Source organism: Panthera pardus, unplaced genomic scaffold (assembly GCF_024362965.1).
Source record: "Panthera pardus isolate Hobbes unplaced genomic scaffold, ASM2436296v1 HiC_scaffold_13, whole genome shotgun sequence".
Taxonomy (NCBI): domain Eukaryota; kingdom Metazoa; phylum Chordata; class Mammalia; order Carnivora; family Felidae; genus Panthera; species Panthera pardus.
In genome coordinates, this window is record NW_026526688.1 from 190,057,332 (window position 1) to 190,129,420 (window position 72,089).

Genomic DNA, 72,089 nt, shown 5'->3' on the forward strand with positions numbered 1-72,089 from the left:
GGGCCAGGAAACACTGCACTGGAGTATAACTCATCCCAAGCACTGCCATAAGGGTATGGTGGAGGATGGGAAGAATGATACAAGACGTCTCAATAGAGACTCACCTGCAAGATGGGACTAGGTGCTCTCCTCTGTGCTCCCAGAAGTCTCTGTGTCCTTCTCCAATGGCTACAATGGTAACCACAGGCTGTTAATCTTTCTCACCCACCGGACACACTAGAGGTCCTTGTACAAAAGGCCCAGATCTGGGCACCTGGCTGGCTCAGTTAGTAGAGCATGTGACTCTTGATTTTGGAGTTGTAAGTTCGAGCCTCATGTTCAGTGTAGAGATTACTCAGATACCCAGTGTATGGTATATTCTGCTATAGCCTAGGCATAAGAGGCATCAATTAATTGGGGGACAGTGACTTAAAGTGAGTGATTCAGACATATCTTCCATCGAAAACTACTGCTTTGGGTCTTTCTTAATTTCTTCTGGCTCTTATTTCTACCATCGTTTTTTTTCTCATACATTAAATCCACTGATTTGACAACACTTTTACATTCCTTCTCCCAGTGGGTTGCAGTCTCTCCAAGTCCTACGAGTGAGGTGAACAAAGTAAATGCTGAGCTACGGCTGGATCACAATATAACAGGGAAGCACCTAAATCAATATAAACATGAAAACCTTCATCGTCTTTTCAGCCCAAGCTTCCCAAACATGAATCTGTACAACCCTCATGACACCCTATCCCACATCCAGCCAAGGAACTGCAATTTACTTTTAACCATCCATGTGACGAATAGTATGGAAAACCCCAAAAAGAATGCCAGCTTAAGGTTCTAGCTTACTCCTAGTGTTGTGGCCCATAATAAATTGCAGCCTATCTGAATGAACTTGTTTCTCAGATTTTTCCATTCCATTTTTTTATATCGTCATGAATGTGGTTAATATCCACAGCTTCTTGGGGCGCCTGGCTGGCTCAGTCGGTTGAGCGTCCGACTTCGGCTCAGGTCATGATCTCACAGTCTGTGAGTTCGAGCCCCATATCGAGCTCTGTGCTGATGGCTCAGAGCCTGGGCTTGCTTCCGATTCTGTGTCTCCCTCTCTCTCTGCCCCTTCCCTGCTCATGCTCTGTCTCTCTCTGTCTCAAAAATAAATAAAAACATTAAGAAAAAAAAATTAAAAAAAAATATCCACAGCTTCTGGTTATCACAGCAAAGACTCAGGATTCATTGGAAACTCATAAGAAAACAGAGTTTTTGAGTATCGGAGAGAAATAAGGACAATCACCACTAAAAAAACATTGTAATTCTCATGAGCTCAATGCAGCCACAGTTTCCTGAGAAATCAGTTGCCTTACTCACATGTATAGACTTTAATCACTTCTGAGGACTCTGGTGGGGGTAGGGGACATTCTGAGTTTGTCGTTACGGATGGATTCAAAGTAGACATTTAGAGTATGTGTCCTGACTGGACGGACTCATTCCTAGGCTTAAGTTCTCTGTTCTCCGTAGGTGTTCCTTGATTCAGAAGTCATAGTGTTGGAGGAAGAAACAAAAAAGCAGTCTGAGTATTTGTCATTTGGGGGCGATTTTGACCTGAAAGATCAGGGATATGAGAATCCCTTCTTCAGTTGAGAAATCTCTAGAAAGCCCAATGCAGTAATCTTCCTGTCATCTGCCACATCTTTCCACTTTTCCTGCCATGAGTTCCACAGGTGTCTGCTTCTGACCCAGGTGACATCCAACAGCTTCTACTTCATCTCCACATTTCTCTACATATAATTACTGCCCTCTTATGATAATGCTAAGTACTCCTGTTTCATTACTTTTAGGTATTTTGGAGGGCATACTGTTTTTTAAAGCCAAAGCTATTTGTTACTCCTATCATGTCATCTTTTTCTTTCAAGTAAACCACAAATTCTTTTCACCAATGGCAAAATGAGCCCTTTCAAAGATTTCTCTGGGTCTTTTATCTTAGTCTTCTTATAAACATAGAGATGAACAAAATGTCAAATTCTGAATCAGTATGCTATGGTCTGAAGAGCACCAAATTGGATTTGAATCCTAGCTTTGCTTTCCAATGACCTTGAGCATGTGAAAGTCAGGCAAGGAATTACATATGAAGAACTATCTGGTCACTTATAGACCTATCTCTCAATCTCTAAATCTGTAATTCTATGATTTGTTGGCATATATAATATAATTTCTAAGACATTCTCCAAAGAAATCAACTATGTATTAGAAAACTATGTGTTAATATTTATTTCAAAATCAAGACAGTAATGTCCTCGTTTACTGAGGCAATGGAATGAGTCAGATAAGGGTTTGAACACTGTATCCTTCATTCAGCTGTTAAATAACATTTCTGAGTAACAGTTCCCTCAATTTTAAAACAAAGGGATAATGTCCTTCCTCTATGGTTTTTGTGAGAATTAACAAGGTAATGTATGTGCAAATGCCTAGCATAAGGTATGACACATAGGGGTCAGAAAATAAATGAGAGCAATTCTTACTATTATTGACACAAAGCTTTGTTCTTTTCAAAGCCCATTTATATACATTATTTCATGCTAACAGACTAAGCTAATGCTGCCAAGAAATTTCATGTAAAAACATATCCCAGGGTCAGTGACATTGTAAAATTCCCATCTTGAAATGAAGAGACTGTCTCCTGATTTTCATTTGTAGCAATAAACTCCTTCAATCTATGTTTCATTCATTCAAATATCTCCTTGACCCATCAGCTTTGTAGTAAGTCTCTCATATTTTATTTATGCAGTCATTAATATGGCAAATATTTATCAAGTAGCAACTATATGCCCGAATCTGATTTTATCAAAAGCTAGTTTCTTATATGGAGAAAGGACTGGGGAAAAAAGACTGTTATTGTACATCAATGTGCTTAGTGTGAGCTGAAAGAAAGAAAGAAAGAAAGAAAGAAAGAAAGAAAGAAAGAAAGAAAGAAAGAAAGAAAGAAAGAAAAGAAAGAAAGAAAGAAAGAAGAGAAGAAAGAAAGAAAGAGAAAGAGAAAGAAAAGAAGGAAAGGAAGGGAAAGGAAGGAAGGAAGGAAGGAAGGAAGGAAGGAAGGAAGGAAGGAAAAAGGGAGAGAGGGAAAAGGGCTCAAGTAATTAATTGTTGAGATGGATATTAAAAATATTTATCAACTCTAATAATACTACATTACATTTCCACAGTGCAATAAGATTTACCAAGCTCTTTTCCCAAAACATACCCTGGTCCACCCACTTTGTTCTAAACCTACTAAACTCACTGGCATTCAAGTCACCTTTATTTCTAACCAAGACTCTTAACAATAGTCCCCCTCCCCCTTCAGTCTCTATGTTTTCACTTTTTGAGTCCTAACATACGTTTTCTACACAGCAGCTAAAATTATCCTTTAGAGTGAAAGTCAGATCATTCTCCTTCCTGGTTTAAAACCTCCCAATGCCCTCCCCATATGCATCTCCAACGTTGCATTCAACAGCAGCTTCCTGTCCTTTGGATTCGGCTCAAGCCACAGCAAACTGGCCATTTCTGGAGCCAGCAGACCTGGTTCTTGCCTCAGAGACCCCACACTGACTATTCACTCTGTCTGAAACATGCTGCCCTCTCAACCTCTTGAGGGTGGCTCCTTTTCATAATTGAATCTTGGCTTTCTTGAGCTCTTACTCTGAAGTTGCCCTGTCTATTGTCACACTATATTGCCAATGTTTCTAGTCTTGTTTCCCCAGCTCCGTATCATTACTTATGAAAATGTGTGTTTGTGTACTCACGTGTGGTCTAACTTCTCCACCAGAATGCAAGCTCCCTGAAGGAAAGAATGGTGTTTTCTCATTATATACCTGCCACACAAGGAAGCCAGGACCAGGGAGGTTATGCAGGACATAAGCAAGTAAAGGGGACAGGAAATAGTATCTAGGATAATTTCTACTTGTGTTTTATTACATTTCTTGGCTGGAGAATTTGTGCATATAAAAAACTTGGCCGCTTGTTTCAAGGAGTCTGAATCTAGTTCTTAAAATATTATCTCGTCAATAGTTAATGATCCAGGAGTTAGACCACAAGACAACAAAAATAAAATAATGTAACAAGACTGAATATGATTGTGTGCCAAAATAATCAAAGAGACCGTAAGTGCTCTGGTTTTGCACAGAATTTAAGAAAGTATGTTACAAGAAAATTTTTTTTTCCTCCACTAAATACTATCTATTGTTCTTTGAATTCATGCTGCCTGACTCTGTGGTTATTTGATTTTTGTTTGTTTAACTGAATGTCATATCATAGGGTCTCCTAAAATTACCATATTTCATATATTTATTATGTAAATTAAGCTTATTTCAAATCAGTTATCTCTTGACCATTTTAAAAAATGTTCCAAAGCCCCTTATGATAAATGGAAATACAATACTGGTGATGTTCCAAAATCAGCATTGTGGTGGGGGAGCTGGGGTCATTCATTTGGGACAATTTGCACTTTTAGCAAAATTCAAAGAAAGTAGCTTATATGGCCTGTTTATCCTATTTATTTTCAAAGCCATTATAGTTTATAATTTTTAAATATCCTGAAAATCCAGTTAATCCTAAAATCCATTTAAAACTTTTCCATAAATTCTATCTCCAACCCCTTCCTTTCCCCCACCCTCTCCATACTATCAGAGCATTCTCTAACAGGCTCAGTCCCTGTTTTAAAAATATGTGGAGAGGTTCTGCATCCTCAGGAAGATGATCTGAATGAAAAAACCCACACAGCTCCCTTCTCTATAAATACCTTCCTAGATCAGTGGTCTTCCTTGTGGACCTCTGCTCTCTTTCCATTCCTGGTTCTAGCTAAACCTACAAATTTAACCCCACAAAATAAATCCTACCCTAGTTAAGCAAGATAAAGAATGCAGTAGATCATACAAAAAGTACCTAAATGCTGCTGTTTTCAAGGCAATATGCAGGGTAAGAAAGTGTGGTTTTTTTCCTTTAAAGGAACAAATAATAAATATTTTAATTTTTACAGGCCATTTATCTGTCTCAACTACTTTGGCATTGTAGTGCGAAAGCAACTATAGATAATACACAAACAAATGGGCGTGGCTGAATGCCATACAATCCATAATAAAATTAGGTCAGATATGTCTTATAAATTTCACAGCATCAGGGTGCCTGGTGGCTCAGTCTGTTAAGTGTCTGGTCTTGGCTCAGGTCATGATCTCGCAGTTTGTGAGTTCGAGCCCCGTGTCGGGCTCTGTGCTGACTGCTCAGAGCCTGGAGCCTGCTTTGGATTCTGTGTCTCCCCCTCTTTCTGCCTCTCTCCCACTCGTGCTCTCTCTCTCGTGCTCAAAAATAAATAAACAGTAAAAAAATAAATTTCATAGCATCTAAATATAGAAAAAATATGTTGAAAAAATAGAAAAAATATTAGTAATAATGACTTCTCTATTTCATAGATTTCAGTGATTAGTCCATTTAATTATTACAAGTACTTTCTGTGGAAGATACGGCTATTGTCTCATTTTATGTGCCCAGTATCATGAGCTAGTAAGTTCAGCAGCCCTGTGACTCCACAGTTTATCCCTTGTTCTAGCCTAGGCATAAAATACATATAAAGTTGTATTCAGTGTCAAATCAAGCAGCATAAATATCTTTATAGTCAAAGAAAACAGGAAAAGAATACTGTATGTACTCATTAAAGCCAAAACTTAAGTAAAATTACCATGAAATCAAGGAAAGAAAAATGGAAGAAAAATATTTTAAGATAAAAAACAATAATTAGAGAATTTGAAAACTGAATATGAATTTTTTAAATAGTAAGAGCGAAATTTTACATTAAGGCAACTAAATAGTTACAATTCTAGAAGCTCTGAAAAAAATAATAAAAAATACAAATTTAATGAAAAAGGATAAGACCACTGGAACTATTTTTTTTTTTAACGTTTATTTATTTTTGAGACAGAGACAGAGCATGAACAGGGGAAGGGCAGAGACACAGGGAGACACAGAATCTGAAACAGGCTCCAGGCTCCGAGCTGTCAGCACAGAGCCCGACGCGGGGCTTGAACTCACAGACCATGAGATTATGACCTGAGCCGAAGTCGGACGCTTAACCGACCAAGCCACCCAGGCGCCCCTGGAACTATTAAGAGATTATAGCAAGGCTGCAAGTTTTAAGGTTAGTATTCAAAACATAATCACTTCTCTATGTATCAGCAATGATCGAGGAGAGTTTGAAATTTAAAGTAAATTACATTCATATTAGCATCCCAAAACATGAAACGCTTAAGTATAAATCTAACAAAATATGGATAAGATCTAAATGAGAAAAACTATAAAACTGATGAATCAAATCAAAGAGCTAAGTAAATAAATGGACATATATTCCCTATGAATGAATAGAAAGACTCAATACTATCAAAACGTCAGTTCCTCTCAACATGATGTATAGATTCAATGCAATATCAACTAAAATCTCAGCAAGTTAGTTTTTAGATATCAATAAACTGATTCTAAAGTTTATATGGAGAGACAAAAGATCAGAAAAACCAACACATTATTGTAGGGAGAGAACAAAGTTGGACGACTGATGCTACATGACTTCAAAACTTACTAAAAAACTATAATAATCAAGACACCATGGTATTGGTGAAAGAATAGACAAAGAGATCAATATAATGGATTAGAGAGCCTAGAGACAAACCCACACAAATACAGTCAACTGATCTTTGACAAAGGAGCAAAAGGCAATACAATGGAGAAAAGCAAATTTTTTTCAACAAATGGTACTGGAACAGCTGGACATCCACATGCAAACAAACGAATCTAGACACAAACCCCACATTCTTCACAAAAATTAACTCAAAATGGATCACAGACCTAAATGTCAAATGAAAAAATAAAATAAAATAAAATTCCTAGAAGATAACATAGGAGCAGATCTAGATATTCTTGGGTATGGCCATGACTTTAGCTACAACACCAAAGATCCAAACCAGGAAAGAAATAATTGATCTTGGATTGCACTAAAATTAAAAACTTCTGCTCTGTGAAACCCAGTCAAGAGAAAAAGGCAAGCCATAGACTGGATGAAAATACTTGCAAAAGACATATCTGATAAAGGACGATTATCCAAAATATACAAAAAATTCTACAACAGGGAGAAAATGAACAACCCACTTTAAAAAATGGGCAAAAGACCTGAACAGACAACTCACCAAAGAAGACATACAGATGGCAAATAAGCATATGAAAAGATATTCAATATCATATGTCAGTAAGGAATCAAAAATTCAAAGCAATGAAATACCACCACATACCTGTTAGGATGGCCGAAATCCAGCACACTGTCAATCCAAGGACAGGCGATGATGTGGAGCCACAGGAACTCTTACACACTGCGAGTGGGAATGCAAAGTGGCACCGCCACTTTGGAAGACAGTTTGGCAGTTTCGTACAAAACTAAACATACTCTTACCATATGCTCCAGCAATCACGCTCCTTGGCATTTACCCAAAGAAATTGAAAACTTATGTCCATACAAAATCTCTGCACAAATGTTTATAGCAGCTTTATTCATAATTGCCAAAACTTGGAAGCAACCAAGATGTTCTTCAGTAAGGGAATGGATAAACAAACAGTGATACACCCAGACAATGGAATATTATTTAGTACTAAAAAGAAATGAGCTATCAAGCCATGAAAAGACATGGAAGAAACTTAAACGCATGTTCCTAAATGAAAGAAGCCAACCTGAAAAGGCTGTTTACTGTATGATTCCAACTACATGACCTTCTGGAAAAGGTAAAACTATGGAGACAGTAAGAAGTTTAGTGATTGCTGGGGTTGGGAGATAGAGAGGGATGAACAGGAGGATTTTTAGAGTAGTGTCACCATTCTGTATCATACTGTAATGGTGGATACATGTCATTGTTAATTTGCCAAAACCCATAAGCGACCTAACACCAAAAATGAACCCCAATATAAACTATAGACTTGGAATAATAATAATGTATCAATGTAGGTTCTTCGATGGTAACAAATGTACTACTCTGGTGGGGAATGCTGATAGTGGGGGAGGTTGTATATGGAAACTCTATACTTTCTCCTCAATTTTGCTAAGAATCTAAAGTTACTCTAAACATAGCGTCTATTTAAAAGGGGGGGAGGAAGGATATGACTGATATGGAAGACATTACAACTTTTATGTATTCTTTTATGTATTCCAAGGCAATATGCAACAATATTTATCCAAAAGGAAATAAAAGAACTTAATAGAAAAATACATAGAAACAATTTGAACAGGATACCAAAAAGTTATTTAATGTTAAGATTAAAAATCAAACTGAGCTCAGGTTTTTTAGCTCAGTTTTTTTCAAACTTTAAAGAAAGTGCTAGTTCCTATATGGTACTTACTATATAGAAGAAAGGAATAAGGACACATTTGAATATTAAAATGAACACCTATAGGAGGCAGATTATAAGAAATTATTTTCTTCTTTCTCATTTAGAGTTTTTTAAAATCGTTACACAATTAATACACATAATTATGCATTTTATGTAAAATAATGAACATACATTTTTTAGACTAAAGTGTATAAATAGAAACATTTGGTTTATAGTCTGTGACCCAAATATTAAAAACAAAAAAAACATGGCATAAATTCCTGTGTCAAAAAAAAACCTTATCTTCATGAGAAGTGGATATTAAAGCGTAAAGAGAAATGGAGAATAAAAACAAGTGTCCAAACAATCTACCCGGAAGGGTAATGCACATGTAATTAAGATATTCATGCAAAATGTTGTGTGCTATTAGTAATATCCGCTTTTCTCGTGGACAGGTTATGATCTGTGAGGGCATGGGTCAGGTATCCTCAGGTCTGTATCTCAGTAAGGAAAGTAAAGGTTGGGATTTGGTTTGTTTCTTCCTCCAGCATATCCCTGGACCTGTAATAGCTCCCAGCATATTGCAGGCCCAAGGTAGAAAGGTAAATATTTCTTGAATGATTAGTTATTTAGTAAAGAATACATGTGTGCACGCACACACACACACACAAACATATAATTTCAATATTATATTTCAAACTTTATTAGAAACTTCATTTATATAGTCTTCACTTATATAGTCTACCTTAGGATGTTTCTGCTTGCTTTATTTGCCTATTTCTTTTTTTTTCCACTTTTTTTTAAGTTTATTTATTTTTGACAGAGAGAGACAGAGCATGAGTGGGGGGGGGGGGGGCAGAGAAAGGGAGACACAGAATCAGAAGTAGGCTCCAGGCTCCAAGCTGTCACCATAGAGCCCGATGCAGGGCTTGAACTCACGGACCATGAGATGGTTACCCGAGCCGAAGTCAGACACTCAACCAACTGAGCCACCCAGGTGCCCGATTATTTCTTTTTTCAATGTTTACTTATTTATTTTGAGAGGCAGAGGGGAGAGAAAGAGACAGAGAGGGAGAGAGACAGAGAGAGAGAGACGGGGGGGGGGGGGAGAAAGAGAGAGAGAGAGAGAGAGAGAGGGAGAGAGAGAGAGAGAGTCCCAAGCAGGCTCCAATGCTCTCAGGGCAGAGCCCCATGTGGGGCTCAATCTTACGAGTCATGAGATCATGACCCGAGACAAAATCAAGAGTTGGACCCTTAACTGACTTATTTGCTTATTCTAATTGTGCTAGTCATTGCTGCCGATCACCAAATATTTCTGGCTCCCTGTCTTCCAGGCACATGGCAGGGTTCCAGTTCCCAGGCCCCTTGAGGCTAGATGTGGTCACTTCTGTCCAATGAGCTACGGACAGAAATGACAGGTGCTGAAGTATTTCATTATGAATGCAAGCTACTTTAAAACTCTTTTAGGGGCACCTGAGTGGCTCAGTCGGTTAAGCGTCTGACTTCAGCTCAGGTCATTCTCAGGTCATGATCTCCCCGCATCAGGCTCTGTGCTGACAGCTAGGAGCCTGGAGCCTGCTTCAGATTCTGTGTCTCCCTCTGTCTGTCCCTCCCCCACTTGCACTCTGTCTCTTGCTTGGTCTCAAACATAAACAAACAGTAAAACAAACAAACAAACAAACAAAAAAACAAAAAAACCGCATTTATCTATCTGTCATGATAACATGCGATGCTCAAGATGATAGTGTTTCATAGTCAGGCGATGTGTACAGAGCTCTGAGGTCACCTGCAATGGACTGCAGAATGAGCAAAAAGCTAAACCTTTGTCATTGTAGATCATGATGACATTGAGATGATTTTTTGCTACAGAATATACTAGTCCATCCTGATTGATGTGCTCACTCATCAGTAAAAAAATCTTTTAATTACCATTACTTTATAACGAGTTTTAATATCTAGTTTGATACATTATGCTTAGTATTCCTCTTTTTCATTATTTTCCTAGCTACTACCCCATGTTTATTTTCAATGAAACTGATCTGTGTTTTATTTTGGGTTGTATTGAGTTTATAGATGAATTTGGGTGAATTCAAACTTTTACTATATTGAGTATTGCAATACAAGAGTGCTCAATTACTTAAAACTTCACTTAAGCTCAACAGAATTTTTAAAAAATTTTGTCTTCCTATAAATAATACTTATTTTTTCAGTCCATTCCTAGGCAGTTCATCCTTTGTTTTAGATCACTCTTGTATATGGGAACTTTCTAGTATGATTTTTATTTGGTTATTGTTTTTATATAGAAAAAACATTAATGTTTATATATCAACTTTTGAACTACCTAAATAAATTCCCTTAATTTGTCTTATATTTTGTTTTTATTTTCATTTTCATGTTTCTAAAATGTGTAGAAACATGAAGGATATTAATTTTACCTCCTCCTTTGACATATTTATACCAGCATCATTTTTAAAAAGTCATATTAGGTAGGAAATATTTATACAACAAAAGAGTGGAGAATAAGAGACCATAAAATAAAGTTCTAAATCATATGGCACTAACTGTAAGTGGTATAAATAGTTTTGAAATTAAAATGAAGTATTACCACAACTTAGAAGGTCATTATGTTGGGAAAAAGTAATTTTCCATAAGAAATACTCGAAGCTATATAATTGCAAAAGTATTTTACTGCTGCAAAACAACAGTGAAATGAGGTATTAAAATCTGTACATTTCACTAGTTTTGATGTTGGCCGTAGTCAGCAATATGTTTCCCCACTTATGCAGGCAGACCCTAACACACCCAACTGAGTATTTCCACATGGTTTCTGCAAATTGTTGTATTTAAGATTTGTTGCAATTAATATTTAGGTCTGCTTCTTAAGTCCAAACATTACAGGCATGTAGGCAAATTTCTCCCTGCAAATTCTGCAGATGTCAGGGCTATACCAACTCCTGCTTTGTTTCCTTTGGTCTAAATCTCTTTCTTCTTATTATTGGTTTCTCTGACATCATATCTCTTACAGAATTATTTATGCTCTGGTAGTACCTGACCCTTGGTGAACATATTTCAGTATTTTAGCTCCATTCCCATTTCTTGTGCTCAGAAAATGAGTGATATTTGTGAGCAAGTGAATTTGTCGTTGTTTTTATTGACAAACAGACCTAAGGTCTGGAATTGAGAAATGAATCTTGTGTGTGAGCGAACATTCCTAAATTACAACACTTTGTATTCCCAGTAGTTGGTTCTTCTAGCCCACAGTTCCCTTCCTCAGGGTGGTTTGGAACTTTAGGGGGTGTTTCTTATTCTCATAATGAGGTGGAGAAGAGTTGCTGGCTTTTATTGGGTATGGTCAGAAATGCCAAATATCTTACAATACAAAGTAAAGAATTAAATTGCTCCTTTAAACCAAAACCAAAATCAAATAGAATACACAAAAAATAGTTGAAACAGCCTACATCCTTAAAGCTGCTTCCCCACCAAGGAAATAAAGGGCATTTTTGCTCAAGATCTGATTCTTGCTTCCCAGGTAGCCCCATGTGCTTCTCCCAGACATACAGTGGTAGTACTGTACTTTCCACTTCCTTTCAATTTAAGCTTAGTTTATGGTTTGTTTGGGCCACTGAAATGTGAGAGGAAGTGATATGTGTCACCTGCAGGTAGAAGCCTTAAAAATAATTTTCCAAGTTTCTTTTTTTCCATTCTCCACATGGTAGAAGTAGGTGTCAAAATAAGACTCTGATATCCTGGGCCCCTGAGAGAATACATGATGCCTCCGAAGAGCCATATTGTGCCCATAATGTGAACAAGAAACTAACATCGATCGTATTAACTCACCAAGAATGTGAGGTTGCTTGTTATTGCCTCAGATCCTAGCCTACCCTGATTGATGCTTCCCCTTTGGACAATAGGAGTCAAATCAACTCTCTGTACCTCTTATGGACTGTATTATATCTGCCCCAAATTCACAGACTGAAGCCCTGACCCCAATGTGTCTGTATTTGGAGACAGGGACTTTAGAGAGGTAATTAAGGTGAAACAAGGTCATGAGGGTGGGGCCCTAATCCAATTGGACTGGTGTCCTTGTAAGAAGAAGAGATGCCAGGAATACACACACACACAGAGGAAAAGCCACATGTGGCCATGTGAAGACACAGTAAGAAGGCAGTGATCTGCAAGCCAACTAGAGAGGCCTCAGGAGAAACCACACCTGCCAACACTTTTGATCTTGGAATTCCAGCCTCCAGAATTCTCTCTCTCTCTCCCTCTCTCTCTCTCTCTCTCTCAAAAATAAATATAAAAAAAATAAAATAAAATGATGAGCTACAACTTAATAGAGCTATCAGAATCTATCTCATAGTGTTATAGGAGGATATAGTAAGATAATGAAAAAACACTTAAGATCAGGCTTTATTTATAGGGCACATCTAAATGAATATAAATTTTTGTTATTATAACCTCTAGATTGAAAGGCATTCCATTATGCATTGACTAAATCAGGAAAAGTCTTGCTTGATAAATTGGTTGGCTCTAGGGAAGCAAGTAAAGGCCTTGCGTGACCCTGGAAGGAACGTCTCATTAAATGTGGTAGCCTAGATGCCTCCCTTGCCTTTACTCCAGTCCTGGCCCTGATAAACCTTGCAAACTTTCTGCTTCATCTGCCAAGTTCCTTTTCCATTATCAGCCTCTATAGCAAGCGAGCGGAGGGCCCTACTAGAGGACTGGGTGTTTTTAGGATACTAGTTCCAACACCGTCTCTGCCAACAATGTAGTAGCAAGATTCTCATACACCCTATACTCTACCCCAGTCAATTTATAAAGCAGTCCAAAACGCTTCTAGTCTTGCAAACAACAGTGATGACAAATTAAAGTTCAATGGGCAATTTACTCTAAAAATCAAATAACTTGTAAGAACATTTAGAAATGCATGAAAGAGACAGACAAGGCAGGGTTTGGTAGCAAAATGCTACAGGATACTTTATTTGAATTTTATAACAAGAAAATAAAGGCCAGAGATGTGTTCCTTTTCACACTAAAGGAAATAGCTTCTATCAGCTAGAAGATCAGCTCCAATAACTTCGAGGATCTATTTGGCTTTATTAGGTCTGTTGCCATTGTGATGGGCTAAGAAGTTTCTTTTGAAGAAAAGTAATTACTGTACCAGAGCCCCTAGTCAAAGAAATGCAATTGTGTTTTAAAAACCCACTTGCTCAGCACAATTTAGGCTCTCTGTGCCTTTCCATAAGCTGGATCGATAGCTAGCAGATATATAGATCTCCACGATGGTTAGGACTTAAATCTTCTCACTTACATTTTATAGTGATACTACAATGAAAGAAAAACCAGTGTGCAAAACGTATTTACCAAGAACCTAAATAGTACTTTATCACATTCACAAAGGAGTCACTAAAGTATCGTGGGGGTGTTAAGCAGAAAAGTATAGGAAAGAATATTTGTTGAATGTGTACCTTTGGCCAGGCACTGCAAAATGTGATAATTTGACTCGCATGATTTGAATGATATGATTTTCATTAACACCCACATAAGTGTGGGTGGATAATGCCTGAATCACCCTCAACAGGATACATGAAACTAAAAGGAAAGAGGAGAAATCTGAACCACTGCCAAACAATTACCTAGCTATATTTAGTGAAAGTTTTAAAAATTGATGTTTGTCTGAAATCCCTATGATGTATTCCTTGCAACTGGCACTATCTCTATCTAGATGTGCAGTAAGTTGTATACGGTCTGAACAAGTGTTCTGTTTTCCTAAGTGACGCCACCTTCTTCCTATAGTCCCTTTGAACAACACCTGCTTGCCTGTTATGAAAAGATATTGAAATCAGATAGATGCACTCAAGATCATCACGGTAAAATTTTGGGACCCAGAGTGGGCAACATCTTTTCCTGAATGGCACTTGACAAGTTTTATTTCTGATGTGCTCTCCCTAGAATTGTTGCTTTCTAAAGTGAGGGCCACCTGACACAATTTACAAAAAAATTTTCAAGAAGAACAATCATTTCCTCAATGTTGGAAGGTTTATGTGGGCTGAGTCCTGACTTTCCTTCCAACCAACGCAGTGACCCACCCCTAAGCAGGAATCTTTATTTAAAACATTAATGCAGGACAAATTCAGCTTAACATAACCTGAAGTATTAACTCTCGTAATTCTGAAACGGGGAATACAAATTAAAAGTAAAGTGATATCTTCTCTAATGTTGTGCTTTAGCAGGCTTTCATTTGAGGGGGAAAAAAAATCCATCTGGCCTTAATAAAGGTTTGTGCTTTCCAGGGTCTTGGGGTATATTGTTTCTTTTACATTTTTACAGTAAGGGCTAATTTTTAGTGCTATGGAACTAAATTTTTTTTAATTTTTTTTGAAAGAGGTCAGTCTTATTGATTCCATAAGTCTTCATTAAAAAATAAATGAATAAGCGCTGAGCATCTCCTCTGAGACAGTGTGATAAGTCCTATGCCAGAGAGAAGCGAGATGTGCATGCTAGAGAGAACCCGCAGGTTAGGCAAAGCTCCCTGGAGGACAGGGACCTGGGTCAAATTTTGGAAACAGTCAGCAATTACCAAGATGAAGAATGGGAGGAATAACTCTGCAAGCAGAATGAGAAGTGAATGCAAATCGCATTACTGAGGTCTGATTATGATGCATTTCCATCTAAATCCTGTATGTTCTCAGATGCCTCACAAGCATCCTTCACTGGCAGCCTGCACATGTGCACCTCCATCTGGATTCCCCATCTCGGGCAATGGCACCAGGAGTAACTCTTTCTCCACATCAAAAAGCATGAGTTAAACTGGACTCCTCCCTCTTATTGCATTTAACTACAATGGTAAAGGAATCACCAAATGTTCTCTGTTTCATCTGCTAGGTGTTTCTTTAAGCTTTTGCTTCCTCATCTCCAGATGTATTTACTTATTTAAATGCCTTTTTCTCTTTCATCTGCACAACTGCTATTACTAGCTTTTTAAAAATAATTCTCTACCTTTTAAATTACACAGTTATTGACAGTTGTAGTAAGGTATATACCTAATGCTGGGGATCAAATGATGAGTTCAGCATGGCCACAGACTCCAACAAGATGGTACTAGTGAAAGAACTAGAGACATAAAGAGAACGTTCTAACAAGATATTTTAAAGAAATGCACAGAAAACATATGAGTAATAGAGAAGGATGGAAAGCCTTCCAGATGGATTAAAATCCTGTAGGGAGATTTCAAGGATGAAAAGGAAATGCCATAGAGAAAAATATTGCAGCACAAAAGGCAGAAGTAGCAAAGATACAAGATACTATGAGTTATACTCAATGTTGCTGAAACTTCACATTTTGGGAGTAGGAAATGATGAGAGGTAAAGATACAGGGCAAAGCAGGGGCCAAGTTAGGCAGCATCTTGTTTCACGTTAAGTAACAACAACTGTAATAGTATCACTTAGTGAATGCCTAAGACTGCACTCCCCTATATGATTATACACTTTTGTATTTCATCAAAAGAACTTTATTTGGAAAAGATATTATTTCCACTTTACAGATTTACAAGCCAAGGCTCAGAGGGAATCTAAGCTGCTGAAGGATTCTGATGCACTCAAATTCAAATTCAAATATGATCTAAAACTGTATTCTTCTTTCTCATTTCTGCCTTCCCCCAAAGTCTCTTTAATTTATTAACAGTTGCTTTTGCTTCTACTTCCATATTTCTCGCTTCAATTACACCCAGTCACCAAGGGATTATGTCATTCTGTTAGCTTTGGATGATTCTTATTTGCCTTCTGTAGAAGGTTCACACTTCTTCAAGTGGCTTTCAGGCTATGTTTTCCTCCTCCTTTATCTCAGTTTCTCTACACCCATCTTCCACCTTAGAGGTACCAGCTCTTCAATTTTCCTGAACATGTCTCTATATCACTGTGTGTGCTGTTTCAGTTTCCTCAAGTGCCTTCTTCTACTTTATATCTTCCTAGATCCCTGGAAAATACATATTTATTCCCCAGCACTCTGGAGGAAGCAAAACCTGATGTTAGTTTCTTTCACAAAGATATATCTTCAAAAACTGAGGATTCACTTTCAAAATATGTAAGAATGACTACAAAGACATGGAAATAAATACGACATTTAGCCAAAGATCATATAAGAAATGTAACCTTCTATAAAGTCATCAAGGTAACTGTATGAGGGAGTATAATAAAAAGATATATTTTTCTTTCACTGCTCCAGAAGGAAACTATCATCATTCCCACTGATGTATGCCTGCCTCTGAATTTTCTAGCCTGTGTTTTATAATGTAGGTACTTAGAAAGATAACATGTATGGCCTAGCCAAGGGCACTATACAAATCAAAGCGTGACCCATCCATTTCTGTTCTGTCATACGGAGATTGCAAAGGGTGTACTTTTCATGTTCCACATCATTAGCAGAGCCTAACACCAGATTCAGCTGCATGATGTCTATGCCTGAAGGTGGACAAAGGAATTGAGATATTCAAAGATGTGTGGGTATGGACAGCTGAGTCACAGGTGTGATGTCATTTATCCTATCCCTCAGCACCCATTCAGTGAGAACTTACTACGTTCCACATTACCTTGAATAGACATATAAGACCATAATAAAACTCATGATCTTGCTGGGGAGACATAACATAATACATGGGAAAAAATAATAATATAAAACAGATAATACAACACATTTCATTCCACAGGAGAAGATCCTAAAATAAGCAGTTGAAGATAGCTTGTGAGTGAGTGATGGAAAGAGCACCGGAGTCAGAAGTTTGGGTTCTGTCTCCATCTCTGACACACAGTATCTCTATGATATACAAGTTACCTGAATTCTTGGATTTTTGAGTTCAGGTAAATGCATTTGTTATGCCAACTTCACCAGGCTTTGGAAAGAATCAAATGAAAGTGTTTCTAAGAGTACAAAAGAATACACAGAAGTATAGTGCAAGGTAATTGCCATGCTAGAAACAATATTTTAGTGAATCACGTACTCAGAAGTTTCTATGTTTACTCTTCTTCATTCACCTTCAAGTTGGGTGCTTCTCAGACTTTCTTATTAATCACTCAATTAAATCCTTTTTTTAATCCAATAATTATTTGTTGAAAACTATTATATGCCAGTCACTGTTTGCAATGCTGGAGACTCAATCGTGGACAGGTCACATAGCTGTATCATGCAGAAACTGTCTGGCAAATAGCGATTGCTCAATAAGTGTTAGCTTTGCATTAAAAAAAATGGACTCTGCATTGGTTAAGGACATAGAGAGAAACTATTAAAAGTGAAGAAAAGATCTGCATGATTTAAAAGTTGCCTGGAGAGTGTAAAGTTTTTTTTTATTGCTGTGACAAGGATTTACAATCCAAAATATATAACAGTTGCTTGAAGGGGCCCCTGTGTGCCTCAGTCAGTTAAGCGTCTGAGTTTTGATCTCAGCTCAGGTCATGATCTCACGTTCATGGGACTGAGCCTCACTTATGGCTACTCTCTGACAGTGTGGAGCCTGCTTGGGATTCTCTCTCTCCTTCTCTCTGCCCCTCCCACACACTCACACATGCTCTGTCTCAGTCAAAATAAATAAACTTAAAAAAAGAACTGATTTTTTTGGTAGTAGATTACTAATTAATTAATTTCCAAACTTTAATAATTAATTCCCAAACTTTAATAGCTGAAAGACAAAGGACAGGAGCTGGCAGTTCACACCAGAGACAGGATAAATAACAGTGAAACCTTGACAATTTTTGGTCTCATTAATAAAAATTATGTGCGTATACACACACACACATACACACATACATATATATATATATATGTGTGTGAGTGTGTGTGTGTGTGTGTATATATGTATACACACACACATATACACACATACATATATATATATAATAGTCATATAAATATAACCTAATAATGGTGTATTTCTATTGCTGCACAACAATATTTCTACAAGGCAGTAGCTTAAAACAACACATACTTATTGTATCACAGTTTCTGTGGAATAGAAATTGTAATGGCTGAGCTGAGGCAGCTGGGCCCTCTCCTGGGGTCTCACAAGGCTGCGGTCAAAGAGTCAGCTAGCACTGGGGTCTCATCTGAGGCTTGCTTGGAAAATCCAAGCTCACTTGAGTTGGTGGTAGATCAGTTCTTTGTGGTTGTGCTCTTACCTCCTAGAGGCCACACACTGTTCCTTGCCATATGGAACTCCCCAACATAGCTGATTGCTGCCTCAAAGCCAGCAAGGGACAGATTAGCAAGATGGGCATTATAAAATAACATAATCATGCACACATAATCACATATATTCCATCACCTTTGTCATATTCTATCATTTCAAAGTAAATGAAGGGCCACCACCACACATAAAGGGAAGGAATTACAGAAGACTGTGAGTAACAGAAGGTACAGATCACAGGGCCCACCTTAAGATTCTGTCTGCTAAAAGCACATCAGGAAATATACCCCAAGGAGGTAATTCAACATAAAAAAATACCTAGGCAATAATGTTTATTGGTGTATTGTATATTATTTCTGATAACTGAAAGCAGTTTCAACTCATAAATAAGGGCAAGAAGAAAAAAAGGATATAAATGGCTAGACTCTTGCAAATTAATCTGACTGTACATTATGTATCTTAGACACGAAAATTAAGAGATTTACACATATATAATTGAAAAAATAAAAATGCAACAATACAGGGGAAGTGAAGACAGAATATTCAATACGAGATCATAGCAACTAGACAAAATTTATCTGAATAAATATTTAGAGTAGGAGAGGCTACAATATTTAGGAATGATTTTTATCACTTTTGCAAGAGTTTGGCTACTGTTTAGCATCCTTAAAAAACAAAAGAAAATAATTTACAAAAACACAATATTATTAAAATATAGAAAACAAAAAATAAATTGTAGAAAAGATTTTTTAAAACTCTACAGTATGAGGGGCATCTGGCTGGCTCAGTCAGAGGAGCATGTAACTCTTGATCTCGGGATTGTGAGTTTGAGCCACATGCTGGGTATAGAGATTGCTCAAAACAAAACAAAACAAAACAAAAACCCACCTTTACAGTGTGTTTTTAAAAAATATCACAAAATTGACAAAATTCTAATTAAGAAAAAAAGAGAAAATGAAAAAGCAATTATTAGGAATGAAAAATGAGGCATAATCATATATTCAAAAGAGTTTAAAATATTTAAACACAAATATTGTGTGCAAAATTAGAGAAACTAATTGGAATATTTGAAGAAAAATGAATGACTATCTAGCGAAGTATAAATTATCAAAATTGATCCCAAAGAGAGCAGAGAACTTAAATAGACAAATAACTATAGAAAAGATGGTGGAATAAATTAAGTATTTTACCATTTATAAAGGTATGAGCCTAGATTCTTTTATTAGAATTATATGGATGAGTTCTATATAATCTTTAAATTTAATTTTTTGCTTAATACATGTAAACTAGCGCTATTAAAACCTTTTTCAAATTATAAAAGATTGAAAGCTCCTCATTCCATTTTTAGAAATTAATGAAACCTTAATATTTTAATATCAAGGTAAAAAAGATATCAAAAACTTTACACCAATCACATTCTGAATAATAATGCCCAGTTTCTAAATTAGAAATTACAAATTGGGAAATCAGTGTACCTTCCACTCAATTTTGCTGTGAACCTAATATCACTCTAAAAAGTAAGTTCTAAGAAAAGTTGAACTCTATTTATAAAGTAATAATACAGCATAATCAAATTAAATTATTCAAAGAATGTGAGGATCTCTGTGTATACTGTAGAGTACATTAAATCAATATACTGAAAAGAAAAAATAAATTCTTAGCATAACATATTTAAAAATGAATTTGATACAATTGATATATTGATGCAATTCATCATTTGTAATCAAAAGTTATTAGGTAAAGAGGGGACAAAATACTATTCAAACAAACAGAAAAGACCATTCTAACTAATTAGATGCAATGTCATTTCCATTAAAATTAGGAATAAGACATTATAATTCTACATTGCTACAGGGACACTAGTTAGTAAGTGAAAAATAAAGTTATGTATCTAAGTCCACTGACTGTTGAAAAAGAAAATCATCTCTCTTTACAGACATGTTTGCACAACTAGAATCATCAAAACAATCTAGTGTAAACAAAACAACACACATGCATACAAACACACACAAAGATGAACTATCAAAATTAGAGACTGATAGATACTCCAAGTATATTTCTGCTGTCAACCAGATAGAATGAAAAATGAAGAAAAATTCTGTTTATAAAAGTGGTGTTAAATGACACAATACTTATTAAAAATCTGTGAAAACTGTTTAAGACTCTCAGATGAAGGAAATAGTAAAATGTTCATTGAAATGTATAATCTAAAACCTGAAAATATAGAGTAACAACCATGTATTTCAATAGGAAAATTATAATCTACAAAAGTGTAAATCTTTCCATTATTATAAGAGAAATGTATTATAAATAAGAATACCAACTTATCATTCTGGAATTGGATATGATGATTGTGAAGTCCATTTGAAAGGATATATATCTGATTATGGCAAACAAAACAAAGCAAAACAAACCAAAAGGAATAGGGAAGGAAATTTGTCTGAGTCTATACCAAAACTTACAATAAATCCATTATAGAGAAGTAATATACCAACTGAATAGATATATAGACAACTGGCTGGTCAGAATCACTAGTTCAACATAGATCCACCTGGGAAAGTATGACTGAATATATGACAAGTTATAGCAGTAAGGTAGCAAAATGGAGGGTTATGTCATGGCCAACACAAGCAGCAAGCCATCAATAAGAAAATAAAGCATAGGCCACATAAAATAAGATAATTTTAAAAATAAATTTCTTACAGATGATTTAAAGTAAAATTGTGTAATAAAATAATTATGTTACATAAATACATTTAAATTAAAGATCATAGTAAATAATGATGTCCATATACATTTGATAAATTTATACATATATTTAAGATAATTATTTAAATAAAATTTAGGAGGGCTCCTATAACTTTTTTGGGGAAAGAATAAACCCACCAAAGTGAGAGAAGGCCCAGATATCACACACAAAAATGGACATAATAAGGATTTCATGACAGAATCAAATAAAATAAAATATTTGCAACTCACGTGATAGGTAGATGACTGCTATCTCAAATATATGTAAAACTCTCGGCGCCTGGGTGGCTCAGTCAGTTGAGCGTCCGACTTCGGCTCAGGTCATGATCTCATAGTTCCTGAGTTCAAGCCCCGTGTCGGACTCTGCACTGACAGCTCAGAGCATGGAGTTTGCTTCAGATTCTGTGTCTCCTTCTCTCTCTGTCCCTTCCCTGCTCATGCTTTCTCTCTCTCTCTCTCTCTCTCTCTCTCTCGCTCAAAAATAAGTAACCAAAAGAAAAAAAAAACTCTCCCATAATGATAAGAAAAAAATGAAAACTCAGGAAATTATATGAATAGGCAGTTCACACAGTAAGAAATCCAAATGGACAATAAACACAGAGATTATCAGCCTCACTGGCAGTGGGAAGCTTAAGACATAATGAAAAACCGTATTTCACCTCTCAAATTAAAAAATAATGTAAAGTAAAATAAAGCCTCATCCTAGTAACTAGACCCGGTAAACAGGCAGCCACATGGCTGGTGGTAAGAATGTGAGTCGCTACAGCATTTTGGAGAGTGATGTGTCAACATATTAATTAAAAACCTGAGTCCGACAGCCTTTACATTTCACTTTGGTTTTAAGTACTGCAGAATGAAAGCTCATATATGCAAAGAAATATGTACAAAGACACCTATTGTGGTATTATTGGGTGGTGTGGGTGGGGGGAGTGGTGCTGGCCAAAAAGCCAACAAGTAGGAAGAAAGAGAAAAACGCTGCAAGAAATCCAAGTGTTGGTTAACTGACAGTTCGGTGCATGAAATATTATGCAATATTTTAAAATAATGAATTAGTTTTGTATTTATTGACCTAAAGAGATGTCCATGTTATAGTATTAAGGGAGTAAAGCAAGACGAAAAGGAATGTGTATACAGAAAACTACAAAACCCTTATATGTGTGTATCTGAGCTTCCACGAGCAAGGAGTTAGACCTGGTACCATATCCCTCAGGGTGTTAACATCGGTCACTGTACGTCAGGCCACATGGGGACGGGTGGGGGGGTTGAATTGCCTCAATAGTTGTAATGAACTAAATTTTTTAATATTTGAGAAAAGAATAGTAAAGTTTAAAAGAAAAATGCACAGGTAGTTTAGAAGAGGCAATAGTGTTTACAGATTTGCCAAGTTTGAGATTCATAGTCACGATGTCCTGTTGCCATTGCTGGTAATCTATTTCTGTTCAGTTCTTAGTGTTACATTTGGTTAAAAATGTAAGAGCTATACAAGGGCCTGGCTGAATGTGAGATGGGATGTGGAGAGAGAAATGTAAGCTAACTGCCCATCCCTTAAATGTTGGGATTCCTCGGTCTTCTGTCCCAGACCCTCTTCAATTGGCTGCTGACAGATAGAACTGCAACGTATTAGAATTGCTTGCTACTTTCTGGTCCCCCCTAAATACTTAATAAGGGCCTCACATGGCCAGGGACAATGACTGTATTATTTACTCCTTCTCCCTGAATATAATTAGTATCTGTAAACGAGTAGGTATTCAACAGATATGTGCTCAATTGTGGGAAGAAAGAAAGAAAGGGGAAAAAGTGGAAAGATCCAAGATACTTAGCACAGCCCCTGTCACACGAATGATTTTTACAGAACATTGTCACCCCCACAGCCCTTTCTCACTCCCGTCTTCCTGCCCCCATTCCCTTAGTCCAGCACATGGCTCATTTTCCTGATTTGGATACCATAGCCAAGCAACAAAAAGGTTATCCAGTGATTCATCAATTCCTCACCTCCCATGCTTAGCTTTTCTGGCTACATTTCAGCCCCTGGTGGGAGATCCACAGCCTTTGGCTATGCTTGCCGAATGGCCAAAGTGCACATCTGGATTGAGCATTTCATTTTCAATCCAAACCTGGTTGTATTAACGCTCTGTCATACTTAATATATACTGGGCAACATGTAGTCTGCTAGACTTGTACTCACTGGAAAAAGACAAAGCATGACATTGTTGAGGTCATACCAGCAGGGGGTATAATTCTTTGTAAAGCTATATAATATGTTCCAAATATACTGCAGCTGTTGATAAGTTTTATTGCATTTGCAGTTAGGGACCTTATTATATTTGCAGCAAAGATTTATTATATTTACTTTTATTACTTTAGCAGTTTGGGATATTTTCATATTTGTCATGAATGTATTCCATTTATGCTCATTGAGTTTATATCTTAAGTTTGCTACATGAGCAGGCTATGAATAATTTCACCTGTTGTCATTATACTTGCAGTCAATTTTCATTACCACTCTGCTAATATTTCACAGTATTTGCAGGTGCTGCATATTACATTAGTGGTTTGAGTGTTTTAAAGTCATCAGTAATGGGGCAGTGCAACCAGCTGAAGAAAGGGCACAGACCTATCAAATGCTCAAACTCCTGGCAGATGGAGGGAAATATGTTGGGCTAAGGAAGGTGGCCATGGCAACTAGACTCATTTTAGGGGCCTGTGTCCAAAGGACCTTAGTCTGACGTGCTGAGGCTCAAACTTCAAATTATCTATATCTTATTGCTTAAAATTTCCAATATTCTTCCACTGATTAACTAAATGAAGATAAGAAATCAAGCTTGAATTTATGACAAATTATGTTTTCAAAGTGAGTCCCTGACTGAATTCACTCTATCTTGAAAAGCTAGGAGACAGTCAAATAAAACCACACTGGAGGTGAGTATTAGCAGAGTACTTGACTTAATTCTTAGAATTAGGGGCAGGCTTTGACAGCAGGGTAACACTCTAGGCTCTCACCATTTATAGCCGCTGTAGTCTGTTAATAAGCAGAGCGTCTGATGCGAAACTTGTTTGAGTTTACATGACTTACTGTTGCTGTTAATGGAACCAGTAAGCAAGGCAATTTGGGGCAAGGAGACACCTGGAATAATCATGGCACATGCTGGTATCAACAGCTGCAGAAGAAAAATAGTAATAATCATAGCAGCTTAAGTTTATTGAGTATTTACTACTTGCCATCACTGCCGTAAAGCACTTGCTTGAATTGAATTAATTAATCCTCATGACAACTCTAGGAAATGTTTATAAGACTTAGTTCCATTCTATAGGTGAGAAACTGAGTCACAGATTATTTAAGCAACTTGCCTAAGGGCACAGAGTAGGATAATAGAGTCAGGTTTGAACCCAGGTAATTTGACTTCAAAGTTCATGGTCTTAACCCCTGGACCATGATGTTAATTTCTAGTTTCCGAACTCAACCAAGGAAGACAGTTTCCTATTCCTTAATCAAATAACGATTTATATTTAGTTCTTATTCATGTTATGGACTGTGCTATGTTCATTGGACTTTCTCCAGACCTAGAGACTCCTACTTAGCCAATATTTAAATAAATATACTTTCTTCCAATTATACGGGAATCCACTAGTTTATAAGAATATATAGTTTTTCTCTCCCAAACTATTTTTAATACTTTGACATCAGTTTAAAGTCAGGGAAAAAGTCTATATCATTCTTATAACCCTTCTGCCCCCACTATATGCTAAAATAATGTATGCTGAAATTAACTATAGAAGTTAGAAGTATAGTACAATTCTTCATGAATCATCCCTTTAGCTAAAACAGTGAAAAGACAGAGTCCTGGACCAGAACTGAGAAAACCTAGATGTCACTAATTGTGTGACAAGGAGAAAGCCACAGGCTTGCAAAATATCAATTTCCTCATCTATAAAATAAATAAAACAAATACTTTCTCTGCCTCTCTCATAGATTGTTATGAGGCCATAGGGTTACCAGATTTAGCAAATAAAAATATAGAAAGCCCGGTTAAATTTGGAATTCATATAAAAACAAATACATTTTCAGCATAAGTATGCCCCATGTAATATTTCAGACACACTTACATGAAAAAAATATTGTTTATATCAAATTTAACCAAGCATCATATATTTTATAGGGCAATTCTACAAGAGGATTGAGTGAGATAATGCATGAAAATGTAGTTAAACATTTTGACATTCTGACATAACACATTAAGATGGTAAATATGGCTGATGCTTCCAAAATAGGAAAAAGTACTCAGGAAGGATTTACTACAGAGTCCTAATGTTGACTGCCTCCCAAGAAATTGATCTCAGTAGGTGGAGGGCTCTATCTGTGGCTACTTTGGAAAAGAACTGACTCTCAGCCAGAAAACACTCAAGCCAAGAGAAGGTAAAGATCTTTTGTGAAGCAGGGTGTGTGTGGTGGTGGGGGGGGTGGCGGGGGGTGGGGGGTGGGTTGCAGCATTGTCCATGGACCAATGCCAGGCTGGCTGCACTAGGAATCAACAGATGGGAAGTTGTTACAAACACAGCCTCCTGGATCTCACCCTAAGAACTCCAATATATATATAACTGTATTTGTCCAAAATTCTATCATTATTCAGCAAGATTTCCAGATGATTCTGGGGAGTAGCCAGGTTTCACAATCACTTTTAAAGAGATTTTCAAGGGATATAAAACGCTTTTGTCCAGAACACTAAAGACCACTGCCAGTGGCAACAATTAAAAAAGCCTGGTCTCCAGGATGGGCCTTAACCTCACCATCTACATCAGACATTTGAGGAGCACTGGCTACAAGCCAAGTCACAAATCTTCTGAAAAGGTCCAATGTCTGACCCAACTGCATATTAAATGGACCAGATACATTAAATAGGACTGTTATTGTTTAAACAATAGAATCCTAACTCCAAATAAGTTAAATTTAAAACAGTGGAAGTCCATGTCCAAGCTCTATGCTCATATGGTACTCTGCCATCAGAGCCACAGTTTTCCATGTTTACTCTCCCCTTCTCTCTCCTCTTCTGTCTCTTTCAGAACATCCCCCAACTAACTTCAGTGGCTCAGCAGAGTTGATATATACCTATCTTAAACCCTAAATACTCAGGATTAGCCAGTTCTGAGTCACTTGCTCACCCATGCCTCGGGAATGAGTTAATTTTACCAAGCCACATAGACTAAAACAAGAGGTAATGATTCTAAATGCTACAAACGATTTCTATTAATAGAAGAAAGTATGGTGGAAGGAAGGGTGTTTGTTACAATAGATTATAAAAATAATGACATGAAAACTTCCAAAAAGATCAAAGTTAAAAGAGGGGAAAATAAAAGAAAAAACATGTGAACTAAAATTTTCAAAAAGCACTTTCCAAAACCCTAGTTCTATTGAATATTCTGGAATAAATGTGGTTCCTTGGTCAAAATTTTTGAAAATACAATGTACCATATGTGCTACTTAAGACATGAAAATGGCAAAGTACCATATAAATCCTATGAAAGGTTTTTCAATAGAAAACATTGTTCAACTTGATCTGACCCAGATTTCTGAATTTGAAAAGAATATGAAAGAGTTTTAATAATGGAATATTATGGGGAGCGCCTGGTGGCTCAGTCAGTTGGGCATCCGACTTTGGCTCAGGTCACAATCTCGCGGTTTGCGAGTTCGAGCCCCGCGTCAGGTTCTGTGCTGACAGCCCAGAGCCCGGAGCCTGCTTCGGATTCTGTGTGTGTGTCTCTCTCTCTGCCCCTCCCCTTTTTGTGCTCTCTCTCTCTTTCTCAAAAATAAATAAACATTAAAAAAAATAGTAAATATATAAAATAAAGATTCTGATTTAATAAGTCAGAAGTGAGGCCTAAGTAATTCAGCATTTTGGATGCAATGCCATGGGGCACCACACTTCAGTAGCAAGGTTCTAAGGACACTTCAGGAAATGCGGCCCTGGCTGCAACCTAAGGTCCTTCATGGCCATTTTTGTGTCCTCCCCACCTTAGCAACCTGAGCTCTTGTGCAGGGTCTGGCACATGGAGATGCCCATAACTATTTCAGGATTAAATAGACATATGAAAAGATTGAGCCACTTGAAAGCTTTGCTCTTTGATAAGATTTAAAATTCAGACACCTTTTCTATTAGGTTAAGCAGAGCATCCTCATATGGGTTGAGGGAGGAAGAGGGAACAGTAGGGGAAGGCAGATTTACAAGAGGCCTTAGGCAATGAGGAGGTGCTAAGCTGAGGGTCCCAATGGAGGGCCAATGGAGGGCCTAGTGGAGTTATATATGGGCACGGTGATGGGAAATTAAAACATTACTCTAAAGTAATGGTCTTTAAAAGTTTTCAGGCCCAGGTACCTGAGGAATAGAGGTCTTTATTCCTGTAGCTCACTTGAGAACAGATTCTCAACTGGAGATGGTGGAGTTAAATACCAGAACTCTACCTGCATAACTTAGTCTGAAAAGAGCCCTCCTCTCCCACTCATTCTGATTTGTGACCACACTCCTTATCACCACATACTTAGAAGCACTGGTCCAAAAAAAAAAGCATCGAGGAGTTTTATAAGATAGTGCTTCATAAGGAAGGTTCTGTTGAATACCCTAAGCAACTAGCATATTCTAATCATCATCATCACCATCAAAATAAGTAGATTGAGGAAAAAAATCATACCAGCTGCATATTTATACGAGCATCTCTTTCTCTCTTTGATATTAGTATGCAATTAATGAACATTAGTTTCTCAGATCACTTAAGTTCTCAGTGTTTGTTTCTTCTTTTGAGAAATGAAGTTCAGAATCTTGATGACACTTGTTGGTGGCAAAATAATAATTCTCTACTTCTCATGCTTCCAGGTGAAGAAACTTCAGTTAAATGAACTTCCGGCTCTGCCTCCACCCATCTTATTCCTTCCATGCTAGGAGAAATCAGCCAGCTTTGTGGTGTGGTTAGGAACAAAAGTTAACCATTCTGGCCACAGTATCTTCCTCTGTTCTGTCTGGGTTCTCCCTGCTCACATAGAACTGCATCCTGCTCTTCTATGGAGTGGGTGGACTCTGCCATGTTAGACAAAGTCTTCAATCATGCAGTACTACCTGTGACAAGGTGAGTATGTTCAATTTGGGAATAAAGTATTAGCAAGCCCTCTTGCTTAGAGACGTATAGCCAGTGTCTACATTTACCATAATATCAATAAAGCAGATACCCTGATTCTCCTTGTCTCTGTATCCTGGATTTCATTTTGTTCTGAACTAAGGTTAGGAACAAAGTTGTTAGTTATTAAATTCCTTCAAATTCTAATATTTGCATGCATTAACCTGGTTAGGAACCTCGAGAAAATATAAGAAGCAGCTCTGGGGAACAAAATACTAGAGCGCGTGGGCAAGAGAGACAGAAACAGAGAGACAGAGGCAGAAAGAGAAAGAGAGAGATTGGCTGGCAGCTTTATTCTTAGTGCTTTTAGTAAGTGTGGCCCAAGTGGAATTTTGTCCTTGGTGGATCATTATGGTTTATGAAGGCTTTGTTCACAGCTAACTGACTTCACTGATATAGGTAGGGCTATTTTTAGCAGGCAAAGCTCATAGAAAATATAGATCTTTGGCAACAAGCCTTGCAAGGACCTTGGAAAACTTGGACAGCTCTACCTTATTGAGCAGTCCATGCTGGCCTTGACTATGTAAAGGCACAGCTTGATCTTGAACTACAAGATTGTGACTTGACCTCTGCAGAAGCCATTGAGGTAGAGATTAGACATTATATGTAAGATGATGCCAAGGTGAAAAAGTATAAAACTGAAAAGATATCAGGCAAGTCTCACTTTAAGTCATCCACAGAACAGGAGAGAATGGCAGCTTCCTTTGGTGGGGCAGGGACACTGTGCTGCGAGATTGCATCTGGGAAAAGGCAAAGACCTAAAGGAAGCCTAGTAGGCATCATTTTGTTTGGGCAGTTCATTTCACTGTCAGCCCTCCAATTAACACAAAGTAGAATAACTCTAACCTGATTGTTCATGGCTTAAGGAAGAATCAAATAATGAGGCAGATTTAGAACACCCAGACTTATGGGTGGAATAAAAGATATTTCACAAGCTGAAGCCATAAATTCACCCAGAAAAGGGTCATAAGTTTCATTAATGAATGAAAGAAAGTGTTGAACTGCATTCAGGGAGATAATAAAGGTGATATCTTTAACTCTGTTTGTCAAATTACTATCACTCTCTCCCTACTGCTTAAGGATTCAGGTAGAGGAAGGGAATATTATTTGTTGAACCCCTAAAACCTCAATTAAAATAACAAGTATTTGTTTTTAACTTTTCAGTTAATTTTTTTTTCTATTTTCTTCTTACCATCACAACAATGCCAGGTAACATGTAATGCTGGCCATGATTAAGGGAGTGAAAGTGTAATGGTGAGGGGCGCCTGGGTGGCTCAGTCAGTTAAGCATCTGACTTCAGCTCAGGTCATGATCTCATAGCTTGTGGGTTCAAGCCCCGCATTGGGCTCTGTGTTGACGATTCAGAGCCTGGAGCCTGCTTCAGATTCTGTGCCTCTATCTCTCTCTGCCCCTTCCCTGTTCTCTCTCTCTCTCTCAAAAATAAATAAACATTTAATGGTGAAAACTGATGGATTCAGAATATACCTTGGAAGCAGGGGCAATGGAACTAGACAAGTATTGGATGTGAGGGAGAAGAAGAAATGCAGGGAAGTATACCTGCTAGGTTGTAGTATTCATTAATCACATAGTCATAACTATGTAATTGAGATGATAAAGATAGAAAAGTAGCAGATGTGGGGAACTGAGACACAGCTTGTTTAAATTCAGGTGAGTTTACTTATCTTTATAATATTTTCCAATTTCCAAAACAGGGCTGATAATTGCTCTATCCTCCAAGTTTTACCATGGGAAGGAAATGAGATATTCCATGGAAAAGTGGCTTGGAAAAGTGAAATAGCTTCTGAAAATACAAACTCTTCACTGAAGCAGTTATCTAGGTAATATAATGAAAATTAATTCTTGTTCTGAATTTCTACAGGTGGTAGATGCCAAAAACTGTCCCCATTTTTAAATTTTGTGGAATTTGTCTTGGCTCTTCTTAAATGAGATTATTTAACAAAAATGACAATAAAATCTTCTTTAGTTCTCTTTTTAAAATAAGCTAGGATAGGATATCTAACACGGAAGGAGTAACTAATATACTCCAGACCCAGATCATCCACTTTGTAAGCATTACTTTATATTTATTTAATTTCCTAATCTTCACATCAAACCTGAGTAGCTATTACTATGCCCATTTGTCAGATGAGATTCAGAGAATAAAAGTAATAGGTACAAGCCTACAATGTTAGTAAATAAGTAAATCTAGAGTTTTATCTGAAGTTTTGATAACATGAAAATGCATTTGGTTTAACAAATAGGTCTTTTCTTCTTTTTTTGAGTATTTATTTATTTTAGGGACAGCACAAGCAAGGGAGGGGCGGAGAGAGGGGGGACAGAGGATCTGAAGTGGGCTCTGCACTGACAAGCTGAGAGCAGGGAGCCTGAGGTGGGACTCAAACTCACAAACCATGAGATCATGAATGGAGCTGAAGCTGACTGAGCCACCCAAGTGCCCCAGGGTTCAACAAAAGCCCCTTGAGAGCCCACCATATGCCTGGTGCCCTGGCCTGTCTATCCCAGCAAACTTTCCCAGTTATATAACAGAAACAAAAACAAGCAGACATAAAAATGTGAACAAGACCCTGGGCCATGATAAATATTCATTTTAGCCTTTTACCCCTGAGGATATGAAGTCTTGCTAATGCAGATGAAATAGTTTGGGATAGTGATTCTGGACTATAAATCTAAAACCCGAAGCTGTAAGGTTTTTGTCCCTAGTTTAGCTGACATTGTTTTCTTCATCTCAGATAACAACCTTCCCCAGAAATTACATACTTTGCTAAGTTTATTTATGTAGCAAAATTGACAGCGTGTGCGGAGACTGTAAGGGGTGGGGAAGGTGAAAACTTGTGTAAATGTCCAGGTTCCTGTGGTTCTATGTCAGACATAGAACAGAGAGCAATGATTCAGATTAACCAATGCTCCCTACTTCCTATAAATAGAACAAGTTACATAAAACAACTCATCATTTTCCAAAATGTGCCCTTTGAAAGTATTCCCTCACACTGTGGGATGAGGGCAAGAGAATGTCTGTAAGTATATAAGAATGCCAGATTCCTCAATTTAAGAACCAGATTAGAACTTCAGACCACTTCTAACTATAAAGTATCTGTTCATGGATGTATCCAAAATCCATTTGGTTTATTTTTTCTTTTTTATATTGTAATTTGTACTGGAGGAGATAATTCTGATGAGGTAGATTATGACAAAAAGAATATGGTCCAGACAATATAGCAGATGCTCAGTGGATACCTATGGACTTTATCATTCAATAATCCATCTTTACTTCTTTTTTCATAAATGTTTATTTATTTTGAGAAAGACACAGAGAAAGACAGACAGACAGAGTGTGAGTGGGGAAGGGGCAGAGAGTGAGTGAGACACAGAATCTGAAGCAGGTTCCAGGCTCTGAACCATCAGCACAGAGCCTGACACGGGGCTCAAACACACAAGCTATGAGATCATGACCTCAGCATAACCAACTGAGCCACCCAGGTGCCCCTCCATTTTTACTTCTATAGTGTTTTCTACTGGCAAGCCATTTTCATATACAATACCATAGTGACTGTTTGTGGTGAAAAAAAGAAAACTAAGAAGGAGATGATTATTTCTATTAACATAATTGGGAAAATCCTGGCAGAACTTGAAATCATATATTCTGGCTGTTCCAAAACAAAGTTCTGCATTATTCTCCAATGAATATATTTTCCTTGGGCAACAGGAAAGATACACTCATATAAGTACATGTATTACTATTATTATTATTGTTGTTCGTATATTTTTATTATATTATTATTATGTTATTAATTATGTCTTAGTATGCTTAGGTTGCCATAACAAAATTCCATAGACTGGGAGGCTTAAACAATAGAAATTTACTCTCTCAAAGTTCTGGAGCCTAGAAGTCCAAGATGAGTGGGCCAGCATGGTCAGGTTATAGTGAGAACTCTTTTCTGGCTTGTAGATGGCTGCTTTCTTGCTGTGCCCTCTTATGGGCTTTCCTTGGTGCACACATGTGGACAAGGAGACAGAGAAAGAGACAGAGAGATCTTTTCCTCTTCTTATAAGGTCATCGATCCTATTGGATTAAGACCCCACCCTTATCACTTCATATAACCCCAATTTGTTCCTAAATACCCTATCTCCAGATAGAGTTACTTTGAGGGTTAGGGCTTCAACATATAAATTTGGGGGATGCAATTCAGTCCACAGCATTAATAGAGTAAGAAACATTTTTTTCAAGAGTTCCCACAATAGTTTTATCATCTAACATACAATAAAATATCTAATGGTAATGCTATTTTGTATGCATTTTTACATTATAAAAGCTCTTTCCTAATTTTTTATATTACTACTAAGGTGAAATATTTTTTGCAGTGTTCAAATTATGGATTTTTTTCTTTCTTAATATTAAAAGTTTGATGAGAAAAATGTTCCTTTTCGTTGGAAAATGCAGTTTCAAATTATTTTAGTTAAATGTGCAGTTTCTATTTATTTTTTTTTTAATTTTTTTTTAATGTTTTATTTATTTTTGAGACAGAGAGAGACAGAGCATGAACGGGGGAGGGACAGAGAGAGAGGGAGACACAGAATCGGAAACAGGCTCCAGGCTCTGAGCCATCAGCCCAGAGCCCGACGCGGGGCTCGAACTCGCGGACCGCGAGATCGTGACCTGAGCCGAAGTCGGCCGCTTAACCGACTGAGCCACCCAGGCGCCCCTCTATTTAATGTTAATAGAAACTTGAAATAAGATTATGGCTTATGCTCAAAGTCCACAGTTATAAAGAACACTATCTTTATCCACTAAAGATAAATAGATAAATAAATAAAGCATATCCTATTAACTCAAAAGACCTGTTTAATAAAGAACAGGAAGGAAAAATTATAAATCAACAGAACACGATGATTAAATTCACTGGTAATAAAACACATGCAAATTAAAAATAAAAATCACATTTAATATCAAATGACTAAAAATCATAAATTCCCAATGATGATAAACTTTTAAAAAATCATTATCTTCATACACTACCATTTACATTATATATTAATAAGATTCTCATTTATAATGTCACTAAAATATTCAAGACTTTGACCATAGAACCTCTCTCCTAGCTAGGAACATTTCTTAAGAATATTTCAAATTTTTTCTAAATTAGAGACAGAAGGATTTATATGCATAAAATGAAGGAAAATGCTGAGCAAGTTTACCTAAATAAAAATTTATGAAGCCTTTTAAATAATTATGAATACTATAAAAATGGGAAATAGTTTATAATATAATAAGTGAAAAAAGGAAACTGAAAGTTATGAACACCTCAAGAGTACAAGAAACACACATACAGACAAGAGCCAGCAGGCAATGTTAGAATATGTGCATGTGCACACACTGGCACAACAGAGCCATTAATGAACTTAGGTTTTTGAATTCTGAATCATCTATTTTATTTTTAAAACTTTTTTTTAGTTTACTATAATGTTTTAATAATAAATGAAATCCGATGGATATAAATATAACTAAAATAAATAATGAATATAGATTTAACATAAGATTTTCATACATTACGTATTTCTGCACTCAGCAGTATTTTTTCTCAGTTTAGCTCTAACAACAAAAGTTGAAATGTAAAGGAAAGCCAAATGAAATTTGGCTAGCACAATACATGACAATAGCCTGTAAGTTTAAACTAATTATCCATTTGATTATAGTAAGGTCAATAGCCAAATTTATAAATCTATACATGATTCATGGGAGACTACAGGGAGGCAGAGAAGCATTTTAATAAATCTAATCATTTTAAAATTTCTTATTTTACTTTCTGTTGCTAGTACAAAGCTTAGCAGAAGGCAGGCACTCTATAAATAATCGTTGAATTGAGTTACATTTTGTAAGAAGCAGATCATAAATTAGATGCTAATGTATGAATACATTTATATAAATTATCTTAAATATTAATTAATGCAAAATATAGGACATTTCTATGTCTCTTTCTGAATAGATAAAATGAATATAAAGAAAAGAATGTAATCTCCACAATCAAATAGAGTAGGCACACAGTAAATATTTATTCAATGAATGAATAAATAAGTTAATGACTATATGAACACATTTGCTTACTCTTTCTTAGATTGTCTCTTCCTGGGGAGTACTATCTATCAGTGTTTCTCATGGCGTGGTTCCCACAGCATCACCTGAGACCTTGATAAAAATGCAAATTCTCAGGCCCATCCCAGAAACTCTGGGAGTGAGGCCCCCCACTCTCTGGCTTGACAAGTTGTCCAGGTGATTCTGAGGCATGTGATGTGAGCTCAAGTTGGAGAACCAGTGATCTAGCCCAAGTAACATTGCTTAGACCATGCATTCTACAGTCCCTATCCCCGTAAAAGAGGGAGGCAACTGGGCTCACAAACACATGCTCTAAGGACATTATATGTCAATGTGAGATTTAGTTTTGAATTAAAGAGCCCATCTTTAAGAAAGTTTCAATAAAACTTCAGTAAAAAATAGTTAATGATGTGTATCCTCAAAATCTGGAAGATATAGGTAACCTAGTATTAACAGGAAAGCCCTCAAGTAAAGAAAATAATTAAAGACTGTGCCTGAAAATGAGATTTAAGTAAGCTCCTAAATCAACATTTGATCAAAGCATCAGACAAAATCCACATCAGGGTAAAAGGCTGAGAAAGCTAGTTTGCCAAAAGGCCAACCAAGGGGTCCCCATGGGAAGAAAATCTATACTTTGGATACTTATAGAAAAAAAATGAGTTTGGAAATCAACTTTGTCATTCATCAGAGAACTTACACAGGGGGAAACTCTACAAGCTTTTCTGTTGTGAGAAAATCTTCAGACAAATGTCTAAATGTTATTTCTCCAGAGAATCCATTTCGGGGAGAAGGCCAATAAATGTGATGAGTGTGGGTAAGCATGCTGTCAAAGGTGATATCTTCATGTTTACTCATGAGTCCATACAGGAGAGAAACTATATGAAATAAAATCAGTATAAGGAGGAAAATTTAACTAGACATGTCTTGGAAAAGCCACATAAGAAGCATTCCTAAAACATATGCAAGTTAGTTGTGGGTTGCCTGCTCTTAAAGGATTACTTATGCTACTGTGCCCCTTGGTTGCTGGTGGTTAATGAGTAAATTCTATTTAATGCAACAAAAATTACATGTGTGGTTACTACATGTAAAAACATTCTTAAAGTCTATGAAGGCCAGTAAGAAATGAACAAAGCATAGTGCCTTCCTTCCAAGAAGATTGCAATCAACCCACAGAGATAACTCAAAATGCAATCAGTTGTTTTTGTCGTTCAAACTCTAAGTAAACCAGGCAATGTGTTTTAAAAGTGACAAAATACAAAGAATGGATGCATATTCTTCCAGTGACTAGAATCTGGAGAAGTTGAATAAGTTGAATGAACGACGCGTAGGGTTTCAAAGGGTAAAGGGGCTCGGAAAGATCATTCCGAGGTGGGAAAAGAGATAAAAGAGGAAAAAAATATGCAGGAATCAAGAGAGAAGAAAGCATAGTATGGTGAGCAGAATAATGCCCCCTTTAAAAGATGTCCATGTCCTAATACCCAGAACATGTGAGTATGTCAGGTTATATGGCAAAGGGAATTAAGGTTGTGGATGGTATTAATGTAACTAATCACCTGTCTTTAACATAGGGACATTATCCTGAACTATGTGGGTGGTCTCAATGTAATTGCAAAAGAGAGAGAAAGAGAACAAACGAAGCACGTTGGAGTCATGCAATCGAAGGTTTTAAAGATGGAGGTAGGAAGCCACAAGAACCCAGGAATATGGGCACCTTCTAAAAGCTGGAAAGGCAGAAAAATGGATTCTACCCTCTAGCCTCCAGAAAGAAACACAGACAGGATGACACCTTGATTTTAGCTCAGTGAGACCCACTTGAAGTTCTGACCTCTAGAAATAAAGGAGAATAGATTTGTCTAATCTTAAACTACTAAGTTTGGGTAAATTGGCATAGTAGCAATAGAAAAGTAATAAACACAGATTCTGGGAAATGACTGAACCACAGTGTGTTCTGTAGATTTCAGGACAGTACACGGAAGGCAAATTGGTACCATGGTGAGAAGGACCTTGACTCTCAGGGTAAAGCAGATCTAAATCCAAAATTATTGTGAAAAATCATCATAAATTTGAGCTAGGGATTTTGGAGGGTTCAGGGGTTGTGCAGATTGAACCTAGAAGTAGTGTGTAGGATGGATTTGAAGACAGAAAGATAGGAGGCAGAAGTCTCCCTGGGAACCTGATAGTAAAGTTTAGTTAAGATGGTCTCAAGGTCTGAAAGGCAGTGGTAGCAAGAATATTAAAGAAGAAAGGCGAGAAATATTACAAAGATTGATCTACTTCTATGTGGGGGGTTTGGAGCCTGGGGTGAACTGGAGGACTCAAAGCATTTCAAGAGAAGATACACAATATATCATATATATATAACATATAAATGAAATCAAAAGAAGCCAGGGGAATGGGAGAGACAGTAAGACAGTATTCATTTTGAACATATGAAAAACGAAAGTTGTATTTTTATATTTAAAAAGTGGAATATATGCCAATTGGATCTAAATAATATTCTGTATACCCAAAATATGACAGAAACTCAGCTGCTCACCAAAATCAATTCTTTACTTCCAACAGAATGGAGATCCCAGCTAGATACAAATCTAGACTAAATGTCCCAACCTCTCTTGCAGTTAGAGCACACAACTGGGCTCTCTCCATTGGTATGTGGGCAGAGACGATGTGGGAAAATTCTTGGTCAGAATTCTGAAGAGAGCTGGGGTTCTATTTCCACAGTTCCTTTGCTCTTCTGTCCCAAGGGACTGCACAGCCATACGCAAGAGAGAGATTGGGTCAAGGCAGGGCTGAGGGGAGGAGAGGTGCTCTTTCTACCTGAACAATCTTCCAGGACGATTATGTGAGGAAGAAATGTCAAGCCACTGACACTTTTGTTTCCACAGCTGAGCCTACCCTAACAAACACAGAGTTTCCATAACAACATGTGACATCAGTAAATCTAGTTGTGACTTTCTTTATAAATGTCAAACTGTCAAACTCCATCTATGCAGATTTAAATACACACAGTCACATGATGATGCACATACAACCCCTTTAAACTCAGAGTTTCTTCATTCAAATATAAGACGGCCATCTCTTTCAGAACTATCTTATATTGGATGCATCGACATGAAAGATAAATCTATATAAACATATCAGCAATGCATAAATGCATTCAAATTCAAAAGGAAAGTGAAAAGAAAAACAACAACAAAAATGTATTATTGCCCCAATCGAGAGACCTCTGGGACTGTATACATTGTCACGTTTTCACAAAAACAAATATACCCATATGTACACATATACACAGGATAAACTAAGAGAAAACCCTGTTATTGTCTCGAAGTTGGTAACAGTTTGTAAATGATTTGGGCTGCAATGTGGGCCAGTTTTCTCTAGGATGACAAAAGAAGAACCAAGCTGATGGTTTCTAGAGGAGGATTTTCTGGACAAAAACTTCATCTACTTTATATCTTTTAGACTGAACCACAAATGTATCACCTCACAGCTCATTAGCCTTAGAGAAGGAATAATTTAGCTAATCATTATCCAGCCTTAATGATGCATGGAAATGGGCTGAGCTCAGCTCCAGGCAGGCTGACCTGTTCCATTCTGAGGAAAGGGCATCCAGGCCATGGCAGCCACCTCCAGCGTAAGCAGACTAAGAGTCACATCAACTGAAGCCAGGGGCCAGGGGAGGGGCCAGGGAGGGGGAAAGGGCTCCTTTCAGTTTTGAAATTTCAGTATTTCCATACTGTCAGGTCTCCACATGCTGCAATCCAAAGTAAGATTAAAGTCAAAAGACAAGTGGGTGTCTGCCATGTAGGTACAGGAGGAATCTGAACATTCTGTAATTCTGGGATAGAGAAAAGAAGGAAGGAAGTGCACTGATGGGTGTTTATAAGAGAGATTTTATACAGCCAGCTTTGCCACCCTGCCTTAGCTCCATTTCTATAGTAGTCTCTTCATTTCCTTCGCTGGGTGAATTCCAGTCTTTGCTCCCTAGCTCATTGTAAGTGCTTACTGGTTTTCTTCATTGCTCTTGCCACCACTGCAATTAGAATGATCTTTCGTCTATTTCCTGCACTGGAGTGTATATTTTCTAAGAGAAGGAAATATAGCTCATAACTCGGCATTTTAGTTTCCTTATGATACAAAAAGGAGATTTATAGTAATATGACTAATCTCACAGGGTTGTTACGAAGGTTAAATTGGTGAAGATGTGCAAAGTGCTTTGAATTGTGCTTGGCATAGGGTAAGTGTCCCAGGCGTATTTGTCATCATTGCTATTGATTATTATTGTTCAAATGAATCAAAACATAGTCTTTGTCCATGAGGAGTTTCAATCCACTTGGAATTAAACTTAAATTTATTACAATTAAATAAAAATAAAAATTTGGTTCCTTAGTCACACTGGCCACATTTCAAGTGTTCAATAGCCACATGTGGCTAGCGGTTACTGTATTGACCAGAACAGATATAGAACATATCCATCATCACAGAGCCTTCTATTGGACAGTGTTGATCTAAACTGCCCTCTCGTCAATTTCCTAATTCCCTTTCTCTTACACTAAAGAAAAGGCATCGCATCTATTTCATCCATCATTTTATTTCTAGCACCAACTTATTTTTATTGATTGAATACTTCTACAACAGTCAGCTTAGTCTGTAAGTTCTCTCCCCATATTCAAAAAGCAAATCAAAGGTTTTCTCCAAATTTCAGACTTACAAAGCACATTTCTGCCTGAAATCTCCAGTAGAATGGCCTACAGAAAAGCACTTTGCATTAAACATGTTTGGCATCACTCCTCTTGATGTGTGTTGTTTATAGGAGTTGGTGACAGCAACATCTACACACAGTTACATGTGACAATCATCGAAATCATCTGTGAAAGAGGGAGCTAGCTGCCTCTTTAACCCTGTTCTCCTCTTCTTTGCCTGGATACATGACCCAATTATATTTCCCTGCCTTCTTTGTATTCTGATTTGGCTATGTGACCCATCCACAAGGCAGTGGAAGTGGAAGTTATATGTATAATTGTCAGGCTGAGCTTTTAGGAAGTATCTCTTCCTCCTACGTGCTCTATTTCCGTTTCTGTCAGCTGGATGAAAGTATTCCAAGGCAGTAGAGCATGGAGGAACCAGAAGATGATGTATTTGGGGTCCGTAAGTCACCACATGGTGAAAAGACACTACCCTGCCAGGAACATCTTCTTTGGAAAGTTGTAGGAGACATAAAGCTCAATTTTGTCAAACCTTGGCAATTTGGGGTCTGTTCGTTATAGGATCCAGCATCATTTTTACTAGTATGTCAACCTTTCTTATTTTCTGACCCTCATGTGTCAAATTCAAACATAAACTGTGCTGACCATACACTAAGTAAATATTTTCTGGACTACCAGGTATATTCCAGTATCCTATGTCTCTCCCATTCCAATTCTTACTAATTATTATGTCTAACTCATAAAACGTCCTACATACTAAATTAAGCAAATAATCCTCATAACATCAATCAAAATTCAAATCCACATTTTCAGTGTTCTCCTTTTATTTTTGCCTCAAACACTTTGTGTCCCCACTAAACTAGACTGCTCATTATTTCTGTGTACCTCCGCTCCATTTTCTCACTTCTATGTATTGTTTTAGATGTTTACCATGCCAGGATACCCACAGGTACCTTTCAAAATCATACTCCTCTCTCAAGGCCATTCTTATATTTAATTACTTCCATTATATTTTTTCTTCTCACGTTTTTCTATGTGTAGTAAGTTTATGTCTTTGCGATCCCAATGTACCTTCTTCAATCATCATACCTGGCACACTACTCCATAAGAGAATAGGAGACAATATATAATAGTTCTGTCTCTAACTGAGCCATAATAAGTACCTGAAGGGAAGGAATTCTGCTTTATTTGTAACTTAAAACAAACCAACCCAGAAACAGTGTCATGAACATAGTAACTGTCTTAAACACTAAAGACTAAGCAAACAATATAATGATGAAGAGTAAACCCTTGAAGAAGCCACAAGGCTGAATGAGAGCCACCTTCTGCTTCCAGGAACTCCCAGTCTAAGACTGGCAGCTGGAGGGACTTAAGGCAGAAATCTGATCAGCATCCTTGACATCTGGCACTCCCTCAATCCCCCGAACCTCTCAATTCATCAAAAAGTCTCATTAGTGTCACCTGTCAATGTTCTCTCAAATCTGGCTTATTCTATATCTAATCCAAATTACCATCACCTCTCGCCTGGGCACCGCGTAACATTTTTCATTTGACTCACACAAACTGAAGACAGGATAATCTTGTTTTTTACTGACGTTGCCACCTCCCTTTAAAGCTTCTGGCCATTTTCTGTTTCTCTTAGAACAAGCACAGAACCCCAGATGGATCTGGTCTTTAACTCTCTCTCAGCTCACCTACAAAGATCCCCTTTGCTTTGTCTAGCCACAGGAACCTTATATTGATTCTATCACTCAATCTCAAGGTCTCTCCTTAGGGATGCCTTTCCTCATCTGCTGTATTAAGCCAAATCCTCCTAGAGGTGCCCTACCACAATACCACGACCCTCACAGAATTTACCATGGTTGTAAAAATAAACTCAATTCTGGGGCACCTTAGTGGCTCAGTCAGTTGAGCATCCAGCTTTGGCTATTGAGTTCGAGCCCCACATTGGGCTTGCTGCTGTCAGCACGCAGCCCGCTTCGGATCCTCTGTCCCCCTCTCTCTGCCCCTCCCCCACTTGCACTCTCTCAAAAATAAGTAAACATAAATTCTAAGATTGTTTGATAAATAAATGTCTGCCTCCCCTACGAGAGACAGTTCTATGTGAGTTTGATGAAGGCAGGGACTGTGAATTTTTATTGATAGCTGCTTGCTTGACATATGGTAAATGCTCTATAAATATTTGTTGAAATAAAGAATAAATGAATAAATAATTCTGAATCTATTAATCCTTTCGTGAAACTTTTTCTTAAGGAGCTAGTGTTTGGCTGATGAGTCAGACATGCAACCTGGAGTTACACTGCATTGTTACAGAAGTAAATGAAAATAATTATAAAGACACAAAGAAGCTCTTAATTTTACTAGGTAGTAAAGTTCAAAACGTGAAAACATCTTGGCTAAATTTTAAAGGATAAAGCAGAGCACACCAAGGAGAGGTGTTGTGGGATGTAGGAAAGAATGTAAGTCAAATGAAGCCACTGTATGAAGCAAAAATCGTGAAAGAACTTTGCCTGTTGCGGGAATTCACATTCTGAGAAATAGAAGTAATGTGGCAAGTTAGAGGCCACAGAGCCAAAGGCAAAGTGTAGAAATAAAGATAAATGCAGGCGGTTTATCAAGGGACATGTGATTCTATTTTCTCCCAAAAAGTTATCTCATCTTAATTTACATAAGTGGAATCACCTAGCTATATAAATAAAAGTGATAAAGCTTATAAACAAACTTTCATTTAACTAATTTTTTCCTGAAGTAGTCTCCCAATTGGAATATATGTTTTAAGGCACACATCGACATGCTTTTGTAATATTAACCCCCAGTGTTGTTTCTATATATGTATATTTTTTAAAGAACAATATTAAAATTGCTGTTTTTGTTTTCAGATACTGGTGCATTTTTCTGCAAGGTGCCATGGTAACTATTTCTTTAAATAAATACTGAACACACTATCCAAAGCTTACTTAATTGTCGCATATATTTGCTGCTTAGTAATTTTATAATAAAATTCCCAATGCTGCAGCTATGTTTCTTGCCAATACCAACCTTTTCCTTAAAAGGAAATGCTCCTAACACACAAAGACAAATGTTTTCATTAATTTCTACATCTATAAAGATAAGTGTTCAAGTTTTAGCTAGCAAAAACATGTCAAGGATATTATACAAATAACACCCCTCCCCCACCACTTCCCACCTTGGTTTTCTGTTTGATAAGGCAAGTTTTGGTTACAAGAACTTTCGGCCAATGACAACAGTGACAAAACTGTTGAAAAAAATTTTTTAGAGTGACTAAGAATTCATTAAGAACAATTCCTTTTCAGTGCTTTGGACTTTACAAATGACTGTGTGTGTGTGTGTGTGTGTGTGTGTGTGTGTGTGTTTGGTCATACTGTATCCTAACAAAGTATTTGTGACAAGGGTATCCGTATTAACAAATGAAGGCTCAGTGACTCAGAGAAGTTAAATGACTTGCCCAATTTCACCAAACAAATTAGAAGTATCAGCCAACAGGACCTCTCATAAGGTGTCTTACTGGAATTCCTATGGTGTTTACTATCAGAGGTGGAAGTATTAATAGATATCACAATATAAAGATACCATAGGAATACTTCTCCTTAGTTAAATATGTGTCCGTTCTTCAAAACTAATATGCTGCTCGATTCCCTGTACTTTACTGGGTTTCAAGATTTCTGATGTTATCCTAGTTCAAGGAACAGAAAATAACATTCTTCTTGAACATTGCATTGCTATAAAAATAAACTGAGTATTTAATTACTTTAAATCTTTGCTACAAATGACAGTATAATAGAAGTTCTTATACTCACTACATGGCATAGACAATAAAACGCTTTTCGTCGGGAATATTTTCTTGAGTTGTAATTAATCGTTTTTACCATAGAGATCAACCTCGATATAATAAAGATAGGCTTAAATATACATTTTCACGTCTGTATTTCACTAGTTGACTTCTATTCTGAACCACGGACCTGTGTTAATAACAAGCACAAAAGGCAGTATATGAACTGACGTTCACGTCACAGGTTTGGATCTTGGGTATGCACAAAAAAAAAAAACCACACAGAGCTTTTGAACCTGATGAGCCCGGCCCAGCCTTGCAGCATCTCCCTCACTTATAACAGTTCAGTAAACTGTATGATATTATGAATTAGAAGAGAATAGACTCAAGTCTCTTAGGAGCATACTATTGTTGTCTAATACAGAAAGTTGAAGTTTAGAATCAGATAACTCTAGGCTAGTCCAATCCCCCATTTCTTCGTGGTTGATATTAAATGAATTACTTAAAGTACTGAGAATTTGATTTCTTTATCTGTAAAATAAGAGAATTCCTATCTCTTAGTGTTGTGATGAGGAGTTTTAAATAATATACTAAATATTAAATAATATTAGACAAAATATGTAAATATTAAATAAATATTAAATACTATTACTTAAATAATATAATGTAACTGCTATTTTGTTTCACTCAATAGGATTTAACTTCTCACATAGGTAAATGTAAGATGCTATAGGAAACTTCGTATTTTCAATAACTTCTCTTTTTTTAAGTGTTTTCTCAACATTACTGTATCTATCCATTATAAAATGTCATGTTTATTTTCATTTGTGGTATCCTTTCTCAACTCTGTATCTTTCCATAATTGCTATAAGTTGTGGAGAGCTTTGCCAATATGGAAAAGTTATCTTTGCTGACTAAAGCAATTTTCTTTAAAATAAACACAGGTTTTGTGGCTACCCAAGAGCCCTCTTTGTGTGTACTTAGAAAGAACTAACAATGTGGTTAGTTGAAAAGGTTTGGGAGCAAAGTACAATGTAAACAAAATTTTCTGAATTTTCGATGGTTAAGAAAGTAACTTGGAAGAGTTAGCTTGAGTAGCTTTTTGAGTAACTTCTACCTCAAGATGATTTAAAGTGGACTGATATATCTGGCTCACCCAACGTCTCCTTACCTCTTTCTTCTAGTAAAGCATGCTACTTCCTCTAGATAAATGACTCGATCCCACCCTAATCCAAGATCCACATGGCTCTGATTCCAGGAAGAGACCTTTTCTCATACAACTCCTGACACGTTTAGAAACACTAGCCAAGCTTGGCTCATCACAATTCTTACAATTCTTTTCTGAATCTCTCCTCTATCCCTTGTTCATTGCTCTTTCCTCTGGATTCCCTAAGGTAATATGAAATACAGCTGGTGTTCCCTATGACCATATCTCACTTCTCCCTCAGTCACATGGGAAACCTACTTACAATAGGTCAGAATGAGCTAACAAAGACAAAAGCAGAGCCCATTCAAGCATTCATTCTGTGAACTAGTCATTCGTTGAGCTAATTTGGATACCGTACCTACTAACAGCCAGTTCTAGATACTGGGAAAATGGCAGAAAAACAAAAGAAATAAAAGTTCTTGCTTTCATGGAGCTTACATTTTTTTTTGTAGGGGAGCGAGCAAGAGAGAGGAAGAAATAGAATGGAGGAACAAAAATAAAGATACTCAATAAACACAATGCAAATGCAAAACATTAGAAAGTGATAAATGTTATGCAAAAAATAATACAGATTGAGGGGATTCAGAAGATGCAGGTTCAGGTTACATTATTGAATTGAATTGTCAATGTATGGCTCATTAAGAAGATAAAATCTGATCCAAAACTTCAGGGAAGTAAAGATTTTAACCATATGGCTTCTTAGGAAAAGGCTAGATGAGCAAGAAGTACAAAGGTCCAAAGGCATGAAGTGGTCAGGAAACAGAAAGTAGGTAATGTGTCTAGACCAGAGAAGGAGAAAGGGAGAATACTAGGGGATAATATGAATATTACCTGGAAATTAAGTCATATAGGACCTCAGCGAGTACACCACAGTAACAGTCTAAAGAAGAAAAACCATATAACTGTATCCACTTGTACAGAACAAAAAGCATTTGACAAAATTTATCATTCGTTCCTCATTAAAATTCTCAGAAAACTAGGAAGACAAGGGAACACCCTCAACTTAATAAAGAGATCAGACATTTATACAGCTCTTATTCAACATGTTGTAGGTAGCGTGCTACAAATTACATCCAAGTCACATCTTACTCACATCTTATAAGTTAATAAACTGTTTTAGGAGGTTAAATAACTCATTGACAGCAATCCAGCTGGACTGAGGCATACTGGTTAGATAGGTCTCATAATGATCCACTGAACAAGTTGAATGATAATCTACATGACATTGGACATGCAATAAATTGTCACAGCTAGAGACCAACTCTGTGAGAGTGATATAGCGTTAAATTCTACTGCATAGGCTATGTCAAGGTGCTAACTCATGGAAAAATCTATTTTCGGGTGAGACTATAATTGACAATGTTTGTATAATTTTTCTTAAGTTTCTAAAATCCCCCCTACAGTCATTGACAATAAATAAGCAAATAACTGCTATCAATATATAGAATATTGTCCTAGAATACTCAGGTGGAGACAGAATTATAGCATATGGCTGTATTCCTCAATCAATAAATCAGGCAAACCACCAGTATTATGCATGACCCACATTGGGAAGCAAAGTCCTTTTTAGAAAAAAAATCAAGTAATAAATAAATAGTATTTAAAGAATACAATTGGGTTTAGTGCATAAACAAATGTACTTTCTCTGCCAATGATAAAAGAGCATCAAAGTACGAAGTAGGTGATGCAGCACAGAAATTGTGAAATAAACCAAAAAAAGATTATCAGAATCAATGGAAAAGAGAAAGATAATTTAAGCCACAAAAGAGATGTGTTCCTTAGACATGGTGGATCAAAATGGTAAATACTTGAGTAAGAAGTAATTGGAAATTTGTAACAGAACTCCATTACCACATATATTTCTTTTAATACATAGTTTATTCAAATTTATTATATATAGCACAACATACTAATGTCTCCCTACAACCTATGTTATCTTGATAAAGTAAAGCATTTTTGCAGCTCTGATTTTCAAAAGGCCATTTGATTAATAAGGGATGCTAGCAAGTTGGATTTGTTAAGACTATGAACTGTGGAGACGCCATTACCGGGGCTCAAATCCTAGTGCAGCTGTTTACTAACTCAGAGTCCATTTTATCTTTACTAATGGAGGATTATAATCAATATGAATCTCACAGGGCTGTTGTGATGATAAATTAAATATTTTATGTAAAGGTGCTTAGAAGATATCTGGAAAAGAGTAAGAATTTAACAAATGATAGCTGTCATTGGTTTTTGAGAACATGGGGTGCACCATGCTAATAATGGTCACAAACTAGTGACATGATCATGAAGAAATTATTCACATGACCAATGATTCAGTGGCTTTATGCATTGTTTATTGTAATCATTAGAGATAAAGATGATGAAATTATATGAATGTATAGAAGTAATATGCAAGTGATGGTGCTAGTGATTATAAGTATTGTGAGATCGTTAGTATTGGTCAAGAGCAAGATGTAGTCAAATTCTGGATTTTTCTTTAACTCATGTTAAGGTTTTATAGCTAAGCATTTCTATTCTAATAAAAAACCCTTTAAATTGAAACCTCTGCAGAACAGTTGGAGTTTTTAACGGGTATCAACCTCTCATACCATACTCCCACATCAATTTACTTTTATAATGCAATTTTGCAATATGAAGTTCCTTAGGAACAGAACAAACTAGTACCCAAAGTGCTACTTTCATGTTAGTCTTTGAATGTCAATATCCATGATTATCATAATAAAGATTTGGGGGTCAAGATCTGCAAAACAGGATTAATTCCTTATGATATCCAATTTCTCCTTGGATTGGGCAAACTTAATTTTACAAAATTCTTCCATAGGGAATAGAATGTAATTTTTGAAAAAGAGAACATTTTGCATTGCATTTATTTAGCAATTCAAATCATTTGGTGCACCAAATACCAAAAAGCTAGAATGGAAATTTGTGGTTCCTACTCACAAAAAAGGTCTTTTACCTTTAGACTGGTCATCTTTCTATGTGGAATCTTGATGCATGTACCCATGTGAACCTGCTCAGAGCAGCTCTTTAAAGCCTCACACATTTCTTGGCACAAAGCACATCCTCAATGAATCATATGTAAAAAATGACAAAGTTAGAAAATACCAAAATACTCATTCCTGGCTAGAGAGAATTAGAACTGCTTCAAGGGGCATTGACATTTGACGTGGGCTAATATGCATTATGAACTTACACAGTGGTTTAAAAATCAACTTTGCTCTGTATAGGGCCAGGAATCTTCGGTGTGCTGCCCAGGTTGAAAGATTTATTTCCTGATTTGGGGTACATACTTGACCCAAAAGCCATTCCGAGCCATCTGCCTCCATCAGAGCAAACACTCTCATTTAGAATGCATCTATGCAAATTCTTTGTGATACAGAGTCACAGAGGACCAAATAAATCTGTGTGTGAGTGTGCGTGTATGCATGCATGCTGGGGTTAGGAACTACCTCACGTGTGCCTTTGCAAAAGGTCTGTCCTGCATGGATTCTCCTTCCACCCACCCCTCACTCTCAGGACCACACTCCCACACCCTCTACACTCAGATTTGTACAACCCTCTCTTCAAAACTTAGTTCAAGCTTCTCAGATCAGGGGATCCCCTCTCTCAAACATTTAACTTTTTCTCTCCCCATGAGATTTCATCCCTTGATGCCTCTTGGTTTGCAGATTCAAACATCACCACAGTCTCAGCTTGTGCACTTTATGTCCCAATTCCTGGAGAAGAACCATGTTCTAATTGCATGAACTGGTTTGAATATGGGCCTCTGAGACCCTACTGACCATATTTCCCCTGAGATGAGAAAACTCTGTTAAGATAAACATACGTTTTCCTCTGAGCCAGCACAGTTCAACCCCATATTGATGAAAGGGCATTTATTCCATTAGCTGAGACTTACTCTGTTGCCTAGAAACAATTAAACACTATTACAGACTGAATGTTTGTGTACTCGTAAAATTCATATTTTGAAATCCTACTCTCCAATGGGGTGATATCAGGATGTGGGACTATGGAAATTAATTAAAATTAGGTGAGGTAATGAGGGATTGGGATTAGTGTCCTTATAGGAGTCACAAGAGAGTTTGCTTCTTCTCTCACTGCCATGTTGAGGATACACCAAGAAGACGGCCATCTAAGAATCAGGAAGCTGTCCCTCACCACACACCAAATCTGCTGGTTCCTTCATCTTGGAGTTTCAGCTTCTAGAACTATGAGAAATACAATTCTGTTGTTGACAAGTCACCAGTTTTGGTATTTTGTTATAGTAGCCTGTGCTGACTAAAACAAAGATAATCTATCTACATTTGCCTTCTATGTTGCTTCTCTGTTCCTCTACAAGAATAGCAGCAGTTTTGCTGGATGAGGTATTATTATTATTCCCCTCCCCTCTTCCTTCTGAGAAAATGGGGGCGAGAGAAGGATACTAATTCATTCCATTATCCAGAAATATATGTAAATGGTATTTCAAGAAGAGTGTTTCAAAGTTAGTGATAAGTCCTCTGACTACAGAAAAATGAGAAAACAATGAGAATTAGGCTGGGGTCAAATGTGGGTCTAGATTATTAAGGGCTTTTATAGTTCACCAAAAACTTTTTTTTAACTTTTTAATGTTTTTGTTCATTTTTGAGAGACAGAGAGAGAGCACAAGCAGGGGAGGGGCAGAGACAGAGAGGAAGACATAGAATCTGAAACAGGCTCCAGGCTCTGAGCTGTCAGCACAGAGCCCAACGCAAGACTCGAACTCAAGAACTGTGAGATCAGACCTGAGCCCAAGTCAGACGCTTAACCAACTGAGCCACCCAGGTGCCCCTGAAGTTTTAATATAAACACTTGCACGATAACCAGCGCTGCTGCCACTTGAGACATGGTATAATCAGAAGAACCTATAACTTCCATGCTCAAGTTCTAGAAAAATGTTCTAACATTTTTTTTAATGTTTATTTATTTTTGACAGAGAGAGAGAGAGAGAGAGAGAGAGAGAGAGAGACACGGAGCATGAGCGGGGGAGGGGCAGAGAGAGAGGGAGACACAGAATCCAAAGCAGGCTCCAGGCTCCGAGCTGTCAGCACAGAGCCTGACTCAGGGCTCTAACTCACAGACCACAAGATCATGACCTGAGCTGAAGTGGGACGCTCAACCGACTGAGCCACCCAGGTGCCCCTAGAAAAATGTTCTAGAAGAAAATATTCTGTCTTGCCAATATATCTGTACCTTAAACCCCTTAACTCATTCTTTGTTCAGCTCTATGACAAAAGTCATTAACTTTTACAGTTACACTATATCGTTTGTCATATATTCGTTTTGTTTTGTTTTTAAATGTTTATTTATCTTTCAGAAAGAGCACGAGCTGGGGAGGGGCACAGACAGAAGGGGACAGAAGATCTGAAGCGGGCCTTACACTGACAGCAGCAAGCCCCATGCGGGGCTTGAACTCACAGGCCGTGAGATCATGATCTGAGCCGAAGTCAGACGCTCAACCGACTGAGCCACCCAGTGTAAGAGGTCATACACTCTTAATAAGCAGAAATTTAGACAAAGGCTAGAAACTTCGGAATCAGAAAGACCCTCATGTCGACTAACATCTTTATTTGTCACCGATAAATCTTTGACTTATCTATAAAATGGAGATAATAATACTCACTCTAAACAATTGTTGTACAGATTAGTTAAGGGTAAAATTCCCCTTTTGTTCTTTCCATTACAAGTCAAGGGAAAAAGAAAATTTAAACCAAAACAAAAAGAGCCTAGTTGGCACATGAACACATGCTATCTACTTAAATGCAAGTCAAATCATCCTATGTAACTGTGTCACTCTTTTTTGTTTGTTTCATGTTGCTGTCATATTAGAGCTCAAAATTTCCCCACAGCCATTATATATAGCACAATGCATTCCCAGGGGACATTTTCTTCAAGCAATTATACACATTTTAATATGATACGCTTTTAGTTTGTACAACATGTTTCATGCAAATCACATCCCAAAATGCTATGCAGAGTTAAATAATTCACTTAGAGGATTCAATAATACATAAAGAGAACTGGAAGAAGAAATTAGGAGATGTTGGCTAGACAGAGAATTGAAAACCTGAGGTTGTTAATAAAGGAATTAACTCTGGTGAAGCAAAGAATTAACAGTGAACAAAACAATTGCTGCAGAATATGTAAAGTGCATGGAGACGCAAGATGTTATCAGAAATTTAATATTCCTTATCTGGATGACAACAGGGCCAAAGTAATGTAAAACAAAATATCATGAACAGTAAAATAAGAGAAGAGATTCCAGAAACAGAAATTAAAAAGTCTGTAGGACTTAATAAGGGAATGACAGAAATCCCTTTATCTATGTCACTGAATCCTGGATATGTTGTGCTTATAAAATACTTTGGAGTAGTAAAGAATGTGCTTCCCCAGAAGGAAATGAATGGTTAAGAACGGCAATTCCTGCAGCCTGCAGGTGCTTGAGATACTGTCATAATTCATGGAAAAGTAGAGGATTTGGATTCAAAATTAACCTGACCACGAGGCTCTCATTCTACCATGTATTACTTTTTGCTTGTTTACCTCTGCATGAGGGACTTCGCTTTGGGTTTCAGATTTTCTCATCTACAAAATGTTGCTTATGACAAATGTGCAGAGGGGAAGATCTAAGCACTCTGAATTGTAGAACAATCTTAAACAAACTTTACTTGTTAGCTCTTCTTGTGTCTTCTCCTGACTGGTTCCCTTGGGGCTGGACATTTCTCTGCTCATTCATACTTGGATTTATTCAACCAGCTGATGTTTTGTGAACTATTATGTTATTCCAGGGACTGATTCCACTGCTTCAAATAGTGTTGAACCAAAAAGACACAGATGCTCCATTCATAGGGTGCACAGTCCAATGGGGAAGAAAGAGATTATGGAAGCAAAAAAACAAACTGTGTGAGATCAATATGGAATTCCATAAATGCTATAAAGGAAACAAAGGAAATGTGAAAAAGAATAGAAGCTGACCTGAAAGTTAGAATATCCAGAATGTCTTTCTTTTGAGGTGACACTGGAGCTGAAACATGAATAATTAGGAGTGAACCATATGGGCAGCAGGGAAAAGTATGTTCTTGGCAGATGAAGAACATGTGTGGAGACTTTGAAGGGGGAAAGACCCTGGTACATATGAGGGAAGAGAGCGCCTTGGAACAGCTGGGCTTCCTCTGGGCTCAGAAGCTTCTGTGCTTCCTTCTATCCCAGTGTATCTCTCACACTGTAGTATAATTTTCTGTTTCCTGGTAGACCTCTTCTACAGGACTAGAGTATTAAAATTAGGAGCTGGGTCTTTCTTCTCTGTAAATTCATCTTGTCAATTAGAGATCTTAATAACCTGTAGGTATTCCATAAATGTGTGTTTAACTAGTGAAAGGACACTAGCCCCCGGGGTATGCAACTAGGAAAGTAAATATTTTAGTGGAAAAATAAACAAGTTGAGCTACACCCCTGTATTTTGATTATATACCTCCACCATTCAACAGATCAGAAAAACCTGTAATCTAAAAGGTAGCAGAATAGCCCTAGGGTACAGATAGGAATTAGATAGTACTTATCCTCTATGATCTCAGAATATAGTGGGGAGAAGAGTAAGTAAATGAACAATTAGAGAAGTGTGTGTTAGGTTTTATGACAGATGCCATTGTGACAGGCACAAAAATCAGCCAAGGGTATCTTTGAAGGATTTCCTGGGATGGTTTCTGCTTTTTTCTATAATATTTGTTTCTTAAACTAGATTCAGTCAGCGCATTCTATTTAAGAAATAATGATTGCACTTATAAAATGTGCAGAGGCTTATTAAAAATAACAATTTACAGAGACTTCTCTCAAAACATGATGGGGGTGTACATAAACAACTCCTGAATGAGTCATTAATTCAAGGTACCGTGTGAATCTCACTGGATTACTGATAGGAAAGAATACTTTAGGATATCATAGAAATCTTCATGAAAGAGGTAAAACATGGGCTGATCATGAAATAGGGAAGGAATTTTAGAGAGTAAAGAGTAACATAAGATACAAGACATAGGTAAAAATAGTAGTTACCTTAGTAGTAGTTTGTCCATATTCAAACAGGGATAGTACCTTATTATTCCTGTTTACAGATGGAAAAACTGAAGCTCAGATCAAAAGTAAGTTTTCCAAGGCCACACAGTAAGTAACGAAATTAAAATATGAAACACAAAGTCCAGTGCTATTTTCACATGGCTGGTTGAGATTTTTTGATGTATTGTTCCAGACAGATGGATTTATAAGTGGGAATCAGCAAACATTCCATACCATAGATCCAATTAGTCCTAGGATCTACAAGTAACTTGTTTGAGACACTCCTGCTACTCTGTCTCTCCTCAAGCATCTTTCCCATGGAGCCTACAAGTACCGAGGAGACTGAATAGATGGTGGGTGTAATGGACTGAATTGTGCCCCCCCCCCCCCCCCCCCGTTCTTGTGTTGATGCCTTAACCCTCAATATGACTATATTTGGAGATAGCGCCATTAGGGAGGCATTAAGGTTAAATGAGGTCATAAGGGTGGAGCCCTAATCTGATAGAAATGGAAACCTTGTAAGAAAAAGAAGAGACACATGAGAATTCTCTCTGTGTGCATGCACAGAGAAGGAGCCATGAGAAGACACAGTGAGAAGGTACCACCTACAACCCATGGAGAGCAGCTTCACCAGGAGCCAGCCCTGCTGGCACTTTGATCTTGGACTTCTAGCCTCCAGAACGGTGCTAAAATAAATTTCTGTTGTCTAAGCCACCCAATCTGGCATTCTGTTAGGGTAGCCTGAGCAGACTAATACAGTCTGGTAAGGAGACAGGTGGTAATTAGCTTTTGTAAAATTCCATACCCAAGTCACAGAAGGGCTGTTGCAACCCACAGGATGATATTGGTCACCCGCACGTTACCGCCTGGCCAGTGGACCAGAGTAACTGTGATGAAACAAATCTATGAGATTCCAAGATGCAGAATTACTCTGAGCAGCCTCATTTTCTATCATGACTCTTTTTATGATCTCTTGCCCTTTATCTTGGTCTGAGGCTACTGTGAACATTGCCTCTTCTTTCTTTCTAGAAAACTTCTATGGGAAGAATGGCAAACTCCATTTTACACATAAAGAAACTGAAGACAAGGAGTAAGTTGCCCAAGGTCATAGAGCCAATATTTTCCTCAGTTTTCTAGCCTGTTTGGTCTTATTTACACATCCCTGATGTTGGATCATAGGCTCCTGACTGTGGGCTGACATTAATCTCTAATATTTCTCATTCAATATAAGAATCTATGCCCTTTCATCAAATTCCAAGTCATAACCAGAGTGGGGCAATCCTGGAAGCCCAGACACCCATCTTTGAATCCGGGTTCATCTTAAACTGAAGTAGGCAAAAGAAAATGGGTTTAGGTTAAAGCAGGCAGGAGTCAAGTTGAAGAATTAATACTCTGTTAAGCTGCCAAATCCTTCCTTCCCCAAATATGGAAACTGAGGCCAGAGTGGTTATGATTGTCTGAAAATCACATAGCTATCTAAAGACATTATAGTTATGTCCATGTGTCTTATGGGAAAGGAATCATAAGCTGGAGAAAAGAAAGAAGTATGAAACTATTGTTTTGTTTAGTTTTTAGTTTGTAAATCATGAAGAAACTTCAGTGCATAGATCACAGAAAAAAAAAATGCATTGAGGATTTTCTATGTATCACACAAAGTATTTCACATTAGGGAAGCTATGGCGAAGCAAGCAATTTTAAGTCCACGCCCAAATACAGGAATAAAGCTCACTGAAACACAGCAATAATAATCCTAGGTGTTCTGCAGACATATCTACAGACCTCCCTTCTCCACCTCCAAAAATTCTCAACTCCCTCCCAGGCTTATAGCCACACAGCAATCTAAATCAACTGTTTGTTCTTGCAAATCTCATTTCATAAACTGTTATATCTAACGTTGACCTCAATTTAAAGTGCATGACATCTATACTTCCCTGTACCTTCCAATTTTGCAATTCTTTCCAAAATAGCAATCACATTTTTTCCAGCAGGATGTATTTTCTTACAAACTCCGTTGCTTATTGTCCATTTCCATTTCAGCCAATACCCAGGCAGACCTTCTTGTTTTACTCCTTTATTTGTGAGCTGAAACACTGAGAGTGCATTTACTACTCAGTCAGCCATGAATCCTCCTGGGTATAGAAGAAAAAAATCTACTTACCCAGAAACTCTCCATCTTCCAGGAGCCTCTGGGGGGAATTCCTATACTTTCTTTCCAGAAAAGAGTTTGGGGAGGGGTCAGTGGCCATAGACTTCTGGAAATTACAGCAAGAAGCCTGGTGTTATAAATTTTTGTTTGTCCTGCTTCATGGAGAAAGTCTGACCTCATATAACCCAAACCTTCACCTTAGGTGAACTCCAGCATCAACTACTGTGTGAGTCACTCCAAAGGAGTGTAAGTTGGTGGGATATAATTTAGTGTTGCCCAGCAGGAAAGAAAATAACCCACTCTTTACACCAAAACACCAGTCCCGTAACAAAGAACTCAGTCAATCAACTGGTCAAAAAGTTTTGCCTTAAAAAAAAAAATCAACTAAATGGATTATGTGTGTGTATGTGTTTTCATTTGATTAAACTCTTTTGATTTTTTTCTTGTTACCAGTGATTAACTGAAACCAAATGCTTTGATTAGATCAACAAAAGAAAATCTCATTCACTTAAGTGCTGCTATGAGCTGGTCAGGGATGTAAGATGCTTCTATGTACACCATCTCATTTAATCCTTACTAAGAATATTCTGAGAAAATTTACTAACTCCTTTATCTGCCTACATAAAATTTGGTTCCCTAAGCAGCTTGGATGATAGTCTGCATCAATTAAATTAATCTTCAATTCAAATAATCCTAAATGAATTTTATAATTGTTATCTGTTGTCCATAGGTCACTTTTTCTTTTTTTTTTTCCCAAAAGCTGGCAGTTTCTGTTCACAGTTTGGGTGATTTAAAGACATGTACTCTACATCAGTGGTTCTCAGCCTGAGGTGATTTTGCACACCCATACCCACTGCCCCTCCCCCAGTGGGAATATTTAGCAAACTCTGGAGGAATTTTTGGGTTTTATAACTGTGTGAACTGTTGGTGGGTGGAGACCGGGGATGCTGCTGAACATCTTACTGAATGGCCCTCCACATCAAAGAACCACATAGCCCAAAATGTCAACAGTGCCTAGACTGAGAAACCCTGCGCAGATATTTTCTTCTAGGTTGTATTCATTTAACAAACATTTATTTAATGTCTGTTATGACCCAAGGGGAAAAAAAATCTAATACAGAGTCCTTGAGCTCAAGGATTTCACAGTCCACAGAGAAGAAAGAATAAAGACAATGTGCAGTGGTTGGGGTCTCATAAATGCCAGGTGGTATGCCAGAAAGCAGTGACACAACCAGAGGCCAATACAGATATAGCCCTAACCTCACTGAGTTTACAGTATCGTGAGGGAGATAAACACCAAATACTCTGTGTTTCAAAGAGGCGGAGGCTGCTTTTAGACCATTTAACCCGAGGACCAGAAAGGGTTGCCCTGTGGGACTGACATCTGGAGAAAGTTCTAAAGGATGAAAAGGGATTCATAGTCTTTGAGAAAGGCATCACAGAATGTGTGAAGATGTTACAGACTGGGGAAAACCAAAGGAAAGGGAGAAAAGCATGAGGTGAGGCTGCTGAGGTCAGGCAGGGGCCAGATGCTATGATAGATACTACTCCACCATCATGAAGTATTCTTAACCTAGACTCATTTCAAAGAGGAATTAATACCAGAGCTAGGATTTGAGAGTTGGATTGCAACTTAGGTCGGCCAACTAGGTCGGCAAAAAATCCAGGCAAAGGCAACAGAGGTTAGAGGTGGCATGGCTTGCTGGAAGGTGGCACGGGTACGAATGTCAAAGCAGGTGAGCACTTGAGTGCCTGGAATGGAACGTCAGGATTGAAAGTAACCGGGCCCCCTGCTTCCTCGTGTTTCCTGTCTAGATACGGGAATGGTTTAAAATGACTTCTTATTTTTCTTGAATATATATGGGTGTGATTCCTAACAGACTCTTTTTTATAAGCTTTGTGAACTTCAAGGAGCCTTTTTACCCCAAGCCCAGGTAGACCTTGTCCCAGCAGGAGTCTAAATTTGATGGATGAAACGGGATCTTAGCCAGACCTTTTCCAATCCCCTCTGCCCTGCCTTTCTCTAAACTACCCTTTATAACTGATTGTACTTCCTTAGTTTCAAGCTCTATTTCAGTAAAAAGTCCCAGTTCACTTCGGCCTCATGACTTTGCACCTTCACACACAATTCTGGGCTTTGCAGAGCCCAGTGGCTTTTTGATTGCTGGTGTTCTTACGACACTTTTAGCAAATCACTCAGCACCTCCCACACACAGCCAGCTCTTCACAAACAATGGGAGTGCGTGAAATTCAATTCACAACACTGCAGTTTACACATTCCAAACTCACTGAAGAGATAAGCCCTCCAATTAATGATCTCCCTGTGTAATTGCTTTCCCTCGCTTACCCAATTTGCTTTTGATCATGCTCTGTTACAAATTCCCTCACCTGCTTACACGGTGAGTTCCTTTCAAAAGAAACCAGTGGGAGCTGAAGGGAATGGGCTGGATAGTTGGATACACAGTGAGATGGTTTTAAGTGGATTTTTGACCTGTCATCTTTCTGCTTAAGACTCCCTAAGTGTTGTATCAGGACTACCTGAGGTCTCCTTCCTGGCACTTCTCACTAGGTTATGAATACAAGTTGTTTTCTTTTTGTTCCTTTTACTTTCTAAGAGACTGTCTATCTTGAAAAGAATGGAATCAATCTCAATTTGAATGCCTCCTGCATGTCCAAAGCCAATAATAAGACTAATCAGCCTGATGGCTGATTTCCCCAAGTGACAACGCAAGCTAGGATGTCAACTATTATAACGTGTTCATCTGCCATTGTATCCTGGGGCTCTGTGTGAGGCACATAGTAGGAGTTCAGTAAATATTTATAACACAGCTATATGGATGAATATTTAATAATGGCATTAAACTCATGTTAAGGATTTTTTTTAAGAAGCTGAAACACATGAAGGCATGAAAAAGAAATATACACAGAGAGCAAATAAGTTAGGAACAACATCAGAAGCCAGAAGTTCTGATTAAATAAGGCTGGTGTGGGCACCTGATTTTGCAGTTTACAAGTGCCCTGTTAGCCTTGACATGATAGTAGCAGAGGGCTCTTTAAACGCTTTGAGAACACTTGTGTAAACAAAACAAGACTGGTCCTAGAGTAAGAAAACCAGGTCCCAAGACTGGGTCTTCGGATCAGGTTCACCATTTGCTAGTTGAGAATGGACTTCCCTGAGATTTGCACTTTCACAGCCCCGGCCTGTGCCAAAGAGAATGCCAACATCTACCTCCCAGGCTAAACACAACAAGAGGCAATTGAGAAAAGGCATAAAGTTATTTACGAACTGTAAAATTAACTATAGTTATTTAACAAAACAAGAATGGATTAGAGTCCATTAAGATAGGCACTCTAAAAGACATGTTTGAGGACAGAATAAGATCTGACAACTGGAAAAACTTCTCTATTTTTTATTTTATTTTTATTTTATTTTATTTTATTGTTATGTTCAGAGAAAATGACTTTAGGTGGCCTTAATAGTCTATGGAAAATATCAGCATTAGAAAATAGGGGCGCCTGGGTGGCTTGGTCGGTTAAGCGTCCGACTTCAGCTCAGGTCATGATCTCATGGTCCGTGAGTTCGAGCCCCGCGTCGGGCTCTGTGCTGACAGCTCAGAGCCTGGAGCCTGCTTCCGATTCTGTGTCTCCCTCTCTCTCTGACCCTCCCCCGCTCATGCTCTGTCTCTCTCTGTCTCAAAAATAAATAAACGTTAAAAAAAAAAAAATTAAAAAAAAAAAAAAAGAAAAGAAATGGCAGGGGCACCTGGGTAGCTCAGTCAGTTGAGTGTCCGACTCCTGATTTTGGCTCAGGTCATGATCTCGCAGTTCATGGGTTCAAGCCCTACATCGGAATCCTTGTGCTGCCGGTGCGGGTGCGGAGCATGCTTGGGATTCTCTCTCTCTTTCCCTCTCTCTGCCCCTCCCCCGCTCATATGTGTGGGGACTCACACTCTCTCCCAAAATAAATAAATTTTAAAAAGACGAAAATAAATGGCATGCCACAGTATTCTTGATATAATATTTATCTGATATCACCTACTATAATCTGAGGTACATTATACACTTAGGGTCTGCAGGCTGGTAAGGCATTCACTCAACTAACACTTATATAGGCCCTTTATAGACTGAACTGTGGGTAAGAACTTGTCATAGGAGTCAGAGCGCAAAGAGTCCTAGTCTTACTAATTTCCATGACTTGAGTTTTTCTTTGCATAAGAGTATGATTATCCCTGAACAATTCTGTCCTAACACTCTACTAAGGAAATGGAAGTAGATAAAAGGTGCCTTTATTTCCTCCTCGTCAAATTGGCTGCTGGATAGTCACAAGAGGGAGCTGATACATTACACAAATGAATTGAGTTTTCTACAAAAATACATTCAGCAGTGGCTTGAAGGTCACACGCCAGCCACACGGAATAATTTAGTCCCATCGTTTCATTTCTCTTTAACCAACACTCTATGCTTCCAATTATCCAAGAACCATTCAGGAGGGAGGGGGGTATGTGAGGGGAATCCAAACATGAAGGCTTCCCCAAATCTGACAAATAAACACTGTGGGAGACTTAAGATACATTGGTTTCCTAACCCAAGACAAATACTTCCTTGGCTTTATTAACACTGAAGAGACAGGCTGAATTTTTCAAAAACTAAAATAAAAGAGGTCAAAAAGAAGATCACCTCAGAGTATCTGGAGCATAAAATCAGATAATCTGACTCTCCATGGGTTTCTAAACTTCTCACACTGAAGAAGTTCTCTGTATATATTACATATCCTATATATGGATTAGAGAAATATGCATACAAACCTCAACATTCAAGATCATTCACCTAGTTTTCCTTTTTCAAGTTGCTTAGACAGCTATACTTTTGAAGCTAGTCCCTCTATATCTTGATGACCAAAAAATGCCTTTCTCAATTCCATAACATCCATTTATGTATCTATATTCATCACATTCATCCTTCACCCTTCCATCTCTCTCCAGCGTCCAATACAGTAGAGTAACAGTAACTTCCTGCAAAAGTCAGAAAGTCTACACAAAAATAAAGTATGTTTTAATCAGAACATTTGTGAATTCTCCTGCTTGAGGATGAGCCAGGAAATGGCATTCCCAGGCCTCTAGTGGGTAGAAATTTCTCTCATCCTCCTATGAATCTGAAAGCACTGTAAGTTTTTTTCTCTCATTAGGCAATTGTGTTCATTCCCTTCTATTACAGATCACCTGCAATTTGTCTATTTGTTGTCTTTCCCAGAGTATATTTGAAACTTCTTACAGACTGGCTCGTATTCTGGTTCATCTCTCTTTTCTTCACATGACCAAACACTGTGGTTTATGTGACACAGCAGCCACATATATGATTGTTGCACAAAGTAAGAGGGGGGTGAATGATATAACACGATAGCCTGAGAAAACTTCAACGTGTTAGTTGAGAAAACTCCACATACAGAAGCATCTCTGAAAATTCCTGCATTTTATGATCTACGTAGTAACATTTCTACCCCTTTGTGTCTATTATCATATGCCATTTACTATTACAATGAAATGTCTCATCATGTGACCTCTGGAACTAATTTGGCAGAGTTTGCAATTCCAGATAATAGTTCACTGAAGCTTCATTACTACACCAGTAACCTAATAAAAAAAAATAGAATTAAGATCGACTACAGGAGAACTTGAAGTAGTCTGTCACTTCAGATGAGTGATGCCATCATTAACCTTTAAGGTCACATTAGCTATTATTGAAGTGTCACATATCACTGTGTCAAGATTAAATTAAACAAACTATTACCTCATTATTATGCTAACAAATCTCAAGCTTATCTGAATTAATATTGTACAGACTGGAGACCTCCTTAGGCAGTTTACTAATAGCACACAGATTTAAACTATTTAGATGTAATGTATGAGATCAATTTCCTAGCTGGAAAAAATAATCGTCTGAAGCTACTTTCAGTTACGGTAAAGTCTGAACAGATCTGGGAGTAAATTACCAGTTGGCATTTAATTTTAAAAGCAACATGTTGAAGGAAAGTTGATGCCTATTGATTTTATTCTGGAATCTTTTTTCCTTAATGCCAAAATTTCTAAGGTATAATAAAATAAGTTTATACTTTATCTAAAGAGAATACATGGCTTCGAAGCATCAAAGACAGCCTGTGATAAAAAAGAGCAGCGCACTAGATGTCTTGTTTTGAAAAGGTTATCATCCAATCAATACACTAAAATACGGTGTATGAGACGTCAGAGACAGCTGGCTGGAGGTGTGGGTTAATTCCAGTTTTATGTAATGGCTGGGAGAAGGCCAGGACTGTATCTTGCTTCAATCCAGTAAATATTAAGTCTTATAACAATGGCTCTGGAAGGGACTTTAGAGATCAACTAGTCAAACCCTTGCCATTTCATGAATGAGGAAAGAAGTTCAGAAGGTTTAAGTGATTTGCTCAAAGTTACAGAGCCTAAAGCAGTATCAGTGAGCAGAACCACAGTTGTACACAAAGGGCTGGCTGGAAGCAAGAATCTGTACAAGAAGCCTCCTTACTTCGTTATCTCTAAAATTTGTGAAAAAGAAAATTGTGTCAGTTGAGCAGCAGACATGCTATGTGGTGGAGATTCTATTAGTTCATAAAAGTGCTCTTTCTGATATAACTGGACCTATATAGACATGCTTATCTTCAGTGAGTACCCAGCTAATCCAGAATGAGACTTGTGCCTTTGACATATCTATAGATTATTTATCACTGTACTTAATTATAACATAATATGAAGCCTTTGTTTTTCTCCCCCAGTCATTTTTATAAAATAATAAAGCAAAACAAAATAAAATTTAGTATTACATTTACATAATTAAACATATCCTTATGAACTTTCCAAGGTAGAACTATTGACTGACAGCTAATGCCACCATGGAATATTTTGAGATTTCCTTTGTGATATATCACAGCAAGGTTGAAACTGAGTATATGAAGGTCAATTTACAGGTGTCAATCTCTCATATACAAAATGAATAATCACTCAAGACTTGAAAGTATTAAAGTTGAGAAAAACATGGTAAAGAACATAAGCTAAGCGAAATATTACTGAAATGAAATTGAGGATATGATTACCAAGGGACTCTAAGGACTTTTTCAGGGTCAATGACTCAGAAGGTAAAATGAATGGGAGAGAAAACAAAGAGGACTTTTACCTTCCTGCTCTTCTAAATAGTGCTGCTACACAGTCAGAAAATAAGAGATGGCGATCACAATGTCAACATTGAAATTCTAACATTTTTGATATACAGATATACAAAGAACAAAAAATGATAATAATATTTAAAAGCATATAGCTGAGACTACACAGTGTCGAAAGTACAGATTAAAGTGAAAAATGCCAGGGAAAAAGATGGACGGTTCCAAATATCTAGATGTTGAGGTATATGGAACCTTAGGTTTGGTAAAGTAGCCTCCTGGGCTTCCATGATGGATAAGGTGGACAGACAGTAGGCAGAATTCTTGCTTTCCCATTAGCTCACCAAGCAGACCAGTTTTGCTTCATTTTTACCTATTAGAACTCTAAGAAAAATTTTATTTGAAGGCAATAATTCTATTGATCTGGACAAAATACACAATGTTTCTCTGGATTTTTCATTTTCCATCTGGATGTAGATAATCATGGAGACACCCAAATTTTCTAATCAGATCAATTTAATCATGTGCATCTCACAGAATTCTTTTTTCAACAGAGTACCTGGTGGTAAGTAATTATAAACTATCAACTCATGTTTAAAATTCTGAAGATAATAATTTTCTCATGTAAAGTAGTATGAAGTACAGACTTTGAGAAGCATTTTTTTTTTCCATGATATGCTTTCTTGCTCCAAAGTTACTCACTTCCTGAACCACACCACCTGCTGATTAGATTGGTAAGAATAGACTCCTCCCACTCCCCCACCTCTGGGTAACTACAATCAATCAATAAAATAAAATAAAATAAAATAAAATAAAATAAAATAAAATAAAATAAAATAAAATATCCTATGGTGCCATATTCCCTCATGCTCTCATGGCCACATCCAGCGTCCTTTGCCTATTCCAATCCGCCCCAACCCCACTCAGCACTCCCAGTCCACCGCACCCTTCACCAATCCTTGCATGATGCATTCTTTTAGATCAGAGGCCCTAACATTTTTGTGTATGTTGTAAACCCCTCTGACAGTCTAGTGAAGCTTATTTACTTCATGTCAGAACAACATTTTTTAAACTATTACATGTATATTTGAAAACAAAGGAAGACAGTTGACATTTTTTAAAATGACAAAATTTTAAATATATTTTTTTCTTTTTTTGTTAATTCCTTAAGTAGCAGGATCTTGCAGCAAATCTAATGACTACCCTAATTTTCAATTAGTAATGAGTTAAGTGATCTTTTCATATATCCATAATAGCTATAATATGATTTTAAAAATACCATGATTTTTATTAGGAATAAAGTCACAGGTCTACCAGTACCAATGACATCTGCTGTTCTCATTTGTAGTTGATGGGAATGCTAAACTAGTGAAATTAAGAATGTATATTGTTCTAGTCCAAACCAGTGGACTCCTGAATTAAACACTGGGTTAAATTCTAGATTTCATTCAGGAGTTACCTTCTCAGAACAGAAAGTTTTTTAGAAACCATTCTCTACCTTCATAACTACCCTTTCTCAGTATTGTGAAAGCAGCATATATTTGCTTCTACCGGGTAACTTGGCCCAGTGGCTCACCATTTTATTATTAGTTCTATTTCACGAAGTATTTATTTTAAATACAAAAGTAAGACACAGATATGTTCTCATTGTCAAAATTTGAACACAACAGATAAAGGCAAAAACTACTGACTAACTTACCCTCCCCCACCACTGCAAATTACCTTTCCTAAATCCCATTCCTTTCTTCTAAAAGTAACAACTGTTATAATTTTTGTTTGTGTTCTTTCAGATTATGTTTTAAGCACATATAAAAACCATTATTTACTATTATAAAATAAATTGCTGTTTGTGTGCATTTGAGAAGGCTTTGAAAATATTAAATAATATAACAAATGCCTGTATCCCAAACACTCAGAATTAATAGCATTAACATCTGATAGTACTTGTTCAAGGTTTTTCAGGCAATGACACATTACAGATAAAGGTAAAACCTCCTTAAGCTCTGAGATCCCTTCAGTTGCATTTCCCTATACACTATCTGGACCATGAAGAAAAAAAGTACATAATGAGTTTAGTGCATTTTTTATATACTAACAGCTTATATATGCCCATTTTTATAAATTTATACATACAGATACACAAAAGATATAATTTTGACATATGTTTAATTTCCATGGATTGTATCATATTGCATATATGATCTTGTATTGTTTCTTTTTCACTCAGTTATGATGTTTTATACATCTACCCATACTTCTATTTACAGATCTAGTTTATTTGTATTAAAAGTATCATATAATATTGCACTATATGACTATACTATATTTTATTCATCCATCTACCTACTGAAGAATATTTTTCTAATTCAAACATCTTACCTATTATAAACAATACTGCAGAGGACCCCTCTAGATATTTCTTTGCAAGTGTGGGAAAGTTTTCCTTTGCAGAACTGGAATATATGAGCATATTTTCAATTTTATCAGGATGTGTCAAGTTATAAAATGTGTCTATTTAAATTCTCAGTAGCTGAGGATGATCGTATTTCCCCAAATGTTTGTTACTGTCAGATTTTTTAAAAATGTGATGACATTATTGAGATATCATTGAAGTAAATACCATATATTTGAATAGTACAACTTCAACGATTATGACATTTGTATATGCATATGAAATCAACCACAAAATCAAGATAATTAATGTTTCCATCATCACCTGAAGTTTGCTTGCACCCATATGCAATATATTCTCTATTCCACCGCTGTCTCCAGGAAGCTACTGACATGTTTTCTGACAGTATAAATTAGTTTATATGGTCTAGCATTTTATATCCATGGAATCATGAAGTGTAAATGCTTTCTTGCCTTGTTTCTTTCACTCAATGTAATAATTGTGAGATTTATGTTCTATATATCAATAGTTCATTCCTTTTAAGTTTTAAGTATCCATTCACATATTTATGGACATTTGAGTTGTTTTCATTTTGAGGCCATTAGAAATAAAGCTTCTAGGAACATTCGCTTATAAGTCATTATTCTTACATATGTTTTTTTTTCCTCTTACATAAATAACAAGGAAGAGTATGGCTGAGTCACAAAGAAGGTATACATTCAATGCTTTAAAAAACAGCCAAACTATTTTGCAAGTGTTGTACCATTTTACATTTCTACCATCAGTATATGAGACTTTGTTACTTTATTTTTTTTTCTTTTTTTTTTTTTTTATTTTTATTTTTGGGACAGAGAGAGACAGAGCATGAACGGGGGAGGGGCAGAGAGAGAGGGAGACACAGAATCGGAAACAGGCTCCAGGCTCCGAGCCATCAGCCCAGAGCCTGACGCGGGGCTCGAACTCACGGACCGCGAGATCGTGACCTGGCTGAAGTCGGACGCTTAACCGACTGCGCCACCCAGGCGCCCCGAGACTTTGTTACTTTAAATCCTTGTCAATACTTGGTATGCTCATTCTTTTTCATTTTAGCCAATCTAATGGATATGCAGCAGTATCTCACTTTGATTTAAGGTTGCATTTCCCTGCTAATTAATGATATTGAGTATCTTTTTATATGCTTATTTTCTATATATATCTCTTCTCTTGCAAAGTGTCTAATATTTTGCCCAATATACATGGAATGGTTTATCTGATTGAGTTGTGACATTCTTTATATATTCTGGAAACAAGTCTGTCTCATATATATGTTGTAAATATTTTGTACCACTATATAACCTTTCTTTTTCATCTTAAGTCTTTCAATGGCAATTCTTAAACTTTAATGAGATCCAACAAATTATTTTTATGTCATGCTTCATGCTTTTTAAATTTTATCTAAGAAATCTTTGCCAATGTTGGGGTAGCAAAGATTTTATCCTGTGCTTTAGATGTTTTATTCTCTTAGATTTATAATTAGGTCTATGATTTATAACTTGGATAAGGCCTTCATTTGTTCTGGCTATTCTGAATCCTTTGCATTTCCATATATATTTTAGAATCAGCTTATTAATATAAAATAAAAAACATGGGCTAAAATGTTGACTATCATTGTTATGAATCCTTAGAATAATTTTAGAATTTGACATGTTAATAATTATGAGCATTCCAACTCATGAGTACAACAGATCTCTCATTTGTGTCTACAGTGGTTTTGTTAACATTCTATAGTTTTTAATATGGAGAACTTGGCTATGTTTTGTTAGATATATCCTTAAGCATTTGGGGATTTTGGTGCTATTATCAAAGGTATTTTTATAAAGTTTTATTTTCCAATTGTTTTCTCCATCTAATATATGCAAGTACACATTATATCCACAAATCTTGATATGTTATATTCTTCCATTGTCATTGATTTTCAAGTATTTAAAAGTGATATTATCTGTTCTCTGCCAAAATTTCTGATGTCATCTGCACCTTTATGCTTCTTTTTCATTCCTCCTGATGATATCGGCCTACTTTCTACTGTTGAACATGTTTCAAGAACACCAGTCTCACCTTAATGCTTTGGTAATAACTGCCCCCTCACTGGAACTGAAATCCTGCCCCCAGATCTCTACATTCCTGGGTTCTTATTTTCACCTCCCTGCACTTTATTTTCACCTCCCTATCCTGCCAATATAATGCCCCAATCTCTTTCATATATATTATGGCATTTATTAATTGATATAATCATGCTTGTTTAATAGTGTGTTGCTTTAATATCTGTTTTCCCAACTAGTATGTTTACCCAAGTAAAGGATTAACTTTGTCTACTTTGCTCACTGGTGTATCCACACAATACTAGATAGTAGGGACCTAGTAAATATTTATGAAGTGTATTATCTTTGTGAATATTCAAAATAATCCTATGGGTTAGCCACCATTATTGCTAACTTTTAAAGATGAGAAACATGGTGCTTAGGAAGACTAAATAACGTGTTAAAAATAAGATGCAGAGTCAAGATCTGAATGCATGTCTATCTAGCTCTAAAGCCTGAATTTTTACCCACTGGGCTATGGGGCCTAGGATAAATGCCAGACATCTTGTTTGGACCCCCTAGTGGATGACAAGAAAATCCAGAGAGGGTGCTGCTTGATGGGAGAAAAATTGGGAGAAAAAAATAAGATTGGTATTAAAATGTTCCACTTCAGATGCTTGTGGGACATATAATTGTATGGTAGGTATGGAGGTGATGGTGACACATCTGAAATGCCATCATTTGCAACTCTCTGTCAGAATGCCATGTGAGGATGAATGAGAAAGTTCAGACACTAGCATCATAAACAAATGTCAACATGTTACCAAAGAACAGACCTCAACATTTTAATAACTGAACTACAGTAGTTCCAAACCAAAATAACTTATTTCTAAATGGCTTAATATGAGCAAAGTGCAGACAAATGCTTCCGTATGTGTTCTTTCAGTAGGAAGCAGTGCATGTATAAGGAACACACCACAGTTTCAGTGGAGCAATTCTCCAGAGGTTAGACTCCATGGTGAAAAACAGACCAGTCTCTTCCTTCTAAAATTAAATTTCCACTTGGTGTTTTGATAAAAGATATTTTCTTAATTTTTATTTCCTTGAGTGATGCACATTTGATGAGAAAATAAACACTGACCCTAAAAATAAGTTATTTAATTACTTTATATTTGCCTTTGAGATTTAGTTTCCAAACTCTCTCAGCTCTCTAATGCCGTATGTAATTTGTACTGCATAAAGAGAGGCTTTTGAGTTTTGTATCCTACTGCTTTGAGACTGAAGTAAGAAAAAAAAAAAGCCTGCCATTTATTAGAGGTGGGTTTTGGTTATAGTCAAAACTTTTGACCTTTTCGCTAATGGATACAAAGGAAATTGCAAGTCAGATAACAGTTGTTCCAAACCAGAACTCAGACTAACACGTGGAATTAAATATGACCTGAGGCACAGGCTGATGCAGTGTGGAGTCAGCAGGCAGGGCACAGCTCATGTAAAAGGATGCAACAGGTCTAATCCCAGCTCAGTCACTGTCTGGTGCCTTGGGCAAGGGACTTTCTTCTCTGACTTTCAATTCCCTCATCTGTTTGGAACCTGTCTGGTTCACATAAGGTATTACTCTAGGAGGTGAAAATCACAGTAATCAGTGTGAATATTTCTCTAGCTGGACTATCGGTAAAAGATGTTGGTATATTTTAAATCACGTTCATCTATAACAATGGTGCTGCCAATGTCCTTTGTATTGGAAGCTTTGCACCATGGATCGAGGGCTGATTAGGGAATGTACAATGGTGCACTTACCCCTTTACCTTCAAATAAGATCCATGATTTTAATGATACTCTAGTATACAACATCTACTTCTTTGCTCCTGCGTTGTACTTACCTGGCAAAACTCCAGCTCCCTACCTGTGTCCAATCTCTACTTGTGCACTGAATTTGGTTAGATAAAACCCTACTAAGTAGATTTACTTCACACAACTCTAACTTCACACAAGCCATTATGGATACCCAGAGACTATACTACCAATTTATTTCCTTTTCTATTTTCCATAGAAAATAGAACCGTAACTGTTCTAGGATTGCATTTCATTGACAAAATGGAAAGAATTAGAAGGCATATCAATATGCTCTGACCAAAATATCTACAACAAAACTACATTTGCATCTACAGAGTCCTACTTCATGGAAAGAATTAGAAGGCATATCAATATGCTCTGACCAAAATATCTACAACAAAACTACATTTGCATCTACAGAGTCCTACTTCACCACACTTATGACAGATGTACTGTCCATGCACCTAGGGACAGTCCCAACAGTGGTGTGCTTGAATTCATCTTTTTTCACCCACTTGAGTTGGTCATGGATGTTTCAAAATCTGTAATTCATCCACCTGTTACTCTTCATTGGATCATGCTCATTAGCATATAAATATACTATAATGACTCTCAAGTTAAAAACCAACAGGAAATTCTCCTTTGACTCTCCAATGCCTTCCAGATTATATTCGTCTTTATAGAAAACCTTCTCAAATTATAGTCTTTATAGAAAACCTTCTCAAAAAAGGTACATATATGTTATGTTACCAACTCATTTCCCATTCTTTTCTGAACCCAATCTGATCAAGCATTCAACTCATCATTCCACTGAAACTGCTCTTTTCCATTAGAAGCCCACATACTTCTTCAGTTACCAGCTATATCTGACATAGTTCATCAATGTCTTTTTGAAACTCATTTATTCACTTCAGGGATATCTCTCTCAGTTAGTTCTCTTTCTACATCACTGGCAGCTTTTCATTTACCTTTGTTTCTCATCATATTTTGGTCTCTAGGCAATGGAAGGGCTTGGGTGTCAATCCTCAGATTCCTATTCTATCTATACTTATTCACTAAGTGATCTCTTTCAAACTCAAGTTTTTAAATATTATCTCCAGTCTGACAACTCCCAAATGTGAATCTTCCATCCAAGTCTCTCCATAGGACACTAGACTCATAAATACAACTACTTCCTAGACATCTTCACTTAGATGATGAATAAGGACTTCAAACCTAATGTTTCTAAAAGTGGTAAGCTTGTTTCTCCTCCCTTAGCCAGCAGGCTTGCTTCCCCTGCAGTCTTCATCTTATTTATTGGCAATTCAAACTTTCTAGTTGTTCATGCCAAATCATCCGTGCTACAGATGTGCATAGCTTGAGTTTTTCTTTTCTTTTTTCTTTCTTTCCTTTTTTTTTTTTTTTTTTTTTTTTTGCAAATGACCAATGGTTTCAACACCACTTTTGGAAAAGGTTATTCTTTCTCTACTCAATAGTTTTTGCACCTTTGTCAAAAATCAATTGACCACATTTATGTGGAACTATTTTTGGGCTTTCTATTCTGTTCCATTGATCTATGTGTCAGTCCATTCATTTTTATCAACTTTATCTTCAGTACTTAAAGTAAGACTGGGAACACAGTACAATAGATAAGAGAACTGTTTTCCTTATAACAGCAGATCTTTTTGGCATGGAAAGGCCTGTTTAATGTTCCCTTAACTTGGTTACATAGCATAAATCCTCAAAGACATGCAAAGTCTCTTTAATCTCTATAAATGTTGTTATATACAAATACAGCTTTAAACAAAGATAAATATTAATATTAAAAGTGCTGGAATAAGCGCCTGATAACTAATTCCAAATACAGTGATTAAATATTTGAAGAGTTCTGGATAATGAATCAAGCTGGGTAAAAATAAATGGAGTATTTTGAGCCAACTTTTACCATCTTTTCGTGAATCATTAATCAAAATACAAGATTTCTCTCCTTTAATCTTTTATTTGCTAAACCAATCTAAAATCCTCTGAAATTATCTTAAATTTCAAAGGGTAGTTAAATTATTAGGGTGTTGATTATTTGGCTGTGGCTTGTTTTGCAGGGAAGCTCTGGAGACTCTCTTAGGTCAACCTAGAGCAGTCGACTTTGAGCTGCAGAAAGACAAGATAGTAAGACCTTGTTTTGATTTGCAAGTAGTATCTCCTAGTTTACAGTTTGGAACTTCCTTGCCACTTTAAGACACAGGCAACCTCAGAGGTAGGAGAAAGGACTAGAAATGGAAATGGAAGTAACAAGAATGTCTAATTAAAAAAAAATAGTTTGAAATGGCCCTAGTGCACGTCTGCTATTCACCTCTTGTCCAGCCTTTATTTGTTTCATATCCCTCACAATGATACCAGGCACTGTTCTAAGCCATTAACATACAAATTCATTTTATCATTACAACATGAATAGGAGGTATGTGCAGGATTAATATTGCCTTTTCATAAATGAGCCAAATGAAGCAGAGAAAGATTAAGTAATTTGACCAAGATTTTACCACAAGGAAGTATTAGAGACGCAATCCAAACTCAGATAATCTGCTTCCAGAGTTTATATTCTTGATGTGATCTTTATAAATGTTAGACAATAGTAAGGAGAAAATATAATCATGAATCATTGAAATTTTCATCTATGATTCCTTATGACATAATATGTGTTTGATTGAATTGTATGATGCAGGCATTTAAAGTTTAAATGATTATACCATAAGCAATAATAGAAGTAAATACAGTATTTACATTATGTATGAAATATTGTGTATACTAGCACCTGTATCTAATTTAAAATTATTCTATGCTCTTTGAATATTATTTCCCCTCTCCCTGCTTGCCTAAGCCCTCCTCATCTTTCAAGACCTCCTTTTCCCTTGAAATTTGAAAGCTGATTGTTCTTCTCATACCCTAAGATAAAAACTTTAGAATAAGATAATTAAAGCATATAATCTAGGCCAAATATAGAACACTTTATGGTATGAAAGTTAAGAAAGAAGGAAAAGGAAAAAGTTTGTGGGGTCGAATGGAGTAGAGAGAAATAATATCTGATCTGAATCATGTCTAACTTAGGACAGATATGATTGAAAATATATATAGTTAGGTTAATAGGGTACAGTGTCCAAATAACCTAGCATCAGTATGTCTGTGTTCCCAGAACAAGTCAAGAATCTGCCAGATAAAGTTGTCACCAAGAAGATCTGTTCCTGGTATGATACAGTTGTAGACACTTGATTGGACTTTGGAGACAAGACCTGGCTTCCTAGGAAGGGAGAATAGAGAGGGAAAATGGGTAGCACAGCCCAGAATGTTTCTATTTCTTTGAAACAGGTATAAAGAGGGAGGGGAATCTGAGGACTGAGTCTGCATGACAGTATAATTGCACAGAGAGAGAGGGAGACACAGAATCTGAAGCAGGCTCCAGGCTCAGACTTTTCAGCACAGAGCCCAACATGGGGCTTGAACTCATGAACCAAGAGATAATGACCTGAGCCAAAGTAGGACGCTTAACCAACTGGGCCATTCAGGTGCCCCATGTGATACCTTTTTTTAATGTTGCTATTAATATCTATGGTGAGGAAATGCCATTATGTTATTTCTGCATTCTATTTTTCTTGTATCTCTTGTTTACTTTTATGTGAGTCATTGCTGTTATTACATGCAGGCATATTTAATAACTCATCTCTATTATTAAATATAGCCTTTAACATTTTAAAGTGTTCTTGTCTCCTTTATGTCTCTCAGCCTCATTCAATTTTGTCAATTTTGTCAAATACCAAAATCATGACCCCTGTGTTTTCTTTTTCATTTGCAGTTGTCTAGTACATCTTTGTGCACTATTTCATTGTAAACGTTTCAGAACCTCTTTGTTACAGATGCATTTCTTGTATGCAGCATACTGAATGATTTTTTTTGCTAACTGTGATATTAACTCAGCACCATCTTTAGCCCACTCCTATCTGATGCATTTCCCAAAATCTCCTTCTATGTATGGTTCTGGGGAAAAGACTGTAAGAGGAACTTGTATGAATTTAAAAGATCAAAATGAGTGAAAACATATGATATCTGTCTTTCTCTGGTTGACTTGTGTGTGGAACTTGAGAAACTTAACAGAAGACCATGGGAGAAGATAAGGGGAAAAATAATTTCAAACAGAGAGGGAGGCAAGC